Raw genomic sequence first — 72089 nt, forward strand, 5'->3', positions numbered from 1 at the left:
AGAGACAGGTATTGGCAGAACTAAAGCTGTGAGGGCGCAACACGAGTTGTTACTGATTAGTTCAGTCGCTGGGGGCTCCAAACTTGTTGACTGGTGGCCTTTCCATTTTGCGACCCGTTTATTCTCAGTCGTTCAGCTTTTCACCAGTGAGCATATTATCGTGGCGCTTGAAATCTACGGGCAAGTTAACAGGAAACATCACTGCAGGCTGACGGAAGGTGGCAAGACGTTCTTTTGCAGGAAAGTCTATACATTCTGTGCTGACGTAGCAAGAAACACCGCCGGGCAACACAGAACCGTAAGTTACCTCATATTCAAGCCCCGATGGCGCAGCCATTACTGTAACGCCACTGACGATATGTAAATGGAGAAGCCAGACTGTAGAACTGTTGACTTTATCACTACATGAGAAAGCCTTGCACTGCAACTCGACTGTGGCCGAAGTGGTGCAGAATGTTGTCCTGTCAAAAAAGGGGGGAGACGACTCACTGTCAACACCGCTAGTTTCAGCGATCAGTGTCCATCTCCGCCTGAAGCCAGCTGCGAGAGGCACTCCTTGCCGGCCATCAATCAGAAGTGGATAATCCAGTATGCTGTACTAGACGCTGCTTCTGCAGGCTGCAGAGCTATGAGCTGGACTGATGCCTTGCGGCTGGTGAGCCACCTGCTGGCTGACTTCTATCGACTGCAGGACGCCTACTTTGGAATTCGCGGTTCCTGTGTGGGCCCGACTAGCTACTGAAACCACCTCTTGTGTTGTGCCAGGACACACTGCTGTTGCTGGCTTACCTTGTGTAGGGACACTCTACTATTGCTGGCCTACACGGGGGTCCCTGGTTTATCCGTGCAGACGTGTTTCCTGCAGTGACTGCGAGATTGCTACAGCCAGTGAAGCCGACTTGCGCACCGACCAGGCAAAACTGCCCGCTGCCCTTGCCTGCCACAGTGCCGAATCTAACGATTTCCGAAATGCAATGTTCCACGCCACTGTCCATCTACCAGCCCGCGTTCAAAATCTGTCAGTTCTCGTCGTACGGCCATAATCACGTCGGAAACCTTTTTAGGTCATCACCTGAATACAAATGACAGCTGCGCCAATGCACGTCCATTCATACGTTCTGCACGCGGTACTGCCGCCACCTGTATACACTACTGGCCTTTAAAATTGCTACACCACGAAGATGACGTACTACAGACGCGAATTTTAACCGACCGGAAGAAGATGCTGTGATATGCAAATGATTAGCTTTTCAGAGCATACACACAAGGTTGGCGCCGGTGGCGACACCTACAACGTGCTGACACCAGGGAAGTTTCCAACCGATTTCTCATACACAAACAGCAGTTGACCGGCGTTGCCTGGTGAAACGTTGTAGTGATGCCTCGTGTACGGAGGAGAAATGCGTACCGTCACGTTTCCGACTTTGATAAAGGTCGGATTGTAGTCTATCGCGATTGCGGTTTATCTTATCGTGACATTGCTCCTCGCGTTGGCCGAGATCCAATGACTGTTAACAGAATATGGAATCAGTGGGTTCAGGAGGGTAATACGGAACGCCGTGCTGGTTCCGAACGGCGTCGTGTCACTAGCAGTCGAGATGACAGGCATCTTATCCGCATGGCTTGTAACGGATCGTGCAGCCACGTCTCGATCCCTGAGTCAACAGATGGGGACGTTTTCAAGACAACAACCATCTGCACGAACAGTTCGACGACGTTTTCAGCAGCATGGACTATCCGCTCGGAGACCGTAGCCGCGGTTTCCCTTGACGCTGCATCACAGACAGGGGCGCCTGCTATGGTGTACTCAACGGCGAACCTGGGTGCACGAATGGCAAAACGTCATTTTTTCCTATGAATACAGGTTCTGTTTATAGCATCATGATGGATCCGTGTTTGGCGACATCGCGGTGAACGCACATTGGAAGCATGTATTCGTCATCGCCATATTGGCATATCACCCGGCGTGATGGTATGGGGTGCCATTGGTTACACGTCTCGGTCACCTCTTGTTCGCATTGACGGCACTTTGAACATGGACGTTACATTTCAGATGTGTTACGACCCGTGGCTCTACCCATCATTCGATCCCTGCGAAAACCTACATTTCAGCAGGATAATGCACGACCACGTGTTGCAGGTCCTGTACGGGCCTTTATGGATACAGAAAATGTTCGACTTCTGTCCTGGCCGGCACATTCTCCAGACCTCTCACCAGTTGAAAACGTCTGGTCAATGGTGGCCGAGCAACTGGCTCGTCACAATACGCCAGTCACTAGTCTCGATGAACTGTGGTATCGTGTTGAAGCTGCATGGGCAGATGTATCTGTACACGACATCCAAGCTCTGTTTGACTCAATGCCCAGGCGTATCAAGACCGTTATTACGACCAGAGGAGGTTGTTTCTGGGTACTGATTTCCCAGGATCTATGCACCCAAACTGCGTGAAAATGTAATCACATGTCAGTTCTAGTATAATATATTTGTCCAATGAATACACGTTTATCATCTGTATTTATTCTTGGTGTAGCAATTTTAATGGCCAGTAGTGTATGTGCATACCGCTATTCCATGACTTAAGTCACTACAGTGTATGCGTCGCTGTTTCCTCAGATGTATGGCGAATAAACTTCATAGATATCTTAGTGACGTTCAGAGAACTGTCGTGTGTGCATGTGAATGGGACACGGAGAGAAGAATACGATTTGCAAGTCACTGGAAAGTTGCATCAGAAGTGTAGTGTGTGGCTTCCTCGTGGGACACCACCGCACGGACGGGGGTTGCGTGGTCCAGCGGACGTCACGCGGAAGATGGGCGCGGCCTCCGGAAGACGTCGCAGTTGCGACAGCCGGGGGCGTCGGCGGCGCTGCCGCGTTCGCCATTGGCCGGCGCGGCGGGCTGGCCGGTGTCCTGGTCTCTCGCCTTATGCAACGGAGCGTAACGCTGCCGGCTGGCTACGGCGAACAGCGGGAAGTGGTGCGCAGCCCGGCCACGTCACGCCTCTAGTTATTCCCCTTATCCGACCGCCTTCCGCCGGCCTTGAACGCGCGCCTAGCCTTCACGGAGGCGTCCTTCTAGAGACTGCTGCAATTGAGCGAACATATGGAGTCATTCGCAGCGACGACGACTGGAACACACCAGTTACGTAGTTCGAAAATTCTGGAAAAATACAAAGCGTCTACAGAGGAGGTTGCATACGATAATTCCGTACAACCTGTTCTCGAATACTGTCGAGTGTATGGGATGCTCACCAAGTTCACCACAGATACTCACCGGACGTAAATAAATACAGTCCAACTAATACTTTCGCTATCTGGACTGTGCTTTTTGGGGGTGCTATTTGACTCACCTTACGACTGAAGGAACTGCAAAAAGGTGGGACTTTAAGGAGATGTGACCTGCATAAACCGACTAAACCAGAGGTTGTACAGAGTTTCGGGAAGAACATAAGGGAACAACTGATAGGAAAGGGGGAAAGAAATACAGTAGAAGAACAATGGGCAGCTTTGAGAGATGAAGTAGTGAAGGCAGTAGAGGATCAAGAGGGTAAAAAGACGAAGGCTAGTGGAAATCCTTGGGTAACAGAAGAGATACTGAATTTAACTGATGAAAGGAAAAAATATAAAAATGCAGTAAATGAAGAAGGCAAAAAGGAATACCAGTGTCTTAAAAATGAGATCGACAGGAAGTGCAAAATGGCTAAGCAGGGATGGCTAGAGGACAAATGTAGGGATGTAGAGGCTTATCTCACTAGGGGTAAGATAGATACTGCCTACAGGTAAATTAAAGAGACCTTTGGAGAAAAGAGAACCACTTGCATGAATATCAAGAGCTCAGTTCTAAGCAAAGAAGGGAAAGCAGAAAGGTGGAACGAGTATATAGAGGGTCTATGCAGTGGCGATGTTCCTGATGACAATATTATGGAAATGGAAGAGGATGTAGATGAAGATGAAATGGGAGATACGATACTGCGTGAACAGTTTGACCGACTACTGAAACTCGAAACAAGGCCCCAGAAGTAGACAACATTCCATTAGAACTACAGACAGCTTTGGGAGAGCCAGTCCTGACAAAACTCTACCATCTGGGGAGCAAGATGCATGAGACAGGCGAAATACCCTCAGACTTCAAGAAGAATATAATAATTCCAAGCCCAAGGAAACCAAGTGTTGAGAGATGTGAAAATTACCGAACTATCAGTTTAATAAGTCACAGATGCAAAATACTAACGCGAATTCTTTACAGACGATTGGAAAAACTGGTAGAAGCCGACCTCGGGGAAGATCAGTTTGGATTCCGTAGATTTATTGGAACATGTGAGGCAATACTGACCCTACGGCTTATCTTAGAAGCTAGATTAAGAAAAAGGCAAACCTACATTTCTAGCGTTTGTAGACTTGGAGAAATCTTTTGACAATGTTGACTGGAAAACTCTCTTTCAAATTCTGAAGGTGGCAGGGGTAAAATATAGGGAGCGAAAGGCTATTTACAATTTGTACAGAAACCAGATGGCAGTTATAAGAGTCGAGGGACATGAAAGGGAAGCAGTGGTTGGGAAGGGAGTGAGACAGGCTTGTAGCCCCTCCCCGATGTTATTAAATATTTATATTGAGCAAGCAGTAAAGGAAACAAAAGAAAAATTCGGAGTAGGAATTGAAATCCATGGAGAAGAAATAAAAACGTTGAGGTTCGCCGATGACATTGTAATTCTGTCAGAGACAGCAAAGGACTTGGAAGAGCAGTTGAAGGGAATGGATAGTGTCTTGAAAGGAGGATATAAGATGAACATCAAGAAAAGCAAAACGAGGATAATGGAATGTAGTCGAATTAAGTCGGGTGATGCTGAGGGAATTAGATTAGGAAATGAGACACTTAAAGTAGTAAAGGAGTTTTGCTGTTTGGAGAGCAAAATAACTGATGATGGTCGAAGTAGAGAGGATATAAAATGTAGACTGGCAATGGCAAGGAAAGCGTTTCTGTGGAAGAGAAATTTGCTAACATCGTGTATAGATTTAAGCGTCAGGACGTCTTTCCGAAAGTATTTCTATGGAGTGTAGTGAAACGTGGACGATAAATAGTTTACACAAAAAGGGAATAGAAGCTGAAGATTAAATGAGTAGATCACATAACCAATGACGTGGTATTGAATAGAATTGGGGAGAAGAGGAGTTTGTGACACAACTTGACTAGAAGAAGGGATCGGTTGGTAGGACATTTTCTGAGGCATCAAGGGATCACCAATTCAGTATTGGAGGGCAGGACTGGGGGTAAAAATCGTAGAGGGAGACCAAGAGATGGATACACAAAACAGATTCAGAAGGATGTAGGTTGCAGTAGGTACTGGGAGATGAAGAAGCTTGCACAGGATAGAGTACCATGGAGAGCTGCTTCAAACCAGTCTCTGGACTGAAGACCACAACAACATCAACTAATGTAGCTTTTTTAATTGCAGTTTATTGTATTTTTAACTAGTTTTCGAGTCACTGCAAGGTCATCCTCAGGAGATGATGGAAATGCCGTGTGGCTAGGACCTCCCTTCGGTTAGACCGCTCGCCTGGTGCAAGTCTTTCGAGGTGACGCCGCTTCGGCGACTTGTGTTGCCCTTATCATCATCATTTCATCCTCATCGACACGCAACACCCGGTCCGTGAGCGGAGAAAATCTCTGCTCCAGCCGGGAATCGAAACCGGGCCGTTAGGTCTTACATTCCGTCGCGCTGACCACTCAGCTACCATAGGCGGACAGGAGGTGATACATGAATACTATTTTCTGGACCTTGTGCAGCTAGAAGTTAGGGTAGTGGCGAATGCATTGTTTCATGATATCCCTGACGAAATCATTCCGATATTGAATATTTATGTCAAACTCCACACACACACACACACACACACACACACACACACACACACGGTACAAAGAGTAAAATGACGAGACCAATTATTTTAATTTAACAGCTGCTGTATTTTTTAGTGCCTGAGTAAACGAAACAGAAAGAGGAAGAAGTTGTAAAAACTCGATAACACACCAAAAATATTGCATCAATAGGAACAATTTGTTAAGTAAAACTGTATTATTATAAAATCCCAGCAACTGAGCTGTGTTGGGCATGAATTTCATGTGACAAGGGGACCTTGTAGTCTTACAAATTTAGTTCAGGTTGAGACTTCACATGTTAGTAGTATACGTCAAAGGTGTCCATCCATAACAGCTGTAAAGTTCAGTGGCCAGAAGATTCCGAGCACAGCGAAATGGCTCCGCATGTAGCGGAATTACTTACCACGTGGTCGATCCAGGTTCGATTGCAACTTCGGCTAACTTAAAAACTTAACAGATTAAAAACTTATAACACTTTTAAATGAAATTAATGACCTAAACTGTTATCATATTTGTTTGATAAAATGAAATTTCTGTAACAGCTAATTAACAAAAAACTGAATACACTTAATATTTCCATTTTCAAAAGTTAAATAATTACAAATGCAATTTGTAATGAAGGTAAACTGAAGTTATAATTACCAATGTAACAAAATTTCGGGTAGCGTTTTATTTATATAAAAAGTTTTGCAACATCATTTTTATTTGCAAGTTTCGTATATTAAATACAAGCACCAGAATGCTAATTGTCGTAAAAACCTGCCCTCGCAGCTTTACTTTCACCAGTACCTCGTCTCCTACTTTCCAAACTTCACAGACGCTCTCCTGCGAAACTTGCAGAACTAGCACTGCTGGATGAAAGGATACTGCGGAGGCATGGCTTAGCCACAGCCTGGGGGAGGAGGATGTTTCCAGGATGAAATTTTCACTCTGCAACGGAGTGTGCGCTGATACGAAACTTCTTCGCAGATTAAAACTGCGTGCTGCACCGAGGCGTGGTCCTGGTGGAAGCAAAGCTGTGAGGTGGGTTGTGAGTCGTAGTTGGGTAGCTCAGCCCGTAGAGCACTTTCACGTGAAAGACAAAGGTTCACAACTTCGAGTCTCGGTCGTTCATTCTGGAAACATTCCCCAGGACGTCGCTAAGCCATGTGTCCGGAGCATCCATTCTTCCAGGAGTGCTAGTTCCGCAAGTCTCGCAGGAGAGCTTCTGTGAAGTTTGGAAGATAGGAGGCGAGGTACTGGGTGAAGTAAGGCTGTGAGGACGGATCGTGACTCGTGCCTGGTGCAGTTGTGGCCCTGGGGAGAACAATATTTGTTGTTCTTGTTGTTGTTGTCTTCATTCCTGAGACTGGTTTGATGCAGCTCTCCATGCTACTCTATCCTGTGCAAGCTTCTTCATCTCCCAGTACCTACTGCAACCTATATCCTTCTGAATCTGCTTAGTGTATTCGTCTCTTGGTCTCCCTCCACAATTTTTACCCTCCACGCTGCCCTCCAATGCTAAATATGTGATCCCTTGATGCCTCAGAACATGTCCTACCAACCGATCCCTTCTTCTAGTCAAGTTGTGCCACTAACTCCTCTTCTCCCCAATTCTATTCAATACCTCCTCATTAGTTATGTGATCTACCCATCTAATCTTCAGCATTCTTCTGTAGCACCACATTTCGAAAGCTTCTATTCTCTTCTTGTCTATTTATCGTCCTTGTTTCACTTCCATACATGGCTGCACTCTATTTAAATACTTTCAGAAACGAATTCCTGAAACTTAAATCTATACTCGATGTTAACAAATTTCTCTTCTTCAGAAACGCTTTCCTTGCCATTGCCAGTCTACATTTTATATCCTCTCTACTTCGACCATCATCAGTTATTTTGCTCCCCAAACAGCAAAACTCCTTTACTACTTTAATTGTCTCATTTCCTCATCTAATTCCCTCAGCATCACCCGCCTTAATCCGACTACAGTCCATTATCCTCGTGTTGCTTTTGTTGATGTTCATCTTATATCCTCCTTTTAAGACACTGTCCATTCCGTTCAACTGCTCTTCCAAGTCCTTTGCTGTCTCTGACAGAACTACAATGTCATCGCCGAACCTCAACGTTTTTATTTCTTCTCCATGGACTTTAATACCTACTCCGAATTTTTCTTTTGTTTCCTTTACTGCTTGCTCAATATACAGATTGAATAATATCGGGGTCAGGCTACAACCCTGTCTCACTCCCTTCCCAACCACTGCTTCCCTTTCATGTCCCTCGACTCTTATAACTGCCATCTGGTTTCTGTACAAATTGTAAATAGCCTTTCGCTCCCTGTATTTTACCCCTGCCACCTTTAGCTTTCTCTAAGTCCACAAATGCTAGAAACGTAGGTTTCCCTTTTCTTAATCTATTTTCTAAGATTTCTTCTTCTTCCGTGTCCGGATGCACCAATTATATCTTCCCTTCCCAGTAGTTAGCAACGTAGATTGCTTTGTCATTGACTTTCAAAATATCATCTTTAGTGCATGTCATAGACATATCTGGGCAGATCAGTAGGTGGTCCAAGTCCTGTATTGCTCCGCATTCACACCTGTCGCCATCACTGTAACCCCATTTAGATAGGTTTGATTTGCACCCAGTTACTCCAGTGCGCAGCCGGTTTAATGACCTCCAAGTTGTAAAAGGTAGTTGCAATCCTGCAGATCCCTCCTCAAGTAGATCCATTGTGGAGTGTGGCACCATTTCTTCCCAAAGAGATAGCCGCCTTGCGGCGGGTTTGGTGACGAGCTCTTCAGTAGTTTCAATGAAACTCCTGCGGGATTTCAGCCGGACACGTTGTTTTCGGTGCATATGCAACGGGTGTCGAGGATCATTCTTTTGTTTTGATCTTTCGATCTCGGCGGCTACTTGTCTGCGGATAGTGCGTGGTGCTATGCCTATGATGGGGTAAATGATGTCTGTGGGAGTTGGTTTGAGGCATCCTGTGGCAATACGTACAGTTTCGTTTACGGCGACGTCAACTTGCTTAGTGTGAGCAGAGTTCCTCCAAACTGGCGCCGCATATTCCGCTGCTGAGATACTCAGCACCAGACCCGTGGTGCGCAAAACATGTGGTTGAGCTCCCCACGATGAACCTGTTAGCTTCCGCAGTATGTTGTTCCTGGCACAGACCTTTTTTTTAGTGTTGTGACAGTGCTGCTTAAAAGTAAGTGCTCTGTCCAATGTTACTCCCAGGTATTTTGGGCTGTTTGTATGTTTCAGCTCTTCCCCTTGCCACATGACTCGGAGTTTCCGTTTGGCTTGTTTGTTCCTAAGATGGAAGGCGGATACTTGAGATTTACTAGGGTTTGGTTTGAGATTATTGCCGTCGTAATAGGTAGCAAGTTCTGTTAAGGCTCCTGTGAGATTCTCCTCCACTTGTTCAAAGGTTTTATCCTGTGTGGCCACTGCTGCATCATCAGCATATATGAACATTCGTGTCCGGCGGCTGATGGGAAGGTCATTGGTATAGATGTTAAATAATATTGGAGCCAAGACACTACCCTGTGCAAGTCCATTTTTCTGTGTCCTCCAACGGCTGTTTTTAGATTGTAAGGTTACATAGTAGCGTCTGTTTTGTAGCAGACATTGCACGAACATAGAAAGGGTGTAGTCCTTAGTGACATTATACACTTTCTGGGTAAGCAACTTATGGTTAACTGTGTCATATGCAGCACTGAGATCCAGGAATGCGACCCCAGTTACTTCTCCTCTCTGATAGCCGTCTTCGATGTACTGTGTGAGATTAAGAATTTGGCCACAGCATGATTTTCCTGGTCGGAATCCAGCTTGTTCGTTAATGAGGGCTTTGTCCACATAATCAGCTATGCGTTTGAGGACCATTCGCTCCAGCACTTTAAATAAATGACAAAGCAGTGATACAGGCCGGAAATTTTTAGCTTTAGCTGGGTCTTTCCCTGGTTTTAGTAATGCAATAACCCGAGCTTTCCTCCACAGTTTAGGAATTTGCATTGTTGTAATACAGTTATTCATTAGCTCTAGGATCCATGCTTGTACTCCCGGTCCAAAATGTTTAATTTGCTCAGATCTCAGATCGTCGAGGCCAGCGGCCTTATTGTTTTTCAAATCATTGATGGCATCTTGTAGCTCCTGAATGAAGAACGGGCGAGCTAGGAAGCTAATCTCCTCGTTCAATTTTCTTTTAATTTTGCCATTCCTGATCTTCCTTTTAGTTTTTCCGTTCATGAGTAGTTGGTGAGCTATCTGATCGGGTGTAACTTCACTGTAATTTGGTTGTGGTTCTGTTGGGTCGTTGTTGAGACTTTTGACCAGTTTCCATGCCTTCCTACTGCTGTGCTTCATGTCCGTCTCTTGTAGGAGGTTGCACCACTTTTCCTTTCTCGCTTCGGAGATACCAGACATCAGTGCCTCACCTGCCTGGATCGTTTCCTCTGAGAAGGGGTCTTTATTGTATAGTTCTTCATACTTTTTCAGAGCTTCCTTGCTGCTACCATTTAGATAAGATAAGTCTAAGATAAGTCGTAGGATCGGTATTGCCTCATGTGTTCTAACATTTCTGCGGAATCCAAACTGATCTTCGCCGAGGTCGGCTTCTACCAGTTTCTCCATTCGTCTATAAAGAATTCGCGTTAGTATTTTGCAGCTGTGACTTATTAAACTGATAGTTCGGTAATTTTCACATCTGTCAACACCTGCTTTCTTTGGGATTGGAATTATTATATTCTTCTTGTAGTCTGAGGGTATTTCGCCTGTCTCATACATCTTGCTCACCAGATGGTAGCGTTTTGTCAGCACTGGCACTTCCAAGGCCGTCAGTAGTTCCAATGAAATGTTGTCTAATCCCGTGGCCTTGTTTCGACTTGGGACTCTGAGTGCTCTGTCAAATTCTTCACGCAGTATCGTATCCCCCATTTCATCTTCATCTACATCCTCTTCCATTTCCATAATATTGTCCTCAAGTACATTGCCCTTGTATAGACCCTCTATATACTCCTTCCAACTTTCTGCTTTCCCTTCTTTGCTTAGAACTGGGTTTCCATCTGAGCTCTTGATATTCATGCAAGTTGTTCTCTTTTCTCCAAAGATATCTTCAATTTACCTGTAGGCAGTAGCTATCTTACCCCTAGTGAGATAAGCCTCTACATGCTTACATTTGTCCTCTAGCCATCCCTGCTTAGCCATTTTGCACTTCCTGTCGATCTCATTTTTGAGACACTGGTATTCCTTTTTGCCTGCTTCATTTACTGCATTTTTATATTTTCTCCTTTCATCAATTAAATTCAGTATCTCTTCTGTTACCCAAGGATTTCTACTAACCCTCGTCTTTTTACCCTCTTAATCCTCTACTGCCTTCACTACTTCATCTCTCAAAGCTGCCCATTCTTCTTCTACTGTATTTCTTTCCCCCATTGCTATCAGGTGTTCCCTTATGCCCCTGGAAATGTCTTATAATTTAAAACCTGGTTCCTAAATCTCTGTCTTACCATTATATAATCTACCTGATACCTCTTGTATCTCTAGGATTCCTTCATGTATACAACCTTCTTTTATGATTCTTGAACCAAGTGTTAGCTGTAATTAAGTTATGCTCTGTGAAAAATTCTACCAGACGGCTTCCTCTTTCATTTCTCTCCCCCAATCCATATTCACCCACTATGTTTCCTTCTCTCCCTTTTCATACACTCGAATTCCAGTCACCCATGACTATTAAATTTTCGTCTCCTTTCACTACCTGAATAATTTCTTTTATCTCATCATACATTTCATCAGTTTCTTCATCATCTGCAGAGTTAGTTGGCATATAAACTTGTACTACTGTAGTAGGCGTGGGCTTCGTGTCTATCTTGGCCACAATAATGCGTTCATTATGCTGTTTGTAGTAGCTTACCCGCACTCCTATCTTTTTATTCCATATTAAACCTACTCCTGCATTACCCCTGTTTGACTTTGTATTTTTAACTCTGTATTCACCTGACCAGAAGTCTTGTTCCTCCTGCCACCAAACTTCACTAATTCCCACTATATATAACTTTAACCTATCCATTTCCCGTTTTAAATTTTCTAACCTACCTGCCCGATTAAGGGATCTGACATTCCACGCTCCGATCCTTAGAACGCCAGTTTTCTTTCTCCTGATAACGACGTCCTCTTGAGTAGTCCCCGCCCGGAGATCCGAATGGGGGACTATTTTACCTCTGGAATATTTTACCCAAGAGGACGCCATCTTCATTTAACCATACAGTAAAGCTCCATGCCCTCGGGAAAAATTACGGCTGTAGTTTCCCCTTGCTTTCAAAAAAATGGTTCAGATGGCTCTGAGCACTATGGGACTCAACTGCTGTGGTCATAAGTCCCCTAGAACTTAGAACTGCTTAAACCTAACTAACCGAGGGACATCACACACATCCATGCCCGAGGCAGGATTCGAACCTGCGACCGTAGCGGTCGTGCGGTTCCAGACTGTAGCGCCGTTAACCGCTCGGCCACTCCGGCCGGCCCCTTGCTTTCAGCCGTTCGCAGTTCCACAACAACAAGGCCGTTTTGGTTAGTGTTACAAGGCCAGATCAGTCAATCATCCAGTCTGTTGCCCCCTACAACTACTGAAAAGGCTGCTGCCCCTCTTCAGGAACCACTTGTTTGTCTGGCCTCTCAACAGAAACCCCTCCGTTGTGGTTGCACCTACGGTACGGCCATCCGTATCGCTGAGGCACGCAGGCCTCCCCACCAACGGCAAGGTCCATGGTTCATGGGGGTAGGGATTAAATTTTTTCAGATAGAATTACGTACAGTGCAGGAATTAAGATTTTTATGATGCTTGAAAGACGTACGTAAAAATGTACAGAAAAAACATTTATCATTCAATGTAATTGTTTTTAAAAACTATATCGATTGATTATGTATGTCATTCTTTGTTCTATGTTTAAAATATTAATAACTGTGAAATAGTCGGATGATTTTATGTAATTACTTACTCTGGGTTGATCTTGGATGAGGATACACGTGAGAGACTTTGTAATTGTACTTATGTTGCACTTTGGTTAAATGTATGTGTTTATTTGCTCTTAAAACCTTTATTTACGTACATTTAGCATCCCTACATGTTGGGCAACTAGTGACTGTTCTTTTTTTCAGAGTATCAGAACGTGCAATATAGCACTAGCCTATGACTGATTGTAGTCGTCCATTTACGAGACCGCAACGCTTTATTTGAATATTGCGAATATTAAACGGCACAGAGCCGCGGGTATAACTTACAGAGTTTGCATTTTAATTGTATTATTTAACTTCCGTGTAATTTGAATTTACTTACAAAGATTAATAGCAGTTTTTGTTAAATTCTTGAGGTTGCTGCATAACGGCTATCTTTTTGTCTCAACTAGGTAAATTCACAGAAATTAACTTACTCCTAAATGATCAGTGATAAATATACCACACAATAATATTTCTCTGTGCGAACCCATGACATTAAAGCAGTATTAATTTCAATGAAACTGCAATAAAAAAGAGCCTTACATGTTCTGTTAACAAACGAGTCAGTACGGTGCTTTACACCGCTCTTTTCGTGTTTCACATTCCGGGCATTAAATCTTCAAATAATATTTCCATAAAAGAGACTGTGTAATATGCCGGGATAAGTTGTTTTGTCACTTTAGAGTGTGTGGCGTCATTTTATGTGTAACTATACGTATATATGCCTACAAATCACACAGTTTAATAAACTGCACACGTACACACAATTAAAGCACACCACTTGAAGTACCGAACAGAGCACAACAACACACACGTTAAAAACAACACACTGGGTTGGTCAGTCGGTAGAGCACTTGCTCGCGAAAGACGAAGTTCCCCAGTTCGAGTTTCGGTCCAGCACACAGTTTTAAACTGCCGGGAAGCTTCACTAACAACTTTATTTTTGTAAGCCAAAAGCAAATAGTATACTTCTTTTTCTTCCTTTTTCTTCTGGTCCGTATCCATCTCATTAGCTAGGGTCTTTAACATTTTCAAAAGGTTCCTCGTCACAATTTTCATTTTCATGAGCAGTTTCATGACGAGTCAGAAGCATTTTTTTTTAGCCAGCATGTCCGTAGTAAGTTCGTAAATTTCTTCACTCATCAACAGTGCTTCAGGAGCAATTGATTTAGGAGATTCCGATGTAATCAAATTATTTTCAGGAAGCATGCTTTCGTAATAAACGACCGCATCTTTTACCGCATCTTTGACATTTCGCCGTGTAAAGAATCTTGACTGGTTTTATTTGCAGCTTCTGATACTTTCGCGACGTCTTCATTAACAGACGTTTATAATCACAATAGTTCAAAAATTCTGATAGTATTTCACAGTACAGAACGCTCCAACTTCTTCGAAAGTCAGGAACGAACTGGCACGTCAGATCGAGTTTCTAGAGAAATAAGGGTGAATACAACTGTATATACCATACTGTAGCTGGTAAGGACCATCTCCCTATTTAGGGCAACAGCTATACTCTACTCTTCCACGTAGAAACTCATTCCTGAAATTTACAAAGAAAATTTTTACCTCTCCACAACTTACAGTGACAATAGTAATATTAATTAAAGCTATAATTTAACTGCATTAAAATGCATTTGAATTAGTCAACTTTTTAAATAGAAAATATTAATTGTAATTCACATTTTATGTTATTAGCTGTAAGTCATTTCAGAAATAAAATGAAATTTTATAAAATTTAAAAGATAACAGTTTTGGTCTTTATCATTGTTTGAAAGTTGTTATAAATTTTAAAACAATTTAAAACAAATAAAAATAAAAAGATAAGCGAAGATAAGATAGAACCTGGATCAATCACGTGGTAACCGAGGCCGCTAAAGGCGCAACCATTTACCTGTGCTGCCAGATTGCATAAATTGACCGATATATGTGCTACGCGTAAAACTTTAGAGCGCTTTTCCTCGAAATCTTCTGGCTAATGCGCGTTAAAACTTTTATGGGTGGGCACCCTTAAGGTATAGTACTAACCAACGAAGTCTCATCCCGAACTGAATTTCCGAGACCGTAAGATCCCCTCGCAAGTTAGTATAAACGGAATGAGCTCATTGCTTGCAAGTGAAACAGTTAAATCACTTCTGAATAAAATCGTTTTCGGTATTAGGCTGCGTCACTATGAAACACGAAAACAATTAAAATCCCGAAGTTTGGACGGACTTTCCAGCTGTCTTCATCAGCATGTCTAACTGCTGAACTTAGTATAAGTGGAATCATAGGTCTGTGTTCCTTTGTTCAGCGTTAATTATACTGTTTTCTCCATCGTCGAAGTGTTTCCGGTCTATATTGTTATCTGTATAAAAGCATAGGGCATCAGTGTAACAACTAACTAGGAGGACGTGTTGCAAAGTAATATCTCCGAATTTCTTATATGAAAATTCTTAAAGTGTTTTACGTAAAACAACCTTCATTAAAAAGTTTTCGATGGTGGTGAGCCACAGTCGGGCAATATTGTTTGAAAGAAGAAAGTGCCATTTGACCGTGTATTACTGTATTTATCTCGCATAGATTTCTGCTTTTACACCTTTGTCGAGTAGAATGCTAAAAGTTCTTATACCATTAACACGTCATATCTGGTAAAGTAAGTGCAAACCATCTTTGGACTTACTTTATCGAATATGACGTGTTAATGGTCTAAGAACTTTTAGGATTCTACACGATAATGCCGTAAAAGCCGAAATCCGGATAGTAAAGAAGATAAATACTGTGATATACTGTGAGATTGGGGTTTATTCTTTCAAAAAATCTTTATTAACATTCTGTAACTTTATTCTTCATGTCTACATAGTTATTCCTCAACGTAGTCACCCTGGTGATGAACACATTTCTCCCAATCAGAGACCAGTTTGTAGAATGTCTGACTTTGTTGACGGAGCCACATCCTCACCCCTATTTGCACCGCTTGGTCACTATCAAAGTGAAGTCCTCAAATTTATTACTTAAGTTCTGGAAACATATGAAAATCAAATGGGGCCAAGTCGCGACTCTATGGAGGGTGATATACGACAGTGAAACCAAGGTATCGTATTGCTGCAGATATCGCTATGCTTGTGTGTGGTGTGGCGTTGTCATGCTGATCCATGTGTGAACGAACCCTTTGATTTCGAACCTCGATTACAGCGCGCTGTTCTCACCCAGCGACGTTGTTACGTTCTACACGTCATGTTACACGCTACGATTCCGAGCCCTCTATCGGCGGAGGGTTGCAACTAGTGTCAGAAAAGAAAGAATGTCTACCGAGTAATATGCATGACGTGTAATATCTCAGTCGATACTGAGAAAGAAATTAAAAAAAAAAAAACGGGGACATTACTTTTCAGCACGCCCTCGTATGTGCGTGGCCGAATGACACTTGGCTTTCTCTACAGGTTTCTGGTGATAAAGGCACAAGACCGTAATCTAGTCTCACCTTCGTAAATTATCTTCCCCTAAATTTTGCTCCTGTGTGGTTCTCATGATTAATGCAGTACTAGGAGTTTAGAAAATGGGCTCCAACACCAAAATAAGTACTGTGGAACTTGTACGATCTTATGTTTTTTATTTATAATTGAAACAAAGCGTTTCAAGATTTGTGTCCCTGTAACATACAATTCATGGGCTGTTGGTACATGGTTAGCGGCCACTTCGTTAACAGTTGAATTTCTTTCTGTACTTTTTGCAGCTGTCTGTACGAGCTTTACAAGAGGAAAATATCGCTTGCCGTCTTCTACAATCGATCGACTGCCAACTGGACTGTGGATCGTTCACAGTGGCGCGGCGCCGTACCATAGTCCAGCGTCCAGAGTGCGACCAACTAATGCTCTCACTTGGAGATGACAGGCGCGTTCCAGGAAAAGGGAGCAGTTATCTGGAGGCGAGCAGGAACTGACGTCACGACGGCTTAATGCTCCAAGGAAAACGGCTGCAGGGTGCTAGCAGTTCCGTCAGCGCCAAGGAACCCCACCCACGAGGGAGGCGGAATTCCCCGAAGCTCTAATCGAAAACTTAGAAGTCTCACGTACACTTATTTTTTTCCTCGCACGCAGTTCTAACCGGAGTTTCTGAGTTCTTCGTGATTTCCTTCCGTTATGTTCACAGACTTCATCGCAGTTTCTTTTTAATACCGTAGTGTACGCCACAAAAAGCAACTCTTTCGGAGACATAAATCGTAGCACATATTGTTATTGCAAATAAGGCAACGGAGTCATTAAAAAACAACAATTAAGGGTCCATTTACAATATGAAATGACACTGTTTAATAACAGAATCGAAACAGTATCTTCCCGTTATTTTGTCCTTTATGGCTTAAGCAGAACGTTTCCGGAAATATCAGTAAAGAAAATCTGGTAGGCCACTCTTTTTGAATTAATGATTTATTTCACAATAACTAATTTCGGGCCTAGGCCGCCATCAGACGGCAGTGATGATTTTTCATACAAATTTAACATTTTCACACTTAAAATAATACAAGGAGAATGAAGAACTGGGAAAGGGGATAAAAATTCCAGTGTCCAAGAAGGGAGACAGGGAAGTATGTGAAGACTATCGAGCGATCACACTCATATCAAAAGTAGCAAAAATGATGGAGGGGATACAGGAAAGAAGATCCAGAGAAATAGAGGAAGGTCAGTTAGAAGAGAATTAGTGTGGCTTTCGACATGGTAGATGAATAATGGGCTCATTCTTTAGTGCGAGAGAGTTGATGGAAAAGCACCAGGAATATGGGAAAGACCTGGTAAAGACATTTCTTGACTTAGTGAGGCGTCCCCGGGGAAAAGGCATGGGAAAAGTTGGAGAGAAAGGGAACTTTGAAACAAACAACTGAAATTCTTCAAGCAATGTATGACAGAAGCTTCAGCTGTGTCCAGACCCAAGTTGGAAGAACTGATTTCTTTATTAAAGTTATAGGGTTGAGACTAGGAAGTGTGGTCCACCATCATTATTTATTATGATGTGCAGACAGCCTCCACAGGTGGGGTAAAATCACCACCCTGAGATGTGACTGCGGTGCGGACCGGCAGACGATTCGTCACATCGTGGAAGATTGCCCTCTGAGATGTTTTGCAGGAGACCCCAATGAGTTTCTGACCTCGACTGAAAGTGCAATAGACTATGTCACAAATTGTTTGTGAACTTTTGTTTGTTATATACACTATTTTTAAACACTTTTATATCTACAACTATATGTTACACACTGTGACTACTCGTTATTTCTGTGTCTTATGATTTTTATGTCTTTTTCTATATGATGTGTTATATGCCATAAGCTAAATAAATAAATAAATGATGATGGATGGAATTGTGAACGCAACAGAAGAGGCTCACTGTGGAAGGGAGATGAAATTATTGCTATTTTCCGATCATATTGTGGTATGGGGAACCAACAGTAAGGCGGTACAAAAACAAATAGACATCCTAAATGAAAAAATCGAGAAGTATGGAATCAAATGCAGTGTGGAGAAAAGCATGGCTTTGGTAGTAGAGGAGACAGAGACGGCAATGGACCAGTTAATATTGAAGGACAGGATACTGAAGTTGTGGATAACTTTAAATATCTAGGAAGCGTGAGGGTAAAAAATGAAACAATGGAGGCAGAAGTTAGCAGAAGGGAAAAGCAGAACAGTGCATTTTAACATTGTCAGAAGGGCTTAGTTTTGGAAGGGAGATGCCGATGAACTGTAAGGAAGTGTTGTATAAGACATACTTCATACCCCTACTGACGTAAGTATTGGAAACCTAGACAATGACAAGAAGAGAGGAGATTAGAATCCAAGCCAGCGTGGAAAATGAAGATGTTCGGAGCGGAACTGTAGTAGAAAAATTCAATGACAGAATTGAGAAGAGCAGGTTGACATGATTTGGACATGTAAAGAGGATGGAAGATGGAAGAATACCAAAACGAACTATGGAGGCCAAGTCTGACGACAAGAACGAGACTTAGAGCAAGATGGACTGGCCCAAAGACGAGTTTGTGAGTAAGGAATCTGGACTGAACAACATAGCTACAAAAGAAGAATGGAGGAAAGACAGAGGAAAGCGTAGAAGTTTCGTAAGTGTTCCAACCTGGCCTGATGCTGGATAAAAGGGAAAATGAAAACGACGACGACAAGGGGACTCGAAAAGGTACATATACTTTTGGCGGAGCTGGTAACTTTTATTGAATGCTGCACAGCACTTTAGAGTGATATAGATATAGGACATTATTTTTCAACATGTTCACCAAGTCTCTGTAAACAACGATCGGGACTTTCGACTAGTCGCTGAATTCCTGTGTGAACGTTCTCATCGACGGAAAATCTGCGACTGCTGCAAATTAGTTCCTCGGTTGCCTTCAGAGTGTGGTCTGTGGTCGATGTCAGTCGCCTTCCTTCTCGATCAACATCACCCAAGCATGTACGGCCTTGATCAAATTGTTGGCACCGTGTCACAATGGCTGTACGTGACGATGCATTTGGTCCATATACCGACAGAATTTCACGATGAATATGTGAACAACTTAGAAGTTTACCTCGTACAGTAGATTATTTGTGGTTAACCTTGTGAACAAGGTCTACTCATTTTACTTACTCGATAAGTAATGGAATAAGGGGCCGAAAGTCACGGGAAGGGTTGTTCCATTTGCAGATGTGTCGCTAAGGAGGGCCGCCTGTAGCGGCTAGGCGCGGCGCGGCGCGTGGGTAAGTGTAGACACGATATCTGGCAGTGAGTTAAGAGCCAGGAATGTTGCGAACATGGCCGCAAGACGTGAATTAACCGAGCTTGAACGTTGGATTGCAGTCGAATCAGGACGCATGGGTCATGGGACATCGAAGACTAAACAAGAATCCTTTTTCTATAGAAACAGTGTCAACAGCAGATATCCAGTATCCAGTATCGCAATGATTCCACACACGTGAAAGCAGCTACGCAGGATGACAAGTGTCTGACGATCTGACGTCACATCGCCTCCACACGAGCTCCACGAGAAAGACAGTCTGAGGCGCATACTTCACAGCACAGGTCTTACGAGTACCAGCAGCCGTCTCCGGCGGAGATCGATTAACTATCTCAGACGAATTCAGTAATTTTTTGCTCCATGTTTAAATGCTTGAAAGTTCTCGATAGCACACGACAAAATTAAAACTTTCTCGATTATGGATTTCTCCTGGGCGTTGCACGGAGCCGAACGTTCACAAAGTGTGGCGGACAAGACGACTCGTGTGACGCCACAAGTTAGCTACTGAAGAGCCAAAGAAACAGGTACACATGCCTAATATCGTATCCCGTCGGAGGTTCGAGTCCTCCGTCGGGTATGGGTGTGTGTGTTGTCCTTAGCGTAAGTTAGTTTAAGTTAGATTAAGTAGGGTGTAAGCCTAGGTACCGATGACCTCAGCAGTTTAGCCCATAAGACCTTACCACAAATTTCCAATAATATCGTATAGCACTCCCGCGAGGACGCTGAAGTGCCGCAGCACGACGTGAAATGGTTTCGACTTATGTCTGACGCAATGCTGGAGGGAACTGACACTATGTAGGGCTGTCCATAAAACCATAAGGGTACGAGGGTTGGAGATCTCTTCTGAACAGCACGTTGCAAGGCATCCTGTCAGAGTCATATCTAGACGTATCAGGCGTCCCATATCCTTCTACACTCCTGGAAATGGAAAAAAGAACACATTGACACCGGTGTGTCAGACCCACCATACTTGCTCCGGACACTGCGAGAGGGCTGTACAAGCAATGATCACACGCACGGCACAGCGGACACACCAGGAACCGCGGTGTTGGCCGTCGAATGGCGCTAGCTGCGCAGCATTTGTGCACCGCCGCCGTCAGTGTCAGCCAGTTTGCCGTGGCATACGGAGCTCCATCGCAGTCTTTAACACTGGTAGCATGCCGCGACAGCGTGGACGTGAACCGTATGTGCAGTTGACGGACTTTGAGCGAGGGCGTATAGTGGGCATGCGGGAGGCCGGGTGGACGTACCGCCGAATTGCTCAACACGTGGGGCGTGAGGTCTCCACAGTACACCGATGTTGTCGCCAGTGGTCGGCGGAAGGTGCACGTGCCCGTCGGCCTGGGACCGGACCGCAGCGACGCACGGATGCGCGCCAAGACCGTAGGATCCTACGCAGTGCCGTAGGGGACCGCACCGCCACTTCCCAGCAAATTAGGGACACTGTTGCTCCTGGGGTATCGGCGAGGACCATTTGCAACCGTCTCCATGAAGCTGGGCTACGGTCCCGCACACCGTTAGGCCGTCTTCCGCTCACGCCCCAACATCGTGCAGCCCGCCTCCAGTGGTGTCGCGACAGGCGTGAATGGAGGGACGAATGGAGACGTGTCGTCTTCAGCGATGAGAGTCGCTTCTGCCTTGGTGCCAATGATGGTCGTATGCGTGTTTGGCGCCGTGCAGGTGAGCGCCACAATCAGGACTGCATACGACCGAGGCACACAGGGCCAACACCCGGCATCATGGTGTGGGGAGCGATCTCCTACACTGGCCGTACACCACTGGTGATCGTCGAGGGGACACTGAATAGTGCACGGTACATCCAAACCGTCATCGAACCCATCGTTCTACCATTCCTAGACCGGCAAGGGAACTTGCTGTTCCAACAGGACAATGCACGTCCGCATGTATCCCGTGCCACCCAACGTGCTCTAGAAGGTGTAAGTCAACTACCCTGGCCAGCAAGATCTAAGGATCTGTCCCCCATTGAGCATGTTTGGGACTGGATGAAGCGTCGTCTCACGCGGTCTGCACGTCCAGCACGAACGCTGGTCCAACTGAGGCGCCAGGTGGAAATGGCATGGCAAGCCGTTCCACAGGACTACATCCAGCATCTCTACGATCGCCTCCATGGGAGAATAGCAGCCTGCATTGCTGCGAAAGGTGGATATACACTGTACTAGTGCCGACATTGTGCATGCTCTGTTGCCTGTGTCTATGTGCCTGTGGTTCTGTCAGTGTGATCATGTGATGTATCTGACCCCAGGAATGTGTCAATAAAGTTTCCCCTTCCTGGGACAATGAATTCACGGTGTTCTTATTTCAATTTCCAGGAGTGTATTTTCAAACGCCCCACACCGTAAGTGTCTCCACCAGCTTGACATTCCCCTATTGACATGCAGGGCCCGTGGATTCATCACGTTGTCTCCATACCCGTACACGTCCATCCGCTCGATACAATTTGAAACGAGACTCGTCCGATGGCAAGATGTTTCCAGACACCAACAGTCCAAAACCGGTGTTGACGGGCCCTGGTGAGGCATAAGGCTTTGTGTCGTGCAGTCATCGAGGGTACACGAGTGGGCCTTCGGCTCCGAAAGCCCATATCGATAAAGTTTCATTGAATGGTTCGCACGCTGACACTTGTTGATGGCCCAACAATGAAATCTTTAGTAATTTGCGAAAGGGCTGCAATTCTGTCACGTTCAACGTCTCTTTTCAGTCATCGTTAGTCCCGCACTTGCACGATCTTTATCCGGCCGCAGCTGTGTCGGATATTTGATGTTTTACCAGACTCCTGATATTCACGGTACACTCGTGAAATGGTCGTACGGGACAATCCCCGCTTCATCACTAACTCGGAGATGATATGTCCCTTCGCTCGTGCACCGATTGTAACATCACGTTCACTCACTTAAATCTTGATAACCGCCATTGTAGTATCAGTAATCGATGTAACAACTTCGCCAGGCACTTCTTGTCTTATATAGACATCGCCGACCGCAGCGCCGTATTCTGCCCGTTTACATACATCGGTTTCTTTGGCACTTCAGTATTACGTTGGCCCCGAGCCGATTAGTGTGGCGTCGCAAGTTCGTTGCAGGACCCGTATTCCCGCTGTTCCCGCTTGCGCAGAACGATATGCGGCGATCGACCTCCTGCCGTAAGTCAGATAGCCGCCGATTTCAATGTGAGTCATCAGGGACCCATTGCTACCAGGACTGTAAGGAGATAGATTCATGGCATATCTTTCAACTGTGAATGCACTCCTCGTTATTCTCAGCGAATGCTTCCCGTGACTTTTGCCAATCGTTGTGCATTACAACACAGAGAGCAGCTTCACTGATATTTGACATGTGGAGCCATCAACTAGACTAATGGTACGTTGGCGGATACTCGTGTATAGTTGCGTTAATTTCACTGACACGCTAAGTTATTTGGTTTCCAGAATGAATTTTATACTTTGCTGCAGCGAGGGTGCTGATATCAAACTCCCTGCGAAATTAAAATTGGGTAGAAGGCCGAGACTCGAACCCAGCAAAAAAATGGTTCAAATGGCTCTGAGCACTATGGGACTCAACTGCTGAGGTCATTAGTCCCCTAGAACTTAGAACTAGTTAAACCTAACTAACCTAAGGACATCACAAACATCCATGCCCGAGGCAGGATTCGAACCTGCGACCGTAGCGGTTCCAGACTGCAGCGCCTTTAACCGCACGGCCACTTCGGCCGGCTCGAACCCAGCACCTTTGGCTTTCGCGGTCAAGTCTTCTATCAACTTAGCTACCCAAACATAACTCACAGGCCGTCATCACAGCCTTGCTTCCGGCAGTACCTGATCTCATACTTGCCAAAAGTTCCCCTGCGTAACTTGCAAGACTAGCTCTTCTGGAAGAAAGGATACTGCGGTGACATGACTTAGCTACATCAAAAGATATTGTTTCCAAGCTGAGGGAAGTTCTGTTAAGTTTGGAAGGTAGGAGACGAGGTACTAGTTGAAGTAAAGATGTTCGGACGAATCGCGAATTCTTCTTGGGTAGCTCAGTTGGTAGAGCAAAGCAAAGATTCTTTTCCCCAGTCGATATCGTGATGAAACTTACACAGTGGATTATTAAAACTAGTGGCAATATCGAATGCAATCTTTTTGTTCTGTCTAATATTTAGTTTTTGTTTTCGACTGACTAACTATGATAGTACATGTATTCTCTTTCTTTAATGGTATTCTCTGTGTCTCCATGTTTTTTTCGTGCGAGCGGCGAAAGTTGATTTATTCAGATTATTTCGCTTGCGTGCGTCCATATATCCCAAGTAGCGTTAGCTGAAATTCCTACCATTTTGACCTATACAAAATCTGGCGTAAGCAGAAAAATCCACTTCATAAACACTACATATTTTTTGAGCTTCGTTCTGATTTAAGTTATTAATTAATTTATTTTCTGTCTGTGACGATAACATCAGCGAAAGTGTGGATACGAATAAGTCCAGTGTGTAGCTAAATAATACACAAAAGAACGTATGATACTTGCCTTTTCAGATACCAAGTATCGTTGCATCACGCTTGATGGCTTTCCATTCGTTGTAGTATGTCACCATCTAGATGTACGTTGTAAGATTATTTCTAATTTCAGAACAGTTCGACAGGACCATTATGATCCGATTTTGTCAAACACCTCTGGCGACAGCGTGCTCTTTGATCTGAGCAATACTGAAAATTATAACTTTTCTCAATTGTAAATACAGAACTTAACCAAGACAATAATCTGAATTATGTGTGCTAAAGAAATAATTAGCGGTCGATACCTGCAACAAGACACTAATCATGCCAACATTTGACGGTCTAAAATGACCAGTCGGTTTGTGCGATTTTCAGGACATGTCCGTACTCCGATTCGGTGTCCATACGTAGATTGTTGACACCTGCTCAATGCGGATGTGCTAGCTATGACATGTTTCAACAGAATCGTCACTACAAGAATCACTGTTTAGGTATGAATTTAACGAAAAGCACATCTTGTTTTTCAAGTCGCCATGACCTCAAACTCGTCTGCAGAGGCATAGGGCCTACTCATCGACTAGAGTGCATTCGCCTCTGTCATTGCCTTCGCTCTGTGTGTGTGAAACAGTCCGCATATTGGGAAATCTCTGGAATGGCTGTGTAGGTTCTTCAACCAGCTCTAATTGTTGATTCTGTCCTGAAAATATGATCCTTACTTGGACTAGCACTCTGAGGTTCCAGTTGCTACGGCATCAACACATGTTAGTCGTAGCATCATTTGCAACAGTCGTATTAATCGTCTTACGTTGCTCTTGGTCCACTTTCTCATGCATAAGTAGCAACTAGTCTCGCACGTTCAGTTTCTTATTTTTGTCTACAAGAGCTAGATTCTCTTTTTACTTTCAGTATTATATACGAGTATAGACTGCAGCCGTTGCGAGACCTTTATGGGTGAATTGAGGTATCGAGAAGCTAAGCGGGCGTAAGTTCAGTTTTTGAAAAATATGAGTTAGGCGCAGAGACCTATAGTTAAAGTACATAAAATGTTGCGCCCAAGGGCTATAACTGTTGATATCTAGTGGCACGAAGTTGAAGTATGAGAAAAAAAAAAACAATAATATCCTTCGAAGCCTGTAGCGGTAAAGCTTTGTTTGGAAGCCATTTGGAATATGTGAAGCTTTTACGTTCATTGGTTTTTAACAAAACAGCTGTTTCGCGAGGTATTTTAGTGACTCACTGCGAATTTTGTGGTGTTTATGTTGAAAGAGTTCCATGTCTGTTTAGCTAGTGTAACTACAAATGAATACAAAATGGAAAAACGAAGTTTGTTTTGGTTGCTTCATTAAAAGAAGTATTATCAAATGAAGTAGTTTTTAAATGGAGGTCATTAGGTTTTGATGTTATGTTGTAGCCAATACCCACAATACGCAGGTCGAGTGTGTTGATCACCGTCTTGTTGTACCAGCTCATCCATTTTTGGAGTGCAACCAGGATTTTACTGAAAAATGCCAATAAGAGAATCAGTCCCAAAACACTGGCAAAGAGTTTCAGCAAAGGCCAGCTGCAAATTTCTAGTAATTAATAGGCAGAGTTATTTTCTCAGCTTGGGAGGCTGTTTAGACAAATACCTTTCACCAGAGGTAGCATGAATACAAATGATGACATGATTTCAACTGGAAAATAATTATCAGTTTCCTTGTTAGACTCTTTCAGTGCACCCACATCTTCTGCGAAAAAAGATCTAAAACCTAAGTAAGTAAAACACAAATTCAAAGATTTCCAAAACTTGAACGAAAATCTGTATCGAGTCCTATCAAATTATCAAAATACAGTGATCTCCGAAAGCTTCTGTGCTTCATCCGCCACATTCACCACAAATTTTTGCGAAGAGCTAAAATATGTAGCAAAGTAAGGAAAGAAAATACAGACGAGAAATAAAAGCATGATGAAAGGAGTGGTAAATGAAGGAAAGATAGACTGTGAGGAGCCAGATTATATTTATTTTACCGATTATAATCAAGAATAAAATGTCTTCTATGAGTAGGAAGACAGACGTTGTTGTTAATATGCAGCCGGCCGCTGTGGCGAGCGGTTCTAGGCGCTACAGTCCAGAACCACGCGGCTGCTACGGTCGCAGGTTCGAATCCTGCCTTGGGCATGGATGTGTGTGCTGTGCTTAAGTTAGTTAGGTTTACGTAGTTCTAAGTCTAGAGGACTGATGACCTCAGATGTTACGTCCCATAGTGCTTAGACCCGTTTTAAGACTTTCTTTAAATGCATAGCATTGACTGTTTCTTTATTAATTCAACATTTTCGCTTAGAGGCTAGTGGAGATAACTGCAGCATCTTTTCAGAAATAACGCTATAATAGCAGTATCATTGGCTGATTGACGTTACATTTATGAAAAGAGACAAACAAAACCTTATTGATGATGGAAATACAGCGTAGTAGAGTGATAGATTTATCCACAATTCATTATAACCTATAGACTCTGATGCCGTGCGGGATTAGCCGAGCGGTCTGGGGCGCTGCAGTCATGGACTGTGCCGCTGGTCCCGGCGGAGGTTCGAGTCCTCCCTCGGGCATGGGTGTGTGTGTGTTTGTCCTTAGGATAATTTAGGTTAAGTAGTGTGGAAGCTTAGGGACTGATGACCTTAGCAGCTAAGTCCCATAAGATTTCACACACATTTGAACATTTAAACTCTGATCTTAATTTTCTCAGAATTTAGAAAGTGTCACTTACCACACTTGATCCCTCGATGCCTCAACTAGTTACTGTCCGTGAAGTGGTGGAAGTATGTTGGCAACTGTCAATGGACTGCTGCAAAGCCCGTCGGTCTTGAAGCAGTAGGGAGATCCTCTCACAAACTCATCTCAGGGCTTGCCAGTTACCACTACTGCCGATGTCTGCGCACAAGAGCCCAATCGAACAACAAGCAGTACTTGATACTGACCGGGAAAGTCGTGTCCGGACCTGGACATGGAGAGTTGTGTCGGTAAATGACTGTTGGTAAATAACCAAAAGGGTAATCCAAACTTCTGACGAATAGGGTTGCGACAGCACCTACCTTTGACAGTGAGGCAGTCAACGGACCTTTTCATTACTACTCGCCGACCGCCGTGGCCGAGCGGTTCTAGGCGCTACAGTCTGGAACCGCGCGTCCGCTACGGTCACAGGTTCGAATCCTGCCCCGGGCATGGATGTGTGTGATGTCCTTAGGTTAGTTAGGTTTAAGTAGTTCTAAGTTCTAGGGGACAGATGATCTCAGAAGTTTAAGTCCCATAGTGCTCAGAGCCATTTGAACCATTTGAACCTTACTGTTCCTGCATCGGGGTGTGGTCTGTCGAGGTCCGGACATCCACAGAACTGAAACAAGGGGCTATTAGAGGTAAGTAGTGAGATAGTCTCCCTTAGACAAGGTCACAATCACACACACACATACACACACACACACACACACACACACACACACACACACACTGTTTTTTCGATGTATATTCTTAATGTATTTATGATGTGTTTTCTTTACATGTATTTACTGATTTACTGTTAAGCTCTAACATCTTCAGTTATATTAACATTTCACTATGTGTTACTACCTCACTCTCCATGTATAATACCGTTTTGAACGTTGTTCGCCAGTACTGTATCCTCTTTGATGAGAGTATTCAGTTACAGCGTTATGATGGCCTTCCCTAAGCCGAAATCGGGTTAACGAAATAAATTAATACTAAAAAACATCCACAATTTTGGTACTTTAACTTTGCAATATGAAGCTGTACTACCAAGCAATAACGAAAGAATCAGTTGTTAGGTCTACAACTTTGCTTCCACCGTTATGCAATAGACGAAAGTGGCCGCAAGTGGAGGTGCAGATGATAGGTAGTAAGTGTCGGACAATACGTTTAGGCCTTTATAAACATAACGCCTTGAAAATATTGCATCACGAAGTTATTCTCGATAGAACATGTGAACTCTCGAGCCCAGTGTTCCTCATTTGCGGGGAGCTTTACTTTCCTGCTTCAACATCAAGAAATATGCGGTTGAGACTCATAAAATGCTCGGTAAGACCTATGGTGAGGAATCTTTTAATGAAAGACTGTGCAGAGAATGGTCTCAACGCTTTAAGAACGGTGATTTTTGACGTCTAAGAAATGGCTCTGAGCACTATGGGACTTAACATCTGAGGTCATCAGTCCCCTACAGCTTAGAACTACTTAAACCTAACGAACCTAAGGACATCACACACCCATGACGTCTAAGGCCGGAATGGTGGTGGAACAGACAAGATTTTCCAAAGCTGCTGAAACCGACGGAAACAATCACAGGAGATCGTTATCGAAAGCAGTTGATGCATCCGAACCGAACACTGAGAGGCAACCGGAGACAATATAGCGATTGACATAAAAACGTGATTTTGCAGCATGACAGTGCTCCACGCCATGTTTCAATATCTCTCAAAACACGTTTGGAAAATGAGATGTCATACACCATTCGCCGTATTCTCCAGGCATTGCTCCTTCTGATTACCCCCTTTATCGCAAAATGGTACACACTACTCGTGTAAGGTTGCCTGGGAGTTGAAGTACCGGGCCAAATAAGTGTTTAACATCATTCGTATGAAGACTTTATTAACACTTGCCAGCAAAATAATTTTCTTAATTAGGCCAACAGCACCTTGACATATTAAGACAAAACTGTTAATTTAATTATAATTACTTAAAAACAATTATTGATAGTCGATCAACAATTAATCAGATATTTTAGGGAGATCAAATAACAAAAGGTAACAGCATTAATACAAATACTTGCTTTCAACTCCCCAAAAGTCATTCATGGGAACATCAAGTACGACAATTTAAATTTACAACAAATGTTATTCTCTTTCCAAAAGTATACAAATTTGTGTGTTCCTGGTTACTATTCTTGAAATATTTATGGAAAATTTTAATAAGAGCAGCAAGATAATATTTCAGAAATTGAATTCACGTAACAACCGCATCAAAGGTTCTGAGAAAACGGACGTCACATAGGTAGTCCACAAACATTTCTTGAATGTTTTGACTTAAATACAACAAGTAAGTGATATTCATCTAAAAGAGGTTCCTTAAAAGAAAACAAAAACAATTACAGCTCCTTGATATGAAACCATCACACTTCGGTCGATGTCGTCCGGACGAACGGACCCGAAATTACCTGGGACAGGCTCGACACGTTGCTAACCACACTCCTTTTATAAGCAACCTGCGGATCACGCCCCAAGAGACAGACATACAATGATGTTGTTGTTGTTGTTGTGGTCTTGAGTTCTGAGACTAGTTTGATGCAGCTCTCCATGCTACCCTATCCAGTGCAAGCTTCTTCATCTCCCAGTACTTACTGCAACCCACACCCTTCTGAATCTGCTTAGTGTATTCATCTCTTGGTCTCCCTCTATGATTTTTACCCTCCACGTTGACCTCCAATGCTAAATTTGTGATCCCTTGATGCCTCAGAACATGTCCTACTAACCGGTCCCTTCTTTTTGTCAAGTTGTGCCGCATACTCCTCTTCTCCCCAATTCTATTCAATACTTCATCATTAGTTATGTGATCTACCCATCTAATCTTCAGCATTCTTCTGTAGCTCCACATTTCGAAAGCCTCTATTCTCTTCTTGTCCAAACTATTTATTGTCCATGTTTCACTTCCATACATGGCTACACCTCATACAAATACTTTCAGAAACGACTTCCTGACACTCAGATCTATACTCGATGTTAACAGATTTCTCTTCTTCAGAAACGCTTTCCTTGCCATTGCCAGTCTACATTTTATATCTTCTCTACTTCGACCATCATCAGTTATTTTGCTCCCCAAATAGCAAAACTCCTCTACTACTTTAAGTGTCTCATTTCTTAATCTAATTCCCTCAGCATCACCCGACTTAATTCGACTACATTCCATTATCCTCGTTTTGCTTTTGTTGATGTTCATCTTATATCCTCCTTTCAAGACACTGTCCAATTCGTTCAACTGCTCTTCCTAGTCCTTTGCTGTCTCTGACAGAATTACAATGTCATCGGCGAACCTTAAATTTATTTATTTCTTCTCCATGGATTTTAATTCCTACTTCGAATTTTTCTTTTGTTCCCTTTACTGCTTGCTCAATATACAGATTGAATAACATCTGGGAGAGGCTACAACCCTGTCTCACTCCCTTCCCAACCACTGCTTCCCTTTCATGCCCCTCGACTCTTATAACTGCCATCTGGTTTCTCTACAAATCGTAAATAGCCTTTTGCTCCCTGTATTTTACCCCTGCCACCTTTAGAATGTGAAAGAGAGTATTCCAGTCAACATTGTCAAAGGCTTTCTCTAAGTCTACAAATGCTAGAAACGTAGGTTTGTCTTTCCTTAACCTTTCTTCTAAGATAAGTCGTAAGGTCAGTATTGCCTCACGTGTTCCAATATTTCTACGGAATCCAAACTGATCTTCCCCGAGGTCGGCTTCTACCAGATTTTCATTCGTCTGTAAAGAATTCGCGTTAGTGTTTCGCAGCTATGACTTATTAAACTGATAGTTCGGTAATTTTCACATCAGTCAACACCTGCTTTCTTTGGGATTGGAATTATTATATTCTTCTTGAAGTCTGAGTGTATTTCGCCTGTCTCATACATCTTGCTCACCAGATGGTAGACTTTTGTCAGGACTGGCTCTCCGAAGGCCATCAGTAGTTCTAATGGAATGTTGTCTACTCCTGGGGCCTTGTTTCGACTCAGGTCTTTCAGTGCTCTGTCAAACTCTTCACGCAGTATCGTATCTCCCATATCATGTTCATCTTCCATACAATGATAGCCTGATGAAAAGAGAAGTAATTTTTAAGGAAAACGAGTAAAAACGCAAGTCATCAGATAACACCCTGGCATTGCCTACAAAACAGTTGTGGAAAGTTGCTATGAGATAATGAGGTAACTGGCCAAGGCAACTGTCCCCCACCTACACTTGATAGTGAAGAAGTTCAGCGTCCAACCGATATCCTGTCTCAAATCACGCCATGAGGCGGAAACCTTATAAACTTAACCGCAGCGCGGGACGGGAAACATTGGTGGAAGGAAGGCGAGAGAGGTTGGCTGATAAACCTCACCTATGTAAACACGAGCTTGGCTTCGAAGTATTATAACCTACTAAAATACATGCAACAAGTTTTGTCCCTCTAAGGCGCATAAAGTTGCGGGCTAAAAAAAAAAAAAAAAGAAGGAAAAAAAAGAAGAAGCTTTGAAAGTCCTAGAAAATTATGCATTAAACATTAAAGCAATTTACAAACTATCAAATAGCAACTCTATGACACTTACCAAAACCGAGGAGGTGGCGCAGTGGTTAGCACACTGGACATGCACTCGGGAGGACGATGGTTCAAACCCGCGCCCGGTGATACCTATATAGGTCTGCAGTGCTCTTCCTAAATCGCTTCAGGTAAACGTCGAAATGGTTCCATTGAAATGGCACGGCCGGCTTGCTTCCCCAATCGGGTGGGACCTATGAACTCGCTGTTTGGTCCCATCCCCCAAATCAACCAATCAACCAACACTTACCAAATAGAAGCTACTATGTTTTGACACGAGCGACACGCTCCTCAAATTGCCTGGACATACACAGGAACAGCGAACAACAAAAATGCAAATGAGCGTATGGCGTCAGTGGCCGGAGTTACCAGGCGGGAAGTTCGGCCTCCAAGTGCTGGTCTTATTGAGCGCGTCGACAGTATGGATGAAATGATAATGAGGACAGCACGACACGCCAGCCGTAATGGCCGAGCGGTTCTAGGCGCTTTATCTGGAACCACCCGACCGTTACGGTCGCACGTTCGAATCCAGCCTCGGGCATGGATGTGTGTGATGTCCTTAGGTCAGTTAGGTTTAAGTAGTTCTAAGTTCTAGGGGACTGATGACCTCAGAAGTTAAGTCCTATAGTGCTCAGAGCCAGAGCCACAGCACGACACCCAATCCCTGAGGGGAGAAAATCCCCCACCCCAGACGGGAATCGAACCCGGGCCCCCGTGCTGATCGTTCAGCTATTGGGGTGGACGGGGAACAACAACAACAACAGAAGATTGGACTGGATCCGATACACAAGGGGAGGGTACAGACACGCGCAGGAAGCGAACCAATCACAATGATCACGCTTACAGCGGAGAGCAAGAACGGTCTTTCAGAATGCCGTATGGTCTCGGCACCGAAACAACGGACTGAAAGCCCACCGGGCATAGAAAGCCGCTGTGGGATGACAAGCAGCGGAAACTTGGAACCACCAGAAGATGTTTGGTTTACGACGACGCACTGCACGCCTCCAGACCTGGTCGGCCAAAGCAGTAATGTGTTCACTCCCGTTTCCTGTGCAGGTCCCTCGCATCCAGAAGATGATCAGCCAGACCAGCTTGGAAGTCACATAGGCGGTAGAACAAACAGCCGAGACATGCACTCTCCGTGCTGTTCCACACACCGCCTCTACCCGGAAAACGGTTGAAACTTCTTTATTTAAATGTGTGTGTTTGTACTTAGATTGATGAATGACTGAGAAGATGAAAATTATACGTTATTTGATTCTGAAACAGCTGAGTAAAACTGAACGTTCTGAACCTACTTTCTCTTTACTTCTTTTTATCATGCCAACACCGACCCCACAATATTCCAGCGAAACACAATGTGAATGCTCAAAAAAATTACAACCTGACTTCAGATAATTAATTCAAAAGAATGTCCCTGACTAAAAAGAAATCTGAACAATAATCTATACATTTCATTAAGCACTTACCTCACAAAAATCTTCATTACGCGAAATACTGCAATACAGCGAAAGTCAGTACTGCCAGATAAATAAAAGATTCTAATTACTAAAGCCACTAACTGCTCATAGGCATGTGGTTAGCAAAGGAAAGATTTTGTTGCAAACCAAATAATGTATTTTTTACCTTAATAATGTGACATCGCCGGCCGCGGTGGTCTAGCGGTTCTAGGCGCGCAGTTCGGAACCGCGCGACTGCTACGGTCGCAGGTTCGAATCCTGCCTCGGGCATGGATGTGTGTGATGTCCTTAGGTTAGTTAGGTTTAAGTAGTTCTAAGTTCTAGGGGACTGATGACCACAGCAGTTGAGTCCCATAGTGCTCAGAGCTATTTGAACCATTTGAACCAATGTGACATCCAGTTCAGACACGATCTAAATCGTCAATGACATCCAGTACAAAGATATATAATCATGAATAATTTTGAATCTCCATGTCGGATACTTCCAGGTCGTTAGCCTACGCTAACACTTCAGACCTCTAGCCTCCATCAATGCTAACTTCTCACATTTAACATCCATCACTGCTGGCTGTTCGCCTCCAACTGCCCAACAGAATTTCCATCACTGATGGCGTAACTTCCAACTGCCCAACACTACTGGCGATTAACTTCCAACAACGAATCCAACCAGCCACAGAGTCTCTTACAAGGAAAGCGCAGTCAGAGATCCAATGTAAAGCGCTACACAGCGCTGGCAACACAGAAGCAGCCCAGTTACACGATCTTACCGATACTCGCGGCAAACGTGCCACGCCCCCTTCAATCCAAGCATTGTGTTCCACGAACGTCGTGCGAGCTATCGTTCGCGTCTGGCAATGCAATTTGAGGAGCGTGTCACTCGCATCAAAACATAACAGCTTTGTGGTAAATGTCATAGAGTTATTTGATGGCACAGGGTCTGGCTGACTTGTACTTCTGGTCATATAAATAAGGGTAAAATTGGATCGATTCATGGACGTCCTCAAAAGACGCCCATTTCTTCCGCCGCGTTGTTCATATGCTGCAATGAGCAGTGTTTTAATTGTAATTTTCTTGTAACTTTTTTACTATTAAGTTTCTAAAAGTGAGATGAGACCACGCTGGGAATTAATAAGTTGCAAGAGAAAGGAGTGAAACGAAATAATGGGAAAGCCAGACAACAGCTGACATCTGGAGTATGCCGGCCAGTCAATAACGAACTGTTTGTGTCTTGTTGGACATATTCGTACTAAGTGAGGCAGAGATGCAGTTGGGATGACTGTTGTGTTTGTGTACATTTTGATATCATGTAACTTATTCGTTTGACGACCAATGCGAGTCTTCAGTTGCTTCTTTTCTTATACGTTGCGGGCGAGACGTGTACTATACTGTTGTTTACACAACGCATGACACTTCAGATGTGTATTGACAGCTTTTGCCAAGGGTTTTCCCATCACGAATAAATTGGATGGCAACAAACATTTAGTAATTACTATTTTTCTCCTTTGAAAACTGGGTGGAACAAACACCGTTTCTTTAGAGACGACAAGTTGCTTTGAAAATTGCTATTCCATGTCTGCATCGACTGCTAATCGCAACAACATGTGTGTTCCGTAGAGGAGAATATTTATAGACGGACATATTATCCTTTCCGTTTCGTTCACGAATACAGAACGGAATGGTTGCGTCAGTGCCAACTACTATTAATTCAGTCTCGTATTTACGGACTCTGCAGGAGTGGTATGTAGAGGGGTAGCAAATAGTTCTCATATTTAACTATGCTAGCCTGCGCGAGGCATTAGCCTTGTTTCCTAACATCTCTGCCTCGTTTTATTTCTTGTTTTAAGTATGTTATCTCATGCGGCCCACGTACCGCTATCACTGTTCGTTTACACTCTCATGATCCCCGTTAGCTCGATTCGATAGCGATAACACGTACTTGAGCAGTACTTAAATACGGAGGTACAAGTGTGACGTCATTCCTGGTCATTTCCAATCTGCTCAACACCTAGCACCTATGCAAAACGCTATCTTCAAGTTAACAAGAAACTGATGCATTCATCACTGTTAACGACAAACGTGTAAATTAAAAGAGGGAAGAAACCGCTGCCTAACGAGAAACATTCGTTAAGATCACTGGACAGAAAGATAAAACTACGTGTCGGAAGTAACACAGTCGTCGAGTGTTACGTAAAAAGTGAAGAAGTACCCATAGCTGTAACGAGGTCATCCAGAACAAGGACGTTGCGCACGCGCCTAGGCGATATGGATCCTGTTTTTTAATCTCAAATGTACGTATCTGACAGACGACTATTAGGAAAGCTGGGTTATTGCACTCTGTTCCGGTTATGTAACGTGTCTTCGCACTAAGTAGTTAGGCCGTATGAATGGAAAAATAGTTAATCCAAATCTTTCCATGCTAAATCAGAACGGTATAAAAACAACTAATGCCGTATCCACATTAATTTGCAAGGGTCATCGAGCTGTTGTCGGTATCTCGTAAATGTAAATTTAATGAGACTTCCCTTTACCTTTCGTAAGTAAACAAAAAAATTGACATAAAATACTGGGTGTACATTTGAAAACTGAATAAATCACGGAATAATGTAGATAGAGAGGTACAAATTGACACACAAGCTTGGAAAGGCATGGAGTCTTATTAGAACCGAAAAAAATACAAAAGTTCAAAAAATGTACGAGAGATGACGCTTCATCTGATTAGAATAGCAATAATTAGCATAACAAAGTAAGACAAAGCAAAGATGACGTTCTCTACAGGAAATACTCAATATGTCCACCATCATTCCTCAACAATAGCTGTAGTCGAGGAATAATGTTGTGAACAGCACTGTAAAGCATGTCCGGAGTTATGGTGAGGCATTGGCGTCGGATGTTGCGTTTCAGCATCCCTAGAACTGTCGGTCGATCACGATACACTTGCAACTTCAGGTAACCCCAAAGCCAATAATAGCACGAACTGAGGTCTTGGGACCTAGGAGGCTAAGCATGACGAATGTGGCGGCTGAGCACACGATCATCACCAAACGACGAGATCTTTCACGCGTCTAGCAATATGGGGTGGTTCTAATAAAGTCCCATGTCATTCCAACCATGTGTGTCAATTTTTGCCTCTCTATCTACATTATTCCGTGGTTTATTAAGTTTTCAAATTTATACTGACTTTTTGATCACCCAGTATTTTATGATTTCTAAGCGCCATTCTCTCCTTTATTTTCCATATTACTCAAGGGACTTGTTACGGTGCATGCTCCACACAATGCGCCTTTTATTCGTTCGACGAGGCACCGATTCCTGGAGTCGTGACTCTTTACTTAGTATTACTTTAAACACTTTATCCCTGTGTGGGTAAGCAAGCATGCACAGCCTGTCCCACCTCAGTCGGTAACATAGTAAGCAGCTCTGTAATCGGTCCGTGCACCCGAATGGTATTGGTTGCGAGAATAAAAACTCCCAGCGCTTCCGCATGACAAACTTCCATTGTACAAACATTCGAAAACAGTAAAAACCTTGCAATACGAAAAAAAGTGACGCACCACGAAAGAATTATCCGAATGGGACGGAAATTCGATAGATGTGCTCTATAGGTACAGGTCCGCAGCTCGTGGTCTTGCGGTAGCGTTCTCGCTACCTACGCACGGGGTCCCGGGTTCGATTCACGGCGTGGTCATGGATTTCTCCTGCCTCGAGATGACTGGGTGTTGTTGTGTCGTCTTCATCATCACCATTCAACCCCATTACGGTCGGAGGAAGGCAATGGCAAACCACCTCCACTAGAACCTTGCCTAGTACAGCGGTGCGGGTCTCCCGCATCCTCCCCTATGCTCAGTCAAGGAGTATGGGACTTCATCATAGCTACAGACAAAAATTTCAGAAAAAATTGGCTGATTTATTCAAGAGAAATAGCATCACAATTTGAGAAATTCAAGAATGCTTTGGTCTTATACAAGCAGTTAGTTGGCTCGGCGTTGATTGATAAAGTAGCTGAATATCTTCCTGAGGGATATCGTGGGAACTTCTGTTAACTGGCGTGTTAGATGGTCACTATACCAAGCTGTTTGGAGGGCCCCGCCCATAATGCTTCTAACATTCTCTTTTGGGGAGAGATCCGGCGACATTGCTGGCCAAGGTAGGGTTCGGCAAGCACAACAGTAGAAACTCACGCCGTGTACGGGCGGGCATTATCTTTCTGAAACGTAAATCCAAGATGGCTTGCCACGATGGGCAACAAAACGGGGCGCAGGATGTCGTCGATGTACCGCTGTGCTGTAGAGGTGTCGCGGATGACGACGTAAGGGGTCCTTCTCTGACCTGAAGTGGCACTCCAGACCATGATTCCTGTTTTCGGGCAGTCCGGTGGGTGAAAGCCTGGTTGGTACCCCACAGCAAGCGGTGCGTCTCCAGGAACCTAGTCATTGGGGCGCGATTTGAAGCGGGACTCATCACTGAAGACAGCGCTACTCCACTAAATGAGATTCGAGGCCGAATGTGCCCAACACCACAGCAAAAATTGGTGTACAGTGGTCAATGGCAGTCAGCATAGCTGCCTATCACTGAAACGAACAGTAGAAGCATAAAATAACTGAGATGAAGAGTAGGATGGAGTAATTGACCTTGAGGTGTGACCGAATGGCTCATTTGATAAGTTCTTATTTCGGGAAAGCTAACGGATGGGATCGAATGATAGTCCCTAACATATTGAGTGTGGCAAATAGTAAAGGCGCAGCACAAGGAAGGAGGAGATGGGAATATGAGCCAATCATTCTAGAGACCGATAAGTATAAAATACAAATAATAAACTAACGCTTGAACAATTTAGGTAAAGCGATGACCCTTTTCTTTTTTTTCATTTATTGGTATTTCATTCCCCCTCGTTTGGTGTCGGCGGGAGGTGGTCTGGCAGTGCTACAAATCACCTGCTTCAGCCACTACGACTTAACACTAACTTAAATGCTGAAGCAAAAGATACATGAAAAGATGACGTGGATGGGAAAATATAAAATCGAAATGTTTAAAAATAGTCATAAAAATATGGACTGATAACACAGTTAAAAACATATCAGAAACACCTGAAAACAGTGAACACCTGAAAACAGTGAACACGACAAAAGATACACTGCCCATTAACAACGAAATACTGTGCACTTTCAGTTAAAGTGTAAAATGACCTACCCTGTGACGTTGAGTGAAAAGAAGGGTGAGTATGGAGGAAGATAGGGCGATGGTGATGGAAGGAGAATTAGTGAGAGATGGTGACAAGACAGAGATAGGTGTGGGGGACAAGGAGAGGGGGGCAACTGGCATAAGGAGCTGTAGATTAGAGTGTACAAGTGGGTAAGGGTTGACAGGGAAGGGGAAGAGCAGGATGAGTTCAGAGCTGGTAGGACGGGTATGTATCAGGTGGAATTCATGGTCCGGGAGAGGGAGACGGTTGAAATTTCTTAGAGGATATGGAGGGTGTGCAGATGAAAGATTGGTTCGATATGTAGGTTGTGGCACGGCAGCACATTAGGACTGGAAAGGAAAGGGGACACAGTAGGATTGTTGAGTTTACAGACGATATGCACTCCTGGAAATTGAAATAAGAACACCGTGAATTCATTGTCCCAGGAAGTGGAAACTTTATTGACACATTCCAGGGGTCAGATACATCACATGATCACACTGACAGAACCACAGGCACATAGACACAGGCAACAGAGCATGCACAATGTCGGCACTAGTACAGTGTATATCCACCTTTCGCAGCAATGCAGGCTGCTATTCTCCCATGGAGACGATCGTGGAGATGCTGGATGTAGTCCTGTGGAACGGCTTGCCATGCCATTTCCACCTGGCGCCTCAGTTGGACCAGCGTTCGTGCTGGACGTGCAGACCGCGTGAGACGACGCTTCATCCAGTCCCAAACATGCTCAATGGGGGACAGATCCGGAGATCTTGCTGGCCAGGGTAGTTGACTTACACCTTCTAGAGCACGTTGGGTGGCACGGGATACATGCGGACGTGCATTGTCCTGTTGGAACAGCAAGTTCCCTTGCCGGTCTAGGAATGGTAGAACGATGGGTTCGATGACGGTTTGGATGTACCGTGCACTATTCAGTGTCCCCTCGACGATCACCAGTGGTGTATGGCCAGTGTAGGAGATCGCTCCCCACACCATGATGCCGGGTGTTGGCCCTGTGTGCCTCGGTCGTATGCAGTCCTGATTGTGGCACTCACCTGCACGGCGCCAAACACGCATACGACCATCATTGGCACCAAGGCAGAAGCGACTCTCATCGCTGAAGACGACACGTCTCCATTCGTCCCTCCATTCACGCCTGTCGCGACACCACTGGAGGCGGGCTGCACGATGTTGGGGCGTGAGCGGAAGACGGCCTAACGGTGTGCGGGACCGTAGCCCAGCTTCATGGAGACGGTTGCGAATGGTCCTCGCCGATACCCCAGGAGCAACAGTGTCCCTAATTTGCTGGGAAGTGGCGGTGCGGTCCCCTACGGCACTGCGTAGGATCCTACGGTCTTGGCCTGCATCCGTGCGTCGCTGCGGTCCGGTCCCAGGTCGACGGGCACGTGCACCTTCCGCCGACCACTGGCGACAACATAGATGTACTGTGGAGACCTCACGCCCCACGTGTTGAGCAATTCGGCGGTACGTCCACCCGGCCTCCCGCATGCCCACTATACGCCCTCGCTCAAAGTCCGTCAACTGCACATACGGTTCACGTCCACGCTGTCGCGGCATGCTACCAGTGTTAAAGACTGCGATGGAGCTCCGTATGCCACGGCAAACTGGCTGACACTGACGGCGGCGGTGCACAAATGCTGTGCAGCTAGCGCCATTCGACGGCCAACACCGCGGTTCCTGGTGTGTCCGCTGTGCCGTGCGTGTGATCATTGCTCGTACAGCCCTCTCGCAGTGTCCGGAGCAAGTATGGTGGGTCTGACACACCGATGTCAATGTGTTCTTTTTTCCATTTCCAGGAGTGTAGGTTACTTGAAGGTGTCCAGTGCGAATGAGTGAGGGGAGGTATGAATTTGATGAGTTGGTAAAGGATCCCTGTGGGGAGAGGTAACTGGATGTGGAAAACGAGGCGGAGAGCAATGCATTCGAGGATCTGGGGGGACTTATACAAACATAAGAGGGGCAAGATATCACTGCAACATTTACACAGCAGTGGATGGGCCAGATCAGGGATTTGTGTGATGTTCAGGACAGTGGAGTGGTGAAGTCGCCATGTTTGGCCAGTTGGTAGTTTCACTAGTAAAACAATGTTTTTTTTTTTTCCTTTATTGAGTTTCGATTCCCCTCAGAGGGAGGCGGCCTGGCAGCAGCTTGGTGCGCCGTTCTTCAACCTACAGAATAGTTTAAAATATAATAAGAAGGTAATAAACAATAAAAAACAGGCGATAAAAACGGTGACTTTTTAAAACTGTAAAATGGCGGAACGGTGTGGAAGTTAAAAGATAAAAAAATTGGTTGGCGATAATAATTAAGACACAAAGTGAGTAGACAGGTACAATAGTAGACATACAGCTACGAAACATGGCGACAGTCTGGTTTCTGTTAACAAGAGATAAAAAATCACAACTAGCGACAGTATGGTTTCTGTTCGCAACATGTAAAAAATTCGACGCACAACACAGAACGCTGACTTAAGCACTGCACTATAGAGTGGACGTGAATATGATACACCACAGCCTAAGACAGATGGGAGGGGGGGGGGGGGAAGACCTGGATAGAGGAGGGGAAAAAAAATGGGACGAGTGGAAAAAGCAAAGGGGGAAAGAGCCAATGGAGGGAGAAGACACACAAAAACGGGGAGCAGGGTGGACGTGAGAAGGAATGGGGAAAGGCAGAGGAGGGGACTGCAAAATTACTCGGGGGGGGGGGGGGGGGAGAGAATGGAGTCAAAGAGAGGGTAGGTGGGGAAAAATAGGATGTAAGGGGGGCGGGGAGGAGAGAGCTAGGGAAAATGGAGTGGTAGGTAGGGAGAGGTGACGATCAGAGTTGATAGAAGGGATACATGGAGGGAGAGAGGGCATCATCCAGGAGGGTGAGTTGACGAAAACCACCTTTGAAAAGGAGATTAAGAGTGTAGAGGTGGAGGTTAGGTGGTACACAACGGTGAAGGAGCAGCAGCAGGCAGGGTTTGAAGAGGATAGGGGCAACCAGGGGATGCGGGGAGGGGAATCAAGTCGGGAGGAGGTACAGAGAACTCAGGTATGTTAGAGAAAAGGGAGCAGATGGCGTAAGGAATCAGGTCATAGAAGATATCCATGTGGGACAGGGGGCATGTACAGAATGTAAGTCGGAATGCATGGCGCTCCAGGATCTGGGTGGCCTTACGGATCCTGGCGGAACTGTGGACTTACACAGCTTGGGGGTGGGTGTGGTGGTGGTGGTGGAGGAGGGGGGAGAGATCCTAGCAGAACTGGCATCGCACAGGAAGGTACAAATCAAGAGAAGTCTTCCACATGTATTAGCCATTTGTGACAAACCATATGCAAGTTCCATGTGACTTTTTCACTGCAGGTAGTGCTTCCTGCTCTTTAGGCTCCTACACGTGAACATAAGCAATAACCAGAATTACTCTCTGTAAACAACAACTAGAGTGCGCTGTGAATGAATTAGAATCTGTATATGCTACCACTGAACCTCTCTGCTCTTCGTATCGTGGCGACAGCTTCACGAGCGTCTCGCAAGGGGCTGCACGCCGAGATGACTTGATCGCACGCACTCTCCCTCCTGCTTTGATTGTTGGCTTGCTGGCTGGCATAGTAACTGGGATCCGCACGGAGGAGTGATGTACGGTTCTTTGTGTTTTCGATGGCTGTGGGAAACAGCTTCCCTCAGCATTCCTTGTCGCGGGTTGCACCATCAGAGCCAGCGTGTTTCCTGGTTCTGCATCTCTCTGTGTGGATGCTGAGGTGCCTCGAACTGGAGTAGAAAAAAAAAAATTATTTTAAGCCTGTTTGTAAACGGCAAAGATTTTAGTATTGATTGTTTTATTAAACGTTTATTTACCTTTTTCTTTACTAACCAAAAATTAATCTTTAAACTGTGTGCTTCCTTTTAAAGGTCCCTATGTTGAAACTTGAAAGAAGTTGATTTCTGACAGAATTTGGTGTTTTTAATACTCATGTGTCAAACTGCTGTCGTTATTACTGAGCTACATTTGAAACCTAGGAGGGGCTTATAGGACTTCTTCTCGTGCGAATTCCAATTTATTTTTGTCATTGTTACGCTGTATCTATGTGGTTTTAAATTTTATTCTGTGTATGTGTGTGTTATAGAATTCACCATCTAAGCTGAATGAAGGGACCGAGCGATGTCTGGACTAAACTCAAGGTAGTTGCTCTATATTAACGTCTGTTTAATGACCTAGTGTATTTGTTTCCCATCTTTCAACGATGATTCTTACTGTTTATTTTTCTGTTCAAAATTTTGTTAAAAGTGATTCTCTTATTTAAAGGAGGCTTGTGTTTGTCTAACTTTAAAAACTTCTTTAAGTATTTAATGACTTCAATTATCGTTTTCATTGTGGCATCTGTTAAATGTTTTATGGTGGTTTTTTACCGTTTACTTGGTAATGTCATAATGCTGCCGAGAAAAATAAATATTATTAAGAGTCCTTTTAATTTCCATATTATAAATTTGAGACCCACCGTGATTTTCTCTTCGTATGTGAAGGCTAATTCCTGGAACTAATGTAACGATTTTGGTACGGTTTTCACTAATAGAAGTACTGAATCACGAGGAGGTGTTGCATATATAATTTACTAACGACCCGGCAGCTTTGCACGGGTAGCGTTAAGCGCCTAAAGCCTGACGCCTTATATGCGGTAGGGTACTTTGCCTGCCGATTACTGCATAGAGTTATGAATAAATTTAGGAGACAATCTTAAGTAACTGAATATCGTAACTTATGCGATGTAAGCAGCGCACGGCAGGAGAGTTGTCTGGAGGCGTTAATGTTGTTTGCTCCATAGTGGACTGGCGTTTGGAGTGACATCTAATGGAAAAGATGGGAGCACATCCTAATGCAAGTAATACAATCAATGTAAATATTGTATGCAAATCATTTGTGTATAGTCGTGTGAGTGATTCATTATGTTACGGAGGTATGCTGGGGTGGCAGAGATAAAAGAAAAAAAAACGATACAAAACACGCATGATGTACATATTTAGCTTACGTTACAGCACTCGTCTTTTAAGGTTTAGAACGTACTTTGATGGGCTGTTGACACTCACTGGCGCAGTTCACGGTCGTGGACTGTTTACGGCAGGCTTCTACGCCGTACTACACGAAGAATGGAGTCCACATTTAGGTCTGATTCAAGGAAAACAGATATCTGAAAGTTGAGTTACCTGCTGCGTTGCTGAAAAAACGCACTGTATGTAAACGTAGCAAAGTTTCTGAAGTTGCTGAAATTGTTTTTCGGAAAACGTTTTACTTGCAGCATAAAAAATGAAACACTACTTATTTGGGAGTCGCATGTTTCTTCGCTACGCAGTTGTTCTCAAACGACTTCAGGAAAACCAGATTAAAAATATTTGATTGTTTAAAATCGTAAGTCTAGAATCACAGCCTGATGGTGACGTGGTTGTCTTTTCGTTACTAGTCATATTTATTACGATATTTCAAAGTTGAGTAACTCAGTGTCCATTGTTCGGAGGAGCTACAGTGAATTAAGAATTCGAACTGAGACTGGTAATCTGAGGGGAGCAGCAATTAGCAGTCTGAAACTGTAGTCATATTTCGATATGAGTATCTCTCCATCATTTAGAGATGAATGCTAGGTAAAAGGCGAAAAAAGTGACCCAGCCAAGATTCGATCCCACCGCCTTTCCGTTTCCATCGAGAAGCTGTACTTCTTCTTTTAATGTCAGATCAAAGCGCAGGGTGATAAAAAAGGGACACAGTGGGGCTTTAATCCAAAACCCTTTCAGCTCCAAGCCAAACACTTCACGGTTTTTCTTTTTTCCCCTAACAGTAATTTATTGAGTATTCTACATGAAGAATTAATTTACTTTGAGGTAAAGCTAATGAACATGAGCATAATACATTTTACATGTATGAAAATATAATTAATTAGACTAAGCACAAGAGTAGTATCCCAATATTCGTGCGAAATAGAGAATACATTGTTCTAAAAGCAATCAGTAATGGTGACAGCTTCAGTGGAGACAAGGTGGCAGGGGTCATCCCGAGACCTCATTCTCCCCCCCCCCCCCCCAACCCCCGTCACTGAGCTGCTCCCTGACATTGCTTTTTTCCCTCAAAACAATGTCAACTGCGCAGCTGCTGCTGAGCTATTCAACGCCTTGTCTTTGAAAGGTAAGATTCAGCATGTTGGCAAAGTGTTCTCGAAATCAAGGCAGTTGGAAGCAGGACTAGTAAGCCGTGGACACGAAGTGGTGTAAAATCAAATGGTCATCATCGCCCTCACCAGCAACGACAAAATATGCAATGTGACCAACTAACCATATGATCGTATTTTACAATGTCAATAAACTTTACCAACAGCCGTACATTTTAAGATATTTTATTTTATTCTGAAAGCAACCAGTTTCGACAATTCATTTTCCCATCTTCAGGCCCCATACGCTTTTATCACATCAGCGAACTTCTCGTATAACGTCATAAAACCCTGTCCCGTCTTCGTATGAAGCATCTGCACAACGATTGAAATTCACTGTATCCAGTTTTATGGCGCTATACGATAAGTTCGTTGATTTGAAAAAAGCGTATGGGGCCTCAATATGGCAAAATGAATTGTCGAAACTGGTTGCTTTCAGAATAAAATAAAATATCTTAAAGTGTACGGTTGTTGGTAAAGTTCATTAACATTGAATAGTACGTATCAGCCGATGTCCCCTAGTCGTAACGGAGCAACAGAGATATGATCGTACTAATCCTTATCTTCGAAAAAAAAAAGCCGGCCGCAGAATTATATCTGTGGAAAATGCAGTTTCAACAGACCTAGTGCGGGAAAGCCAATTGTTTCCGTACCAGAACCAGTTTCCTAGGTGACCACGATAAGTACACCGGTGCTGAAGCGTATCGAGGGTTGCACACCTACTACATGTACCTACATCTACATCTACATTTATACTCCACAAGCCACCCAACGGTGTGTGGCGGAGGGCACTTTACGTGCCACTGTCATTACCTCCCTTTTCTGTTCCAGTCGCGTATGGACTGCGGGAAGAACGACTGCCTGAAAGCCTCCGTACACGCTCGAATCTCTCTAATTTTACATTCGTGATCTCCTCTGGAGGTATAAGTAGGGGGAAGCAATATACTCGATACCTCACCCAGAAACGCACCCTCTCGAAACCTGGACAGCAAGCTACACCGCGATGCAGAGCGCCTCTCTTGCAGAGTCTGCCACTTGAGTTTGTTAAACATCTCCGTAACGCTTTCGCGGTTACCAAATAACCCTGTGACGAAACGCGTCGCTCTTCTTTGGATCTTCTCTATCTCCTCCGTCAATCCGATCTGGTACGGATCCCACACTGATGAGCAATACTCAAGTATAGGTCGAACGAGTGTTTTGTAAGCCACCTCCTTTGTTGACGGACTACATTTTCTAAGCACTCTCCCAATGAATCTCAACCTGGTACCCGCCTTACCAACAATTAATTTTATATGATCATTCCACTTCAAATCGTTCCCCACGCATACTCCCAGATATTTTACAGAAGTAACTGCTACCAGTGTTTGTTCCGCTATCATATAATCATACAATAAAGGATCCTTCTTTCTATGTATTCGCAATACATTACATTTGTCTATGTTAAGGGACGGTTGCCACTCCCTGCACCAAGTGCCTATCCGCTGCAGATCTTCCTGCATTTCGCTACAATTTTCTAATGCTGCAACTTCTCTGTATACTACAGCATCATCCGCGAAAAGCCGCATGGAACTTCCGACACTATCTACTAGGTCATTTATATATATTGTGAAAAGCAATGGTCCCATAACACTCCCCTGTGGCACGCCAGAGGTTACTTTAACGTCTGTAGACGTCTCTCCATTGATAACAACATGCTGTGTTCTGTTTGCTAAAAACTCTTCAATCCAGCCACACAGCTGGTCTGATATTCCGTAGGCTCTTACTTTGTTTATCAGGCGATAGTGCGGAACTGTATCGAACGCCTTCCGGAAGTCAAGAAAAATAGCATCTACCTGGGAGCCTGTATCTAATATTTTCTGGGTCTCATGAACAAATAAAGCGAGTTGGGTCTCACACGATCGCTGTTTCCGGAATCCATGTTGATTCCTACAGAGTAGATTCTGGCTTTCCAAAAACGACACAATACGCGAGCAAAAAACATGTTCTGAAATTCTACAACAGATCGACGTCAGAGATATAGGTCTATAGTTTTGCGCATCTGCTCGACGACTCTTCTTGAAGACTGGGACTACCTGTGCTCTTTTCCAATCATTTGTAACCTTCTGTTCCTCTAGAGACTTGCGGTACACGGCTGTTAGAAGGGGGGCAAGTTCTTTCGCGTACTCTGTGTAGAATCGAATTGGTATCCCGTCAGGTCCAGTGGACTTCCCTCTGTTGAGTGATTCCAGTTGCTTTTCTATTCCTTGGACACTTATTTCGATGTCAGCCACTTTTTCGTTTGTGCTAGGATTTAGAGAAGGAACTGCAGTGCGGTCTTCCTCTGTGAAACAGCTTTGGAAAAAGGTGTTTAGTATTTCAGCTTTACGCGTGTCATCCTCTGTTTCAATGGCATCATCATCCCGGAGTGTCTGGATATGCTGTTTCGAGCCACTTACTGATTTAACGTAAGACCAGAACTTCCTAGGATTTTCTGTCAAGTCGGTACATAGGATTTTACTTTCGAATTCACTGAACGCTTCACGCATAGCCCTCCTTACGCTAACTTTGACATCGTTTAGCTTCTGTTTGTCCGAGAGGTTTTGGCTGCGTTTAAACTTGGAGTGAAGCTCTCTTTGCTTTCGCAGTAGTTTCCTAACTTTGTTGTTGTACCACGGTGGGTTTTTCCCGTCCCTTACAGTTTTACTCGGCACGTACCTGTCTAAAACGCGTTTTACGATTGCCTTGAACTTTTCCCATAAACACTCAACATTGTCAGTGTCGGAACAGACATTTTCGTTTTGATCTGTTAGGTAGTCTGAAATCTCCCTTCTATTACTCTTGCTAAACAGATCAACCTTCCTCCCTTTTTTTATATTCCTATTAACTTCCATATTCAGGGATGCTGCAACGGCCTTATGATCACTGATTCCCTGTTCTGCACTTAAAGAGTCGAAAAGTTTGGGTCTGTTTGTTATCAGTAGGTCCAAGATGTTATCTCCACGAGTCGGTTCTCTGTTTAATTGCTCGAGGTAATTTTCGGATAGTGCACTCAGTATAATGTCACTCGATGCTCTGTCCCTACCACCCGTCCTAAACATTTGAGTGTCCCAGTCTATATCTGGTAAATTGAAATCTCCACCTAAGACTATAACATGCTGAGAAAATTTATGTGAAATGTATTCCAAATTTTCTCTCAGTTGTTCTGCCACTAATGCTGCTGAGTCGGGAGGTCGGCAAAAGGAGCCAACCATTAACCTAGCTCGGTTGTTGAGTGTAACCTCCACCCATAATGATTCACAGGAACTATCCACTTCTATTTCACTACAGGATAAACTACTAGTAACAGCGACAAACACGCCACCACCAGTTGCATGCAATCCATCCTTTCTAAACACCGTCTGTGCCTTTGAAAAATTTCGGCAGAATTTATCTCTGGCTTCAGCCAGCTTTCTGTACCGATAACAATTTCAGCTTCGGTGCTTTCTATCAGCGCTTGAAGTTCCCGTACTGTACCAATGCATCTTCGACAGTTTACAATTACAATACCGATGTCCTGACTTTGCCCCGCACCCTTTGACGCTGTTGCCCTTTCTGCACGTGCCCGAGGCCATCTAACCTAATAAACCGCCCAGTCCACGCCACACCCGTGCAGCCGCTTGCTGCGTGTAGTGGACTCCTGACCTATCCAGCGGAACCCGAAACCCCACCACCCTATGGCGCAAGTCGAGGAATCTGCAGCCCACACGGTCGCAGAACCGTCTCAGCCTCTGATTCAGTCCCTCCACTCGGCTCTGTACCAAAGGTCCGCAGTCAGTCCTGTCGACCATGCTGTAGATGGTGAGCTCTGCTTTCATCCCACTAGGGAGACTGGCAGTCTTCATCAAATCAGATAGCCGCCGGAAGCCAGAGAGGATTTCCTCCGATCCATAGCGACACACATCATTGGTGCCGACATGAGCGACCACCTGCAGATGGGTGCACCCTGTACCCTTCATGGCATCCGGGGGGACCCTTTCCATATCTGGAATGACTCCCCCCGGTATGCACACGGAGTGAACATTGGTTTTCTTCCCCTCTCTTGCTGCCATATCCCTAAGGGGCCCCATTACGCGCCTGACGTTGGAGCGCCCAACTACCAGTAAGCCCACCCTCTGCGACCGCCCGGATCTTGCAGACTGAGGGACAACCTCTGGAACAGGACAAGCGGCCATGTCCGGCCGAAGATCAGTATCAGCCTGAGACAGAGCCTGAAACCGATTCGTCAGACAAACTGGAGAGGCCTTCCGTTCAGCCCTCTGGAATGTCTTTCGCCCCCTGCCACACCTCGAGACGACCTCCCACTCTACCACAGGTGAGGGATCAGCCTCAATGCGGGCAGTATCCCGGGCAGCCACAGTCGTAGTCCGATCGTGGCATGCGTGGGACGAGCTGGCCGTCCCTGACAAACCCCCATCCGGACCCCCACAGTGATGCCCATTGGCAACAGCCTCAAGCTGTGTGACCGAAGCCAACACTGCCTGAAGCTGGGAGCGAAGGGATGCCAACTCAGCCTGCATCTGAACACAGCAGTTGCAGTCCCTATCCATGCTAAAAACTGTTGTGCAAAGAACGTCTGAACTAATCTACAGAGAGCACAAACAATTCGACACAAAATTTAAAAGGTTATTAAAATACAAGGTTGCCTAGTAAATGCAGTAATGTTGCTACTTGCGCACTGCTGACACACTGCTCGGCAGCGGAAGGAGACTACGCGATTTTACACTATTCAGGTACTAAAACGCGATGCTACAACTCTCAAATACTACAATACGCGCGAAATTTATGAATTAAACAACGCAAATACCAAAAACACGCAAAGAAATTAAAAATTAAAGTATGTAACAAATAAGTGAGCTAAGAGTATACGACTTGCTGCTGCAGCTGCTTATCCAACGGCGGCAGGGAGCACACCTGGGTGAATTCCGATACGATACAAACGCTCTTTGTTGCAAATCAAACTGTTGACCACCCTGTACTGTTGGTGGAGGCCGCTGCCGTTGATGAAACTGGCCAACACAATTTTTCAGCATACTCGCGCTCATTGGGGGAGGAAATCCTTTCCCAGTGGATCAACAAAAACTTGGTCGTACCAGCCACTGAAATATGTCAGCCCCCAGATATCGCACAGCTGAGCAGAACTCTCGAATGTGTCTCAGTTTACAATTCAGACGACCAGCGTCAACAGGAGGATGAAGCACTAAGGTGAATACCAATAGATAAAGGTAAATACTTCCTGGGGAATCCTCAATTCGGTGCACCGAAAATTTAAGACCTCTTAATTTCAGAAAGGCCCAATCTGCCGAGGGAACGAGGCATTGTCGCAGTCTCGTATCGAAACTTGAAGACATCACGCTACCATAAAAAGCGACCGCACAGCTGCTTAAGTCTATTGGCCATCGTGGAGGGAAGCGGAAAAAGTTGTGCGATGTAATGCGTCTTGCACAACACATTGTTGTGGTCTTCAGACCTGAGACTGGTTTGATGCAGCTCTCCATGCTACTCTATTCTGTGCAAGCTTCTTCATCTCCCAGTGCCTACTGCAACCTACATCCGTCTGAATCTGCTTAGTGTATTCATCTCTTGGTCTCCCTCTACGATTTTTACCCTCCACACTGCCCTCCAATGCTAAATTTGTGATCCCTTGATGCATCAAAACATGTCCTACCAACCGATCCCTTCTTTTAGTCAAGTTGTGCCACAAACTTCTCTTCTCCCCGATCCTATTCAATACCTCCTCATTAGTTACGTGGTCTACCCACCTTATCTTCAGCATTCTTCTGTAGCGCCACATTTCAAAAGCTTCTATTCTCTTCTTGTCCAAACTAGTTATCGTCCATGTTTCACTTCCATACATGGCTACACTCCATACAAATACTTTCAGAAACGACTTCCTGACACTTAAATCTATACTCGATGTCAACAAATTTCTCTTCTTCAGAAACGATTTCCTTGCCATTGCCAGTCTACATTTTATTTCCTCTCTACTTCGACCATCATCAGTTATTTTACTCCCTAAATAGCATAACTCCTTTACTACTTTAAGTGTCTCATTTCCTAATCTAACTCCCTCAGCATCACCCGATTTAATTTGACTACATTCCATTATCCTTGTTTTGCTTTTGTTGATGTTCATCTTATACCCTCCTTTCAAGACACTGTTCATTCCGTTCAACTGCTCTTCCAAGTCCTTTGCTGTCTCTGACGGAATTACAATGTCATCGGCGAACCTCAAAGTTTTTACTTCTTCTCCATGAATTTTAATACCTACTCCGATTTTTTCTATTGTTTCCTTTACTGCTTGCTCAATATACAGATTGAATAACATCGGGGAGAGGCTACAACCCTGTCTCACTCCTTCCCAACCACTGCTTCCCTTTCATGCCCCTCGACTCTTATAACCGCCATCTGGTTTCTGTAGAAATTGTAAATAGCCTTTCGCTCCCTGTATTTTACCCCTGCCACCTTCAGAATTTGAAAGAGAGTATTCCAGTCAACATTGTCAAAAGCTTTCTCTAAGTCTACAAATGCTAGAAACGTAGGTTTGCCTTTTCTTAATCTTCCTTCTAAGATAAGTCTTAAGGTTAGTATTGCCTCAAGTGTTCCAACATTTGTACGGAGTCCAAACTGATCTTCCCCGAGGTCTGCTTCTACCAGTTTTTCCATTCGTTTGTAAAGAATTCGCGTTAGTATTTTGCAGCTGTGACTTATTAAAGTGATAGTTCGGTAATTTTCACATCTGTCAACACCTGCTTTTTTTGGGATTGGAATTATTATATTCTTCTTGAAGTCTGAGGGTATTTCGCCTGTCTCATACATCTTGCTGACCAGAAAGTAGAGTTTTGTCATGAGTGGCTCTACCAAGGCCATCAGTAGTTCTAATGAAATGTTGTCTATTCCCGGGCCCTTGTTTCGACTCAGGTCTTTCAGTGCTCTGTCAAACTCTTCACGCAGTATCTTATCTCCCATTTCGTCTTCATCTACATCCTCATCCATTTCCATAATATTGTCCTCAAGTACATCGCCCTTGTATAAACCCTCTATATTCTGCTTCCACCTTTCTGCCTTCGTTCTTTGCTTAGAACTGGGTTGCCATCTGAGCTCTTGATATTCATACAAGTGGTTCTCTTCTCTCCAAAGGTCTCTTTAATTTTCCTGTACGCAGTATCTATCTTACCCCTAGTGAGACAAGCCTCTACATCCTTACATTTGTCCTCCAGCCATTCCTGCTTAGCCATTATGCACTTCCTGTCGATCTCATTTTTGAGACGTTTGTATTCCTTTTTGGCTGCTTCATTTACTGCATTTTTATATTTTCTCCTTTCATCAATTAAATTCAATATTTCTTCTGTTACCAAAGGATTTCTATTAGCCTTCGTCTTTTTACCTACTTGATCGTCTGCTGCCTTCACTACTTCATCCCTCAGAGCTACCCATTCTTCTTCTACTGTATTTCTTTCCCCCATTCCTGTCAATTGTTCCCTTATGCTCTCCCTCAAACTCTCTACAACCTCTGGTTCTTTCAGTTTATCCAGGTCCCATCTCCTTAAATTCCCACCTTTTTGCAGTTTCTTCAATTTCAATCTGCAGTTCATAACCAATAGATTGTGGTCAGAATCCACATCTGCCCCTGGAAATGTCTTACAATTTCAAACCTGGTTGCTAAAACTCTGTCTTACCATTATATAACCTATCTGATACCTTCTAGTATCTGCAGGATTCTTCCAGGTATACAACCTTTTTTTATGATTCTTGAACCAACATACATGATGTGACAACACATACGGATCCAAAATACGTGCACTCTGAAGAAGAGTGACACCGCGTTGTTCATGTTCCAGTATTTATCACCGGATCTCATCAATAACCGATTCCTAAGTGAGAGTCGCCATTTGGAGCGGAAAAAGAGAAAGAACAGCTCCCAGTCGTCGATCCACAGCAGTGGGCCATGTGATCACTGCTCTATCGACACCGCATAAACCTGGAAGTTTACTTTTGTCCTCACTGAGTCGCGCTCCTCAGACATACCAATAATCGTCGATGATAGTGAATGGAGTAAAATCATCATATCATCAGCGTACCCGCGAACAGTGAGGGTCCCTCCAGAAAGCGTCCAACTGAAGTTGGGACGCAACCCTCTCAAGCAGTGGCTCCAGAGATAAGGCAAACAAAGGCATCGAGAGTGGACTCCCCTGAGGCTCTCCCCGACAGGTGGTGAACGGGGACATCAGTGGCCTGTTGACAACTACCGAAGCCGCAAAGCCAGTGAAAGAGTTCGATATAACGCTTTACGAGCCTCAACAGTAAATCCGATCATCTCCAAAATGCGAATCAGGTACTCATGATTTCCACCATCAAAATCTAAAGGCAAGGGAAAAACGAACAAAAGTAACGGCAGCAACCGAAACCACGTTATGGTATTTGGCCGCAGGAGTGGCCAGGAAGACAACTGATACTCGCGGATCACAGGCAGACAGCCTGCGATTTACGCCCTTGCCAGTGTCTTATAATCAGTCACTGAGTAGACGAAAATTATAAACAGTGTTACGACCAGAATGTTGTGTAAGTACCAGCATAATTTTACTCAACTTGAATGAAACGAGTGCAACTCCCTTTTTTCCTTATCTCCTCGTTCAACATATACGTAAATGTGACGCTCATCCATATCGCGAAACGAGAGTAGGAGAAAATATCATGTACGTCTTCTGGTCATAGGCGGGCAAGAATTCGGTGTTCTGTTCGTGCGTGAGTAGCTCTAGATATACCCACGTGGTTAATATCCACATAGTACTATGTAAGGCGTGAACTACGTCAGCTTACGCTATCAGCTGACGGCCGTAATCTGCTGTAAAGGAAGTAATGCAAGAGCGGTGACGCCAAGGTTGATGCCGAAGTCCATTCCTCCGCCACTAGCGATCATAGTTTCTACCGCATCCGCAACCCTTCCATCTGCAGCAGCTTCAGCTGCAAGAATTATATCGAATATTTGCAATACGTAAAGAGGCAGGATTCGCGCCGCCATACAATTCACACAAGAGAGAATAGTAAGTCATGAGTTTTCCAAAAATTCCTCGCCCTGGCAGCACAATAAGTGATCAAAGCTGACGGAGCATCGGTTTAGCAGCCAAAGCGGTACAGTACCTACCAGCAGATCGAAGATTATGCTCCCACACAATGCGTATCAAATCCTGGAGAGAAGGATCTGTCGAATGAGCAACATTTAACACCCACGGGGAATAGAATAGTTTCACCGGTTGCCGATGAAGCTGGAGAGTGGCGGCGAACACACTGTGATGAGAAAATCTAGCAGGAATAACGCAGATTACAAGATAGCGATTACGTATGCAATCCGATAAGTAGAATCGACCAACCTTGCTATTAGAGGTAAATGCGTAAATTTTACCAACTTCGGATGTTTATGCTCAGAACATCTTTCAAGAGCATCGATCGTATCAACTCGTTTAAATCCTGATAACAATCAAAATGGGATACTGATCAACAGTACGTAGAAGACAGTTAAAATCGCAATCCAAGAATAGACTCCTACGTTAAAAATAAGCAATCTCGTCTTTATAAAAACCCGGACGTTGCCCTGTGTGATCACAAACAGACGAAATGCATGAGACAACCAAGGTAAGGTCAAAAGGTCTACTGCCTATCTCTCTGCCAGCCTCAAACACATCTACGTCAGAAGTAGGAATGCCTTCCCGAAAGTATAAAGCAGTTCTCGTCGAAAATCCGGGAGCCACATTAAAAACAGACACACGGTATCCGCACAGGATTCATACATAAACTGACGCAGCGAATCCAAGCGCAGCTCTGATTGGACTCCGCTAACATTTAGTGTGACAAATGTACATGGTTAGCACAAAGTCTTGCTCTCTGATTATAAAAATTTATAACGGAATATATGTTTGACATAGTAATTTACATTTAATGCCGTTGCATAGGTTAGTGTTACTAGCTTTCTTTAAGACCACTTACGTTAGAAGGAGGGGGATATTAGTGTTTAACGTCCCGTCGACAACGAGGTCATTAGAGACGGAGCGCAAGCTCAGGTGAGGGAAGGATGGGGAAGGAAATCGGCCGTGCCCTTTCAAAGGAACCATCCCGGCATTTGCCTGAAGCGATTTAGGGAAATCACGGAAAACCTAAATCAGGATGGCCGGAGACGGGATTGAACCGTCGTCCTCCCGAATGCGAGTCCAGTGTGCTAACCACAGCGCCACCTCGCTCGGTCACTTACGTTAGTAAACCTCAACGTGTGCTCCATTGGTATCTCGGAGAATGTCGAGGCGGTATTCCAGTTCCCAGCAGGTGTTTCGTAACATGTGCTCTGTCACAGTACCAACAGCAACTTCTATCCTAGACTTCAGTTCGTCGACGTCAGCAACTGGTGTGACGAGGACTCTGTCCTTGATATAGCCCCAGAAAAATAAGTTAAGGGGCGTAATGTCTGCAGAGCGGGGTGGCCAGGGTGTTGGACCGATCCTTCCAATCCACCGATCCGGACATTACTTCCCTCTCCAGACATTACGCACCTTGACTTTTTTTTTCGGGGGCTGTATCAAGGACAGAGTCTTCGTCACACACCAGTTGCTGACGTCGACGATCTGAAGGCTAGGATACAAGCTGCTGCGGGTACTGTGACAGAACACATGTTGACGAAACACGTGGCGCGAACTAGAATACCACCTCTACATTCTCCGAGCTACCAAAGGAGCACATTTTCAAGTTTACTAATGTAAGTGGTCTTAAAAAAATGCTAATAACACTAACCTATCTAACGGCATCAAATGTAAATTATTATGTCAAACGGTTATTCAGTAATGAATTGCTATAAACAGGGCAAGACTTTGTGCTCACCCTGTATGTGCTTGAGCCATCACTCAAAAGAAAAACACGGAAATAACAACAGAGCAGCATTATTATTCCACAAGTGACCCGTCACAGTCCATCGCAGAGTCCAGCGAGGAATCCGAGATCAGCGGCTAGTACCGACCCAAATGATTCTTTACAATTGATTGTTTTGCGCGCCGCTGTACGTTCCTGTTGTACATATTGTCCCGGCTGTGAGGCATAACAGCATCTGCAGTCGGCTGCGTAGGTGGATCTTGAACCACTTCCACATCAATCTGAGACTTCCCAGTGTCAGAGGTCTGCCACACTGCGAGGTACGCCATCTCCCTGAAGGAAGACAATCAGGCAATCTCAGAGTCAGCAAGAGACAACCCTGAATAACAATTTCGGCAACGGGCGTCGCAATAGGTGGAAAATCATCATGATCCAGAGCAGACAGAGTAATTGAAGGGCCATTGTTGTATCACCAGTTCTATTTGTGGTGGGGGGTCAGAAGGAGGCGACGCCGATACACACTCGCTTCGGGTCAGCTCTGTAGGAGGAAAAAATTCCCAGACGCCCACGCGCGGCTTGGTGTCACTTTGAGGGATGTCGTGACTGTGAGTTCAGCATTAACACAGAAGTCGTGGTGTGCATTCAAAGCAAATACTTCGTATTGTGACAGTCATTAGTAAGGGTCGCCGTAACTGCGCCGTGGCACAGTTACGCCATTAATACAACTCAAAGACGACAACGTTATTTAGCATGGTTTTCCAAATGGTGTGCACTTGCAACGTGAACGAATAATGCGATGCAAATGCGTGGACAACGTGAATGTGAAAACTGACCGTATTGTGCCCAGTTCATTCTCGACCTGAAGATTATGTGCGAGGTTTAAGAAAGGAACTTCTAGGATTACCTTCGATAAAGAAGCTACTATCCATAGCAATTCCCAGCGCAAACATTGAAACGTCCCCTTTTGAAATATTATACAAGACTGTGCTTAAACTGACACACAATATTTTTAGCGCAACGCAATCTGACTTTCAATAATCCGTACAAAAGAATGGCCCTGACTAACATTAACCTATACCTTTCACAAATCACTTACCTCACCAAAAATATTCGTTACTCGAACTACTGCAATACAGCGAGCGCCACTACTGCCAGCTAAATAAAAGATTCAAACTACTGAAGGCACTAACTACTGATAGGCATAGTTAGCAAATGAAAGATTTTAATAGAGAACAAACAATGTATTTACCTTAATAGTGTTGAAAAATCATAATATACATAGCAGTTCATGACATCCAGTCTTACAAGTTTCAAAACCCCGCCATTACTCTCCCCACATCCACCACTGCTGGCGGCTCACCTCCAACTGCGCAACGCTACGCGCTGTTCACAGCCAACTGCCCAACGCTACAATGGCAGACAATAATGCAAACTACCCACAGACTGCACACAGCACACCCAGTGATTTTCATACAGAGCGATACGTGGCGTTACCAATATAAAAACCTCAACAGCCTACTTACATAGCCCCCAGTCTGTGGCTAGTTTACATTGTTGTCTGCCACTGTAGCGTTGGGCAGTTGGCTGCGAACAGCGCGTAGCGTTGCGCAGTTGGAGGTGAGCCGCCAGCAGTGGTGGATGTGGGGAGAGAGATGGCGGAGTTTTGAAATTTGTAAGACTGGATGTCATGAACTGCTGTATATATTATGACCTTTGAACACTATTAAGGTAAATACATTGTTTGTTCTCTAGCAAAATCTTTCATTTGCTAACTATGCCTATCAGTAGTTAGTTCCTTCAGTAGTTTGAATCTTTCATTTAGCTGGCAGTAGTGGCGCTCGCTGTATTGCAGTAGCTTGAGTAACGAAGATTTTTGTAATGTAAGTGATTTGTGAAAGGTATAGGTTAATGTTAGTCAGGGCCATTCTTTTGTAGGGATTTCTGAAAGTCATCTACATCTACATTTACATTTCATCTACATTTATACTCCGCAAGCCACCCAACGGTGTGTGGCGGAGGGCACTTTACGTGCCACTGTCATTACCTCCCTTTCCTGTTCCAGTCGCGTATGGTTCGCGGGAAGAACGACTGTCTGAAAGCCTCCATGCGCGCTCTAATCTCTCTAATTTTACATTCGTGATCTCCTCTGGAGGTATAAGGAGGGGGAACCAATATATTCGATACCTCATCCAGAAACGCACCCTCTTGAAACCTGGCGAGCAAGCTACACCGCGATGCAGAGCGCCTCTCTTGCAGAGTCTGCCACTTGAGTTTATTAAACATCTCCGTAACGCTATCACGGTTACCAAATAACCCTGTGACGAAACGCGCCGCTCTTCTTTGGATCTTCTCTATCTCCTCCGTCAAACCGATCTGGTACGGATCCCACACTGATGAGCAATACTCAAGTATAGGTCGAACGAGTGATCTGTAAGCCACCTCCTTTGTTGATGGACTACATTTTCTAAGCACTCTCCCAATGAATCTCAACCTGGTACCCGCCTTACCAACAATTAATTTTATATGATCATTCCACTACAAATCGTTCCGTACGCATACTCCCAGATATTTTACAGAAGTAACTGCTACCAGTGTTTGTTCCGCTATCATATAATCATACAATAAAGGCTCCTTCTTTCTATGTATTCACAATACATTACATTTGTCTATGTTAAGGGACGGTTGCCACTCCCTGCACCAAGTGCCTATCCGCTGCAGATCTTCCTGCATTTCGCTACAATTTTCTAATGCTGCAACTTCTCTGTATACTACAGCATCATCCGCGAAAAGCCGCATGGGACTTCCGACACTATCTACTAGGTCATTTATATATATTGTGAAAAGCAATGGTCCCATAACACTCCCCTGTGGCACGCCAGAGGTTACTTTAACGTCTGTAGACGTCTCTCCATTGATAACAACATGCTGTGTTCTGTTTGCTAAAAACTCTTCAATCCAGCCACACAGCTGGTCTGATATTCCGTAGGCTCTTACTTTGTTTATCAGGCGACAGTGCGGAACTGTACCGAACGCCTTCCGGAAGTCAAGAAAAATAGCATCTACCTGGGAGCCTGTATCTAATATTTTCTGGGTCTCATGAACAAATAAAGCGAGTTGGGTCTCACACGATCGCTGTTTCCGGTATCCATGTTGATTCCTACATAGTAGATTCTGGGTTTCCAAAAACGACATGATACTCGAGCAAAAAACATGTTCTAAAATTCTACAACAGATCGACGACAGAAATATAGGTCTAAAGTTTTGCGCATCTGCTCGACGACCCTTCTTGAAGACTGGGACTACCTGTGCTTTTTTCCAATCATTTGGAACCTTCTGTTCCTCTAGAGACTTGCGGTACACGGCTGTTGGAAGGGGGGCAAGTTCTTTCGCGTACTCTGTGTAGAATCGAATTGGTAACCTGTCAGGTCCAGTGGACTTTCCTCTGTTGAGTGATTCCAGTTGCTTTTCTATTCCTTGGACACTTATTTCGATGTCAGCCATTTTTTCGTTTGTGCGAGGACTTAGAGAAGGAACCGCAGTGCGGTCTTCCTCTGTGAAGCAGCTTTGGAAAAAGGTGTTTAGTATTTCAGCTTTACGCGTGTCATCCTCTGTTTCAATGCCATCATCATCCCGGAATGTCTGGATATGCTGTTTCGAGCCACTTACTGATTTAACGTAAGACCAGAACTTTCTAGGATTTTCTGTCAAGTCGGTACATAGAATTTTACTTTCAAATTCACTGAACGCTTCACGCATAGCCCTCCTTACGCTAACTTTGATATCGTTTAGCTTCTGTTAGTCTGAGAGGTTTTGGCTGCGTTTAAACTTGGAGTGAAGCTCTCTTTGCTTTCGCAGTAGTTTCCTAACTTTGTTGTTGTACCACGGTGGTTTTTCCCGTCCCTCACAGTTTTACTCGGCACGTACCTGTCTAAAACGCATTTTACGATTGCCTTGAACTTTTTCCATAAACACTCAACATTGTCAGTGTAGGAACAGAAATTTTTGTTTTGATCTGTTAGGTAGTCTGAAATCTGCCTTCTATTACTCTTGCTAAACAGATAAACCTTCCTCCCATTTTTTTATATTCCTATTAACTTCCATATTCAGGGATGCTGCAACGGCCTTATCGTCACTGATTCCCTGTTCTGCACTTAAAGAGTCGAAAAGTTCGGGTATGTTTGATATCAGTAGGTCCAAGATGTTATCTCCACGAGTCGGTTGTCTGTTTAATTGCTCGAGGTAATTTTCGGATAGTGCACTCAGTATAATGTCACTCGATGCTCTGTCCCTACCACCCGTTCTAAACATTTGAGTGTCCCAGTATATATCTGGTAAATTGAAATCTCCACCTAAGACTATAACATGCTGAGAAAATTTATGTGAAATGTATTCCAAATTTTCTCTCAGTTGTTCTGCCACTAATGCTGCTGAGTCGGGAGGTCGGTAAAAGGAGCCAATTATTAACCTAGCTCGGTTGTTGAGTGTAACCTCCACCCATAATAATTCACAGGAACTATCCACTTCTACTTCACTACAGGATAAACTACTGCTAACAACGACGAACACTCCACCACCGGTTGCATGCAATCTATCCTTTCTGAACACCATCTGTACCTTTGTAAAAATTTCGGCAGAATTTATCTCTGGCTTAAGCAAGCTTTCTGTACCTATAACGATTTCAGGTTCGGTGGTTTCTATCAGCGCTTGAAGTTCTGGTACTTTACCAACGCAGCTTCGACAGTTGACAATTACAATACCGATTGCTGCTTGGTCCCCGCATGTCCTGACTTTGCCCCGCACCCGTTGAGGCTGTTGCCCTTTCTGTACTTGCCCAAGGCCATCTAACCTAATAAACCGCCCAGCCCACGCCACACAACCCCTGCTACCCGTGTAGCCGCTTGTTGCGTGTAGTGGACTCCTGATGACCTATCCAGCGGAACCCGAAACCCCACCACCCTATGGCGCAAGTCGAGGAATCTGCAGCTCACACGGTCGCAGAACCGTCTCAGCCTCTGATTCAGTCCCTCCACTCGGCTCTGTACCAAAGGTCCGCAGTCAGTCCTGTCGACGATGCTGCAGATGGTGAGCTCTGCTTTCATCCCGCTAGCGAGACTGGCAGTCTTCACCAAATCAGATAACCGCCGGAAGCCAGAGAGGATTTCCTCCGATCCATAGCCACACACATCATTGGTGCCGACATGAGCGACCAACTGCAGATGGGTGCACCCTTTCCACATCTGGAATGACTCCCCCCGGTATCCACACGGAGTGCACATTGGTTTTCTTCCCCTCTCTTGCTGCCATTTCCCTAAGGGGCCCCATTACGCGCCTGACGTTGGAGCTCCCAACTACCAGTAAGCCCACCCTCTGCGACCGCCCGGATCTTGCAGACTGAGGGCAACCTCTGGAACAGGACAAGCAGCCATGTCAGGCCGAAGATCAGTATCAGCCTGAGACAGAGCCTGAAACCGGTTCGTCAGACAAACTGGAGAGGCCTTCCGTTCAGCCCTCCGGAATGTCTTTCGCCCCCTGCCACACCTTGAGACGACCTCCCACTCTACCACAGGTGAGGGATCAGCCTCAATGCGGGCAGTATCCCGGGCAACCACAGTCGTAGTGCGATCGGGGGATGCGTGGGACTAGCTGGCCGTCCCCGACAAACCCCCATCCGGACCCCACAATGATGCCCATTGACAACAGCCTCAAGCTTTGTGACTGAAGCCAACACTGCCTGAAGCTGGGAGCGAAGGGATGCCAACTCAGCCTGCATCCGAACACAGGAGTTGCAGTCCTTATCCATGCTGAAAACTGTTTTGCAAAGAACGTCTGAACTAATCTACAGAGAGCGCAAACAAATCGACAAAATTTAAACTGTTATTAAAATACAAGATTGCCTAGTAAATGCAGTAATGCTGCTACTTGCGCACTGCTGACACTGCTCGGCGGTGGAAGGAGACTACGCGATTTTACACTATTCAGGTACTAAAACGCGATGCTACAACTCTCAAATACTATAATACGCCCGAAATTTATGAATTAAACAATGCAAGTACCGAAAACACGCAAAGAAATTAAGAATTAAACTATGTAGCAAATGAGAGAGCTAGGAGTATACGACTTGCTGCTGCAGCTGCTTATCCAACGGCGGCAGGGATTGCGTTGTGCTAAAAAAAATATTAAGCACAGTCATGTATAATTGTTCGAAAGGGGACTTTTCAACATTTCAAACTAACATAGTGCAGAAATTACAGAAAGCAGAGATGCAGGCAAAAAGGAGAGAAGTTAGTAATAAATAACCCTCAGAGTAATTGGAACTCAAAAATTACCTTAAAATAAATTCATTCACTCAGATTTCAATGCTTTTCTGCGCGTGGTACTGGATTACTGTACGACAGTGAACGACTCGGTTCAATTTTGTAGGGTATAAATTACGTTGCTCAGGTTTATTAGCTTTAACTCCTGGATATTGTCTCTTCATTTCTCGTGGAAATAGCCCTTATTTTTTCGTGTTCTCAGGAATTACTGACTATTTCTGTGTAAGAATATAGCACAAATTCTGACTGAACTCTTATAACTAAACATTTCGCTGCGACACTTAAGTCGTAATAATAACAATGGTGGCCAGAGTGGCTGTACAGTTGCCTGCCATGCTGAAGGTTGTGATTTGGAATCCTGTCCATTGCATGATCTTCCATTTTTAAATGTTATCGAAGTAAGCTGTTGGAGCAAATTATGTGCCTGATATTTTATCGCTTTTGTCTATTATTTATCTGATTAATTGTTAGAAACTACTGTAGTTCTGTAGTACTTAGTAAATAATTCCAAGAACTACAAAATTAGATTCATTCCTTAGAGATTTGGAAGTCGTGCACAACGCTAGGAAGCAAGAAGTTTGCAAAAACGAGCTTTGACAACTTTACAAACTGTCACCGAAAAAAAATAAGTCGACCGTCCACAGTTATAGATCCCGTTCATGAGGTCAGTGAAACAGTGAACAAGGATTTAGAAATTAAGGAACTGAGGTCCGACGTCCAACTTTCAAAAAACTAAATGGACAGAAATAAACAGCTTAAAGAGATTTACCAAGTAAAACAAATGCTTTTCGCTATGTTCTTTCGTTAAAGCGACTAAGAAGGTCATTTGATGCGAAAGAAAAGAAAATTTACACAGTAGCGTAAGAAATGCGTTATCAAAATGTTTAACACCGGAGCAAATACGATGAATGTCGAACAAAAAGGGTGAGGTGAATTGAAAGAAATTTGCTCATGCATTAACTTATTCGCTTCTTTGCGGGAGCGAGAAATTCCGTTGCTGTGCAGCGCTACGCTTCAGAAATGGACGAAAAATTTTAATGGAGACCGGGTTTTCTCGAAGATCGCCTATGTTTAACTAAGGCTAAGTCAAACCTTTCAGTGCCCAAGGGAGAGTAGGAGCTCTGACATTCGGCGAAACGAGTGCTGATGATCGCATATTTTACGACTCATTGAAGGCCATAGTGGCCGATTCACATTCCTATGTTGAAATCTGCTGGAGCCGTGGCTTGTGTAAACAGTGGAAGCAACCAGTTTATTATGATTCGACAGTTATGATTTGTAATTCGCCTCAGAGTATCTTTAAGACAGTTGAGGAATAGGAATATGTGTTATAGTTGTGACATGTGGTACAGGTGGAAAAAATGTAGAAGTTTGGAAGGAATTGTGTGTCGATACAGATAAAGCAAATTTCGTAAATATAGACTACAGTACAACTTCCGACTAAACACTTCTAAGTCTCTAAGTTCCGTTATCAGTGAACTCTGTGTAAACGTTGTTTATGAATTACGAGTACGAAACCTCACAGAATCTGTGAATGTCGAAGAAAGTTTATTAACAGATTTGGTATTAGTTGCGCTGTCTCTGTAATCTCGGATGTTTTTCCTATAAGCGGTGAAATACACTGCAAGCTATATTGCATTTAAGTGCGATAACGTTAATAAAGAGCCGGCCGGAGTGGCCGAGCGCTTAAAGGCGCTACAGTCTGGAACCGCACGACCGCTACGGCCGCAGGTTCGAATCCTGCCTCGGGCATGGATGTGTGTGATGTCCTTAGGTTAGTTAGGTTTAAGTAGTTCTAAGTTGTAGGGGACTTATGACCACAGCAGTTCAGTCCCATAGTGCTCAGAGCCATTTGATTTTTTGAACGTTAATAAATCATTAAGTTTTCCAGCAGCTAAAGGGAAAGTAGGAGAGCCTAATACAGACTGTTTATCAAATTATCTCGTGGTGGTCATGACTTACATGCCAGCATGGGTAGAGTGTTGCAGTTTGAAGACTAATTTACTGATTTTCATCGAAATGGAGTGCGCAAACAAATAATCTCGTAAAGCCGCTGTGCTCTATTTTGAAACAAAAGTTCTCTGAGCTTCATGACCGTTATTGCTCTTTGTTAAGAACAAGAATTTTAGAAAGATTAGGTATCTGAATCAATAAGCAAAGTTGTAAACCATGAATAAATGTGCCACAAAGAGGGAGCAGCTATGATCTGCATGTTCATCCGGTAAATGGCAACAGAAATCCGGAACACGCTACTTTAACATCTGCTGCTTTATCAAACGAATGTTATTTTTCAGCTTAATTTTCATTTATTTAGTCCTAATGTGTAATATCTCTCATGGCACTTGTTTTCGTTTGTTACATTGTGTATTGAAACAAACAGAAATTAAAATGAACCACTAAAACGCCACATCGTCTGTGCTACAGAGCATTAGCCGTATAGTGGAACACTGCTGCGCTGCACTTTGCAGCCTCACTGTGACGTCAGGGGGCTCCAGCCAATAGCGAGCGCTGTTGCCGGAATAGGCCCCCCAGGGAGCACCTCGGCAGCAACAGGAATACCAGTGACTGCCTCCCCGATTTACGCTTCGCCAATGCTATATGGTTCCACACTACTTGTAGAATTAACAGACAAACACAACTCAGGGGAGATGGGACAGAGGAAGGCAAAACCAATTCAACACCATGAGTACAATGCAGCAACAGCAGAAAATAGCCACAGTGATAGCGGAAACCAGAAACCAGATCCGCTGAGTGGTAAGGGTGACGCATTGCCTTCCTACGGGCCCGGGTTCGCTTGACGGCTGGGTCGGACATCTTTTCCGTTCAGGGACCGGGTGTTATGTGGTCTTCGTCATCATTTCATCCCCATCCGGCGCGCAGGTCGCCCAATGTGGCGTCGAATGTAATAAGACCTGCACCAAGGCGGCCGGATCCGCCATGCAGGGTGCCTCCTGGCCAATGACGCCAAACACTCATTTCCATTTACCAAAAACAAGGAAAGCTGTAGCCCCAAATTCGTCGCCAGTGGGGACCAGTTCAGCAACTGTTAACGTAGGGCGCCGTTCAACAGGAGACAGTAAACCAAAAGCTCTCCACAGGCAGTTGGTTCGAAGATGGCCATTTTCATTGCACATAAAACACGTCCCTATATGTTCGATGTACATAACATGAATGCGATATGCATAAACTTGGAAATGAGGCGGTGGTTCTTTTTAATTTATATTTCCAACAAAGTATCCACTGCAGCATTGGAGCCTGCGTTGATTTGACCAGCGTTCACGGAGAATGCCTCTCATTCACCATGTTACTTCTTGTGGTCTTCAGTCCTGAGCCTAGTTTGATGCAGCTCTCCATGCTACTCTATCCTGTGCAAGATTCTTCATCTCCCAGTACTGACTGCAACCTACATCCTTCTGAATCTACTTAGTGTATTCATCTCTTGGTCTCCCTCTACGATTTTGACCCTCCACGCTGTCCTCCAATGCTAAATTTGTGATCCCTTGATGCCTCAGAACATGTCCTGCCAACCGATCCCTTCTTCCTGCCATAAACTCCTCCCCAATTCTGTTCAATACTTCCTTATTAGTTATGTGATCTACCCATGTAATCTTCAGCATTCTTCTGTAGCACCACATTTCGAAAGCTTCTATTCTCTTCTTGTCTAAACTATTTGTCGTCCAGGTTTCACTTCCATACATAGCTACACTCCATACAAATACTTTCAGAAACGACTTCCTGATGCTTAAATCTATACTCGATGTTAACAAATTTCTCTTCTTCAGAAACGCTTTCCTTGCCATTGCCAGTCTACATTTTATATCCTCTCTACTTCAACCATCATCAGTTATTTTTCTCCGTAAATAGCAAAACTCCTTTACTACTTTAAGTGTCTCATTTCCTAATCTACTTCCCTTAGCATCACCCGAGTTGACTACATTCCATTATCCTCGTTTTGCTTTTGTTGATGTTCATCTCATATCCTCCTTTCAAGACACTGTCCATATCGTTCAACTGCTGTTCCAAGTCATTTGCTGTCTCTGACAGAATTACAATGTCATCGCCGAACCTCAAAGTTTTTATTTCTTCTCTATGGATTTTAATACCTACTCCGAAATTTTCTTTTGTTCCCTTTACTGCTTGCTCAATATACAGATTGAATAACATCGGGGAGAGACTATAACCCTGTCTCACTCCCTTTCCAACCACTGCTTCCCTTTCATGCCCCTCGACTCTTATAACTGCCAACTGCTTTCTCTACAAATTGTAAATAGCCTTTCGCTCCCTGTATTTTACCCCTGCCACCTTTAGACTATTCCAGTCAACATTGTCAAAAGCTTTCTCTAAGTCCACAAATGCTAGAAACGTAGGTTTGCCTTTCCTTAATCTTTCTTCTAAGATAAGTCGTAGAGTCACTATTGCCTCACGTGTTCCAACATTTCTACGGAAACCAAACTGATCTTCCCCGAGGTCGGCTTCTACCAGTTTTTCCATTCGTCTGTGGAATTCGCGTTAGTATTTTGCAGCTGTGAATTATTAAAGCGGTAGTTCGGTAATTTTCACATCTGTCAACACCTGCTTTCTTTGGGATTGGAATTATTATATTCTTCTTGAAGTCTGTGGGTATTTCGCCTGTCTCATACATCTTGCTCACCAGATGGTAGAGTTTTGTCAGGAGTGGCTCTCCCAAGGCTGTCAGTAGTTCTAATGGAATGTTGTCTACTGCCGGGCCATGTTTCGACTTAGGTCTTTCCGTGCTCTGTCAAACTCTTCACGCAGTATCGTATCTCCCATTTCATCTTCATCTACATCCTCTTCCATTTCCATAATATTGTCCTCAAGAACATCGCCCTTGTATAGACCCTCTGCATACTCCTTCCACCTTTCTGCTTTCCCTTCTTTGCTTAGAACTCGGTTTCCATCTGAGCTCTTGATATTCATATAAGTGGTTCTCTTTTCTCCAAAGGTCTCTTTAATTTTCCTTTAGGCAGTATCTATCTTACTCCTAGTGAGATAAGTCCTACATCCTTACATTTGTCCTCTCGCCATCCCTGCTTAGCCATTTAGCACTTCATGTCGATCGCCTTTTTGAGACGTTTGTATTCCTTTTTGCCTGCTTCACTTACTGCATTTTTGTATTTTCTCCTTTCATCAATTAAATTCAGTATCTCTTCTGTTACCCAAGGATTTCTACTAGCCCTCTTCTTTTTACCTACTTGATCCTCTGCTGCCTTCACTACTTCATCCCTTAGAGCTACCCATTCTTCTTCTACTGTATTTCTTTCCCCCATTCGTGACAATTGTTCCCTTATGCTCTCTCTGAGACTCTGTACAAGCTCTAGTTTAGTCAGTTTATCCAGGTCTCATCTCCTTAAATTTCCACCTTTTCGCAGTTTCTTTAGTTTTAATCTACAGTTCATAACCAATAGATTGGGGTCAGAGTCCACATCTGCCCCTGGAAATGTCTTACAATTTAATATCTGGTTCCTAAATCTCTGTCTTACTATTATATAATCTATCTGATACCTTTTAGTATCTCCAGGATTTTTCCATGTATACAACCTTCTTTTATGATTCTTCAACCAAGTGTTAGCTATGTTTAAGTTATGCTCTGTGCAAAATTCTACCAGACGGTTTCCTCTTTCATTTCGTGCCGCCAATCCATATTTACCTACTATGCTTCCTTCTCTCCCTTTTCCTACTCTCGAATTCCAGTCACCCATGGCTATTAAATTTTCGTCTCCCTTCACTACCTGAATAATTTCTTTTATCTCATCATACATTTCATCAATTTATTCATCATCTGCAGCGCTAGTTGGCATATAAACTTGTACTACTGTAGTAGGCGTGGACTTCGTGTCTATCTTGGCCGCAATAATGCATTCACTATGCTGTTTGTAATAGCTTACCCGAACTCCTATTTTTTTTATTCATTATTAAACCTACTCCTGCGTTACCCCTGTTTGATTTTGAATTTTTAACCCTGTATTCACCTGACCAGAAGTCTTGTTCCTCCTGCCACCAAACTTCACTAATTCCCACTATATATAACTTTAACCTATCCATTTCCTTTTTAAATTTTCTAACCTACCTGTCCGATTTAGGGATCTGACATTCCACGCTCCGATCCGTAGAACGCCAGTTTTCTTTCTCCTGATAACGACGTCCTCTTGAGTAGTCCCCGCCCGGAGATCCGAATGGGGGACTATTTTACCTCCAGAATATTTTACGCAAGAGGACGACATCATCATTTAACCATACAGTAAAGCTGGATGCCATCGGGAAAAATGACGGGTGTAGTTTCCCCTTGCTTTCAGCCGTTCGCAGTACCAGCACAGCAAGGCCGTTTTGATTATTGTTTCAAGGCCCGATCAGTCAATCATCCAGACTGTTGCCCCTGCAGCTACTGAAAAGGCTGCTGCCCCTCTTCAGAAACCACGTGTTTGTTTGACCTCTCAGCAGATACCCCTCCGTCGAGGTTCCACCTGCGGTACGGCCATCTGTATCGCTGAGGCACGCAAGCCTCCCCCATCAACGAATCAACGACATGGTCCACGGTATTGCGTAGAAACTCCCTTAAGACAAATATTCTCTACCTCTATAGGAAGACGGCGTGTTCGAACGTTGGTATATTCAATGTCCGCATTCCCAAGCAGCACCATACTGATCGAACCACCTCCATGCCGGAAAAGAACCCGATTACCAAGCGTTAATACCAACTTGTCTACTTGAAGAGGGTCCACGAATCTCACAAAGGACACGTAAAACTCACTCTCAAAATACGCGGTATGCACTTGGTCGGAGGTAACATGAGAAGTATCAACTAACCAGACAAATATTGCTAAGAATCTGGGCTGCATGTTATGGAACGACTTATCAAACGAAAAGCCGACAATATCTTTAAGTGAAACAACAGGAGTGGACTAGGCCGCTCTGAGAAACACAGCCAAAGAAGGATGACACGTGACAACGCCCTCGCTCACACAAAAGCCCAAACACCACTCATGTTATAAACTCCCAAACATTTGCAAGTTGCCGTGGAGTGAGCAAACAACTACCTACTCGCTCGGCGCACAATGTGGAGCTCACTACTAGAACACCATAGCAGACGCAAATTAAACCCCGCATGCTGCGTTCTCGAGGCACTGTTGCTCGAGTTACGGCAACTGTTCGTTTGGTGGCAATGTCATCGTTTATATAACTTAACTCTAATTCATCGTAATTCGGACAAATTTTACGAAATATTTATAAATTATATACAAAAATCTTCACTAATGCCAGATCAGGTTGTGACTGAAACCTCTTTTGGCGTGAAACTTCAACTGTTAGCATAATTGTTTTACACCAAAAGCGACATATCTCAGTACAGGCAATAAACATTCAAGAATTAAAAAGTACTTTCAAATCCAACCCAACAGCAATAACTGTTTCGTAACTTTAAAAATAAGCGTTTGTGAACCCTTGTTGATATGGGTGTAAATACAGCTCTACTGAGTTCCTCACTCTTTTTGACAATATAAGACCGATCACTAGCATTGGATATACACCGAAACGATTGCTGTTCATGTGATGAAAGTTGGTTCTGATGTGATATAAAAGACTTTCCTCTATAAGATAAAATAATTTGAATGTATCCGTCTTTTTTCATTACAGTCATTTTAATTACCTTTATCAGCTGTCACTGTGTGATTCAACTTCTCGCTTTTGGTTTCCTCTTTTGATATTATGCCTAACGTTACTAACATTCGCTGAAAGTTGGAAACTACTCTGATTCGTAGTGACGAAATAGATTTCGTCAAGGAAAACTTAAAGTAATTACCAAGCGTTATGCGAGAGCAATGCTCCTCTTACACAGTGCCCAGGGAGGAATGGCTGCCTCTGTACAAGTAAAGTAAGAAAGTAAGGGTGCGCGGGTGGCACAGAGAATGGAGGGGGAGGGGGTGGAAGGGGGGGACTTTGAACGCTTTGCCGCTTTATTCACGCCTCCCTCAACCTCCTCCTCCCTCCCCCGTGATGAGGACACATGAGGGCGCGAAATAGGAGAACTGAAAAAAGCATAAACATCATTTACTATTTTTGATCATCTTCAGATTTCGTCGAATGGATTTGAATGGTCGATTATGGTTCCACCCTGTACACCGGAGCAGAAACCGAGGTGCGCTACACTTCGAAGAACTCGATCACGTTCAATGAGGTGCTGGCCCACGATGTCCTTAGAGAACGGTTGAATCGTCTTGGGAGGGGGAGGGGGTGTCAGCAGTGTGTAGGGTTGCCAAGAAAGTTATCCTGTTGCTCCATGCACTGCGAAATGTAGTCTTCGACCGTGAAATATGTCAACGCCCCAAGGGAAGAGGTGTTTTCATTTAAGGCAGTTTTGTACTTCCTTGTTTCGTTCATTAACTGAACTCTGTTAACTAGAGTTTCTTCGCAGTCACCTTCTTTGTACCTATGTTTTTCTTTCCGACTTTAGAGATTGTACTTTTTAGAAGTGTCCGAACTGGCTACTGAGATATTCCTTCCCGCATTATCTATAGCTACAGAAAACTTCAACCGCATCTCTTCATGCCATAGCACTTCCGTATCCGATTTCTTTGCGCATTAATTCCTCCTGATTATTCTCTTAAACTTCAGCTTACTCTTCATCACTACTGAACTGTGGTCTGTGTCTGTATCTGCTCTTAAGTAAGCCTTACAATCCAGTATCTGATTTCAGAATCTCTGTCTGACCATTACATAGTCTAATAGAAATCGTCCTGTGTCTCCCAGCCTCTTCCAAGTATACTTCATCCTCTTGTGATTCTTGAGCAGGGTATTCGCTTTATTAGCAGAAATATATTACAGAGCTCAAGTAGTCTTTATCCTCTCTCATTCCTAATACCAAGTCCATATTCTCCCGTAACCTTTAGTTCTGCTCCTTTCCATAGAACCACATTCCAATCTCCGATGGCTATAACATTTTCGTCTTCCTTTACATTATGAATTATCCTTCAATATCCTCATATACTTTCTCCATCTCTTCATCTTCGGCTTCCGACGTTGTCATGTATACCTGAACTATCGTTGTTCAGTGTCGGTATGCTGTTGATTCTGATGAGATCAACCCTATCTCTCAACTGTTAATAGTAGCTCACTCTCTGCCCTACATTCCAATTCCTTACGAATCTTACCTTTGTTATGCCATTTTCTGCTGCTGTTAATATGACCCTACTCTCCTCTGCCCCTAATTCTTCTCTTCATTCCGTTTCACTTCACTGAACCCCCCCCCCCCCCAAATATAACTAGATTGAGCCTTGGCATTTCTCATTTCAGATTTTCTAGCTCCCCTACCACGTTCAAACTTTTGGCATTCTGTGCCCCTGGACGTAGAATGTTATCCTTTCGTTGCCTATTCAATCTTTTTCTGATGGTAGCGTCCCCCTTGGCAGTCCCCTCCCGGAGATCCGAATGAGGGCGTGTGAATGGTCTGATGCGACCCGCCACGAATTCCTCTCCTGTGCTACCTCTTCATCTCAGAGTAGCACTTGCAACCTACGTCCTCAATTATTTGCTGGTGCATTCCAATCTCTGTCTCCCTCTACAGTTTTTGACCTCTCCAGCTCCCTCTAGTACCCTGGCAGACATTCCCCGATGTCTTAACATCCTCTCCCTTCTAGTTGTCAGTGTTTTCCACATGTTCATTTCCTCTCCGATTCTGCACAGAAAGTCCCCATTCCTTACCTAATCAGTCCACCTAATTTTCAGCTTTCGTGTTTACTATCATATCTCAAATCGATTCTCTTCTGTTCCGGTTTTCTCACAGTCCATGTTTGACTACGATACAATGCTCTATGGTAGTGTCTTTAATGCAGTGGTTTCCATTGCCTTCTGCATCCTGATCTCGTTGATCATTGCTGATTCTTCCGCCTTTGTGGGCAGTTCCCCACCCAAGGGCATGCGTGAGCACTGAAACTATCCGCTCCTCCGTCCTCTTTGAGAACGCCGTTGGGAGAATGGTGGTCACTTCTTATGCTGGAAGTCAGCGGCTGCCAATACTGATGATTTCTACTCCAAAGCACTCAAAGCACAAACTAAAATAGCTTTGTATATTTCTTGCGCTACTTCAGCTAAAATAATGTTTCTTCAAGAAATGGTGCAGCTGGAGTTTTTTTGTCCACTACCACAGGCGTTTTCTGTTTCCAACAATGCCTCCTAAAATATCTACATCACACTCATCCTGATTTGCTAACGCCTCGATGAATGCAGTCTTCCTTGAATCAGCCAGTCTCTTTCGTATTGTGATAAAATAAAACACCTACAGCCGTCCTAATGATTTGATTTTATTTTGTTGCAACCAGTTTCCATGCTTCAATGTGTCATATTCAGGCCTGTATGCATAAAAAAGTAACGATAGCATTACCAACTTATCAATCAAGTTACATAGAAACAGAATGAGAAACAATGGCAGAACTCTGCAAGTGAATCTACACCGAAGATTTGATAGAACGAACAGATACATCCATTGACACATAACTAAAATATACCATCACAAATTCCCACTCAATACAATGTACAATTATACTATCTATTAAAAACTTATTTAAATAGCTATTCATGATTTTTATTGGACAGTCGGACATATACTATTTGCACAATCCTGAAATAACTTTCTGTAAGACAAGATAAGT

Source organism: Schistocerca serialis, chromosome 8 (genome assembly GCF_023864345.2).
Source record: "Schistocerca serialis cubense isolate TAMUIC-IGC-003099 chromosome 8, iqSchSeri2.2, whole genome shotgun sequence".
Lineage (NCBI taxonomy): Eukaryota > Metazoa > Arthropoda > Insecta > Orthoptera > Acrididae > Schistocerca > Schistocerca serialis.